The 72,089-nt window shown below is 43.4% G+C and overlaps 1 protein-coding gene across 1 annotated transcript; it reads left to right on the forward strand.

Annotated features, from left to right (window-relative positions):
* The first annotated feature begins 11,781 nt into the window (after positions 1-11,781).
* On the forward strand, positions 11,782-28,817 carry Cd2 (CD2 molecule). Its single transcript, XM_015502230.2, has 5 exons — positions 11,782-11,931; positions 12,070-12,375; positions 18,039-18,269; positions 21,549-21,668; positions 24,801-28,817. Exons 1-5 carry the CDS (start codon positions 11,871-11,873, stop codon positions 25,112-25,114), a joined length of 1,032 nt encoding a protein of 343 aa, XP_015357716.1. The 5' UTR covers positions 11,782-11,870; the 3' UTR covers positions 25,115-28,817.
* The last annotated feature ends 43,272 nt before the right edge of the window (positions 28,818-72,089 follow it).

Here is a 72,089-nt window from a genome sequence, read left to right on the forward strand (position 1 = left end):
TTTCTAATTCTGTCAGGTCTACAGTAACTCTGCTCACACTTGACCTAAGGCACATTGGTTTTGGGCTTTTTTGTTTTGGAAAAACAGAAAAATCTTTTAACTGATGGTTTGCTGACAAGTTTTAGTAGCTACGATTCTGGTCTTTCTGACTGCTCCATAGAATGCATCTTTGGGATAGAAGAAAAAATAAGATTTCCATTTTCCTGTAATTGCAAAATTATCATACTCGAGCGAGGCACAGCCAGTGAACGTTTTCTTCAACCCCACAGACTTCATTCCCTTTACCAACTATTTCTAATCCACCTGATCCCTCACAGGAGAAAACCACTATCCACGTCAGTAACTGGGAGCATTTTCAAAACACATTTTCTTATCTTGTATTCAGCAGCTCAACTATTCTATGAGTCCTGTAATGCCACATGGTCTTATTACTTTTTTTTTTTTTTGCAAAAGATATGATCTTTCAACATTTACGTAGGTGAATATTTCCCATGTGTTTTGTTGTTATTGTTTTAGAATTACCAAAAGACTTTGTGGGGTTTACTTTTTTATCACAATAAAAAAAAGAATGTTATGAGCCCATGAGTCAGACCAGCATCTGAGTAAGACTCTGCAGGCTCCATTCCTGGTACATGAAGAGATTCACTCCAGTCCCCAGCCCTCAGTTCTCAGAGGAATTTGAGAGGGATAAAAGTGATACAACTATTTATATTATTGCATAGCCTAGAAACACAGAAAACTGATGTCAACAGTACAATCTCAAAATAAATAAATAAATAAATATTAATAAAGGATGCTAAATCCATTCATCCCAGAATGGGTGAAAAGGAGGGATTTTATGGATATGGGGAAGAGGCATCTCACCTACTGGAGAAAATGGCTTGTGGACAGTCACTCAAGACTCAAAGATGCAACCACCGGGAGAGGTGAACTTCGACTGCACTGTCACCAGGAGCCACACCAGAGAACCCAGGCCAGAGCTCTCGGCATGCTCAGGATTACTGCAAATGTGTCCAACAGACTTTGGGAGGGTGGGGAGAACCAGTGACCACCATCTGGGGGTAAAAAGCTACTCAAGCCACAACAGCTATCGAGACCCAGCTGGAGCCCTTCGAGATGCATCTTGGACCTGCTTTTTGGTGAAGGGCTTGTTGACACGTGGGCAGACACCTTCTTTTGAAAAGCAGAGGAGGGTGTCTATGGGAACTTTCTTTTTCCTTTACAGGAACTCTTTCTACGCATCAGCTTTTCTGTCGGTTCACGGTGTAAACTGGTTTGCAGAAAAAGGTGTTGCAAATGATCTCAGCTAGCTTCTAATTTGGCCACGGCCCCAGAACTGCACAGTCAAGTGAATGAGCGATCACATGGCCCTGCGGTCCTCCACCGGTGTGGAATCATCACTGTGCTTCTTTGGGCCGATAGGTGTGATCTTACTTGAGAAAAGTGTGCAAACACAATGCAGGCTTTTGTGAGGCTCTGTCTCCTCAGCTCTTGGATAGCTCAAGGACTGGCTCTGCCACCTCCTGGTTCCGTCTTAGCCTGGCAGCCACTGCTTCCGGTCTGTCACCCAGCTGGACTAATGGCCACCAGTGAGGTCAGCCACACCGCACACCTGAGGAGGGTGAAATCCGGCCCTGAGCCCTTCTGCAAGGAGAGTGCATCCAATGTCCGCTGAGGTGATCTTGAAGTATTGGAATGCTCAAACTAGTCACTAGATGAAGGTCACAGGTCTTGTCCAGCTCTTCGGGTACCAAAGTCCCAGGAGCATCATCATCTGAGTAGCCAGAGTTGGTTACCACACCTCTGCTCCAGACCCGACGTCAATAGCCATGTGCGCACATGATCTGGGACCAAAAGTCCTTCCTGTGTGTACTGCTCTGACGTATCACCATGTCTTAGAGGCTGCAGTGAACAGACAGACCTTTCCAAGCCACCCAGAGCTCTGACCTATGGATGGAGGAATTGCAGAGCAGTGGGGGTGGGGTAGGTAGAGGCAGCACCCATGACACTCATGATGGTCTTGAAAGAGACTGCCAACTGCTTGACACAGTTCCCATCAAGAAGTAGGTCTAGGTCCCCTCCCTTGAAACCTAAGCTCTGTACCTCCTCCGACCAATGGATGCAGTGGAAAGGATACTTGGTTTCCTGAGGTGAGGTCATGAAAAGACCAGACAGCTCCACTTGCTTCTCCAAGATCGCTTGCTCTCTGGAAGCTTCTTTTCTGGATGCTTCTCAGAATGCAGCCTGCACTGCATGGAGCCCCAGTCCCCCAGGGGGTGGGGAGGTGGGGAGCCAAGAGCCATACTGTGGTCGCCTTCCCCCACCTGCAAGTTCAGCCACTAGGCCTGTGAGTGGAGCCACCAGCCCCAGTTCACCTAGCACCCAGCCATTTGCAGCACCCCAAGCACCTGGATCTCTCTAAGGACATGGCAGAGCAGGGATCGTCACGCTGTGAACTCCACAAACACAGCAGCATGGTGGCTGGTTTCATGCCACTGTGTGGTAGATAGTTGTGCAAAATAGTAACCAGAGCATACGTTAAAAAAGACCTGTGTGCATTCCCAGAGTGAGACACGCCCAGCCCCCTGTGCACCTCCCCAGGCCTCAGTCAAATCTATTGGGTCAGACAGGAGACAAGCTTCTTTTCCATCCTCCTGTTGGGCCAGTGGCTCACCAGTGAGTGCTTTCTAGACTCTGCGGCAATCAGCACGCAGTTGCTCCCACTCTGAACAAAGCCTCCTGTGACTTCCTCTCCACTTGCCTGTCCCCCACTGTACCTCCGACCTCTTCTTCTTCCAACCTCCCCTCACCTGCTCTTCAGCAGAACTGGCCTCCTCTCTGGTCCATAAATATACTAGGTATGTTCCCACCTCAGGGCCTTTGCCCATGCTGTTCCCCCTGCCTGGACACCCCTCCCTCCCATATGTCTCCCTTAGTTTATTCAGATCTTTATTCAGAACCACTTCCTCAGTGGGGCCTCTGTGGCCATCCTCTCTAAAAGCACAAATCCCCCACTACAACTCACACACCCCTCTTCCTACTTTATTTTTCTTCTGAGTACTTCTAAGTACTTATATTTGGCTTATTCCTGTTATTTATCATCTGTCTCCCCCCCCCCCACCAACTAGATGTTCAATATGGGATAATTCCCCAGGGCTCAGAAGAGCAACTGACCCCAGGGAAAGCAGGAAGTCAGTATTTATTGCAAAAAAATGACTACATATTATGCAACAAAGGTTTGCTTTTGCTACTATCCTGAGAAACAAACAAACAGAATATGTGCCTATCACAAAAAAAATATTTGTTAGGTCAATAGACAGAAGACATGAAGAATGGTGGTTTCCCACTGCCTTCAGGAAAGAGCATGAGCATCATCCCACTGTGATGTCCCTCCACCCACCTGGCCTCCTCTCCACCTCACCTCTCTCCTCTGCCAGCCTGGAGGGTATAGCGGGGGGTATATTCCAGCACATGGAAACTTCCTTCTGGCGAATTCCTCCACCTGAGATGTCCTTCATCCACCTCTTTATGGACTGAACACTATGTTTGTCTTGAAGGACCAGCTGGGGCACCCCCTCTTCTTTGCTGCAGTGCCTTTCAGCTCCCGTTCATTCCACCTGCATCCATCTATGTCACTTCTCACAGGTGCTGAGGTCCCTGGGTGCCTGCCCCAACTCCCTCATCTGCCTGAGACCCCCTCGGAGAGCAGGGGCCGCATGTGCCTATTTCCTGATCTTGGCATCCTCAGCCCATAGACAGCTGTCGGTCTAAAGGGGGATGGGAGACTGTGGGCTGGGTGGAGGGGTAAGGTAGGAGAGGAGGTCAGGAGATCTAACTCCATGGCCAGGTGGTAGGATTGGGTCTGAGTCTGAGAAGTACTACAATAGCAGCCGGGAAAACCAACACATGCTAGTGATAGTGGAAAGAACATAGAACTTGGAATCAAAGGTCTTGAGCTCATCTGGGTGTGGTGGTACACACCTGTGATCTCAGTGGCTTGGGAGGCTGAGGCAGGAGGATTGTGAGTTCAAAACCAGCCTCAGCAACTTAGTGAGGCTTTAAGAAACTCAGCGAGACCCTGTCTCCAAGTAAAATATAATTTTTTTTATATTTTAATATAAAAATATTATATTTTTATAATATTTTATAAATAGGACTCAGTGGTTAAGCTTTCCTGGGTTCAATTCACAGTACTACTACTACTACTACTACTACTAATAATAATAATAATAATGACAATAACAATAATTGTCTCTGTGAACAATTTGTTTAATTTCTCCCAGCCTTGGATTCTTTATCTGCAAAAATGTTTATGGCAGAAGGATATTGTGTGCATGGAAGAATATTACGTTTTTTTAGGGAGTGGTCCCAACTACTTGGGAAGCTGAAGGTAGAAGGAACATAAATTTAAAGGCAGATTGGGTAATTTATCCAGATTCTGTCTTAAAATAAAATTTAAAAAGGACCAGACATGTAGCTCAGTCCTCGAGAATTTGCCTAGCATATGATAGGATGGGTTCAATCCCCAGTACTGAAAAAAAATTTTTTTGAGAGGGGGGAGTGTAAACCTGAAAACACTATGCAAACAAATCTGTAAGTGATTGAACCCCAACAGTGAAATTAGCAAGGGTGCAATTCAGGTTGTGGCCAGTGGATGGCAGCAGAAGGCAGGGACTTTGCCCCAAGGTCCTTTGAAATAAGGCAGCCTTAGAAACAGAGAGAAAGGGATAAGTGAACTGGGTTTCCAGAGATAAGTGCGCTCTTTTCTGCCCAGGTCCCCTGACCATGAAGGAATTGTCTTCTGCCCTGGTGTGGGATCTGGCCATGGCTGAACCAAACCCCAGACACCTCCCTGTGAGTGTCCCCAGATTTTTTTTTTACAGACCATGCTAACCTGCAATTTTTAGTACACAGCATGGGTTTTAGGTTTCTCACTGACCTTATTATACTCTAACTTTCACCATAATCTATTATCATTATCATCATCATCATCATCAGTATTATCATATTATTTGTGATGTTGGAACCGAGGAGGGGTATTTTCCCACTGAGTTACATCTCCAGCCCTTTTTATTTTTTTATTTTGAGACAGGGTCTTGCCAAGTTGCCCAGGCTGGCCTCAAACTTGCAATCCTCCTGCCTCGGCCTTCCAAGTCTCTGAGATTACAGGTGTGTGTCGCTACACCCAGTCAGCCACAAATTGGGGGGATAAATTAGGCAGGCGGAATTATCCCCCATCTCCCACCTCACCATTTTAGCCCTGAGGAAACTGAGGCCTAGGAAGGTTACTTTTAAGATCACCCAGAACACATAGGAAAAGTTAGAATTCACATTTTAATCGCGGGGTTTCTAGTTTGGATACCATCACACCGTCATTCCATCACTTTCTCTGTTTGGTTGTCCACACAGCCAGCAATTTGGGGGCTCTTGCTGTGAAGCCACCATAGGCCCCTCCCCTGGCCTTGGCCTGCTGATGTCCCCTGGCCCCTTTCCCTCAGTCTGGGCCTCAGTCTACTTTCCTCTACGCAGGCTGCAGTTACCCCCTCCTTAGCCTCCTGTTCCCAAACTAGCAGCTGACAAGTGCTCTGTCTCCCCATGTCCCCTAGATCGCCACTGATATTCAAAACTGGTTTTATAGCTAAGCAATCCTGAGACACAGCCAGGAAGAGGATTTCAAAGAATAAAATAAAAAGCAGAGAAAGGCAATGTTTGTTTAAGGGTACTTTAAAGATGTCTAGTTGGATTTCTTTCCCCCCACAGAGCTGGGGAATCAAACCTGGTGCCCGCACATGTAGGCAAGTGCTCTCCCATTGAGCTACACCCTCAGCCTGACTTCTTGGTCTGAAATCTCTGACTCCTTTGCTAGATGGCCTTCAGGAGCCCCAAGTACCTGGAGCTTTCCTGGCTCTGAAGGTCAATCTCCTCCCTCTCATCCCTTCCCTAGTCCTCTTAGTAGTTCCCCTTTACCCTTGGACTATCCGTTACCAGAGTTCCAACTGCAGTCGGAAAATGTTAAATGGAAAATTCCAGAAACAAACAATTTGCAAGTGTGACATAATTTTTATTGTAATGTATTGTCATACTTGTTCTATTTTATGATTCTTAATCTCTTTCTGTGCTTAAACTTATAGATTAAACTAAGTATATACAGGAAAAAACATAGTATATACAGGGTTCAGGATTCTTTGTGGTTCCAGGCACCTGGTGGGGGTCTTGGGACATTGGCCCTGGATAAGGGCAGCTTCCGTAGGCCTCTCCATCCGGAACAGAGGCCGACAGGGAAGCAGGCCGACATTGTTCGAGGATGTCCTAGGAGCCAGGCACTATGCCTGCCTTTGACTCACAATAACCTTGAGAATGAAGCATTTATCTTCCTTGACTAATTCAGGAACTGAGGTTCATAGATAGGAATGGATTTGCCCAGATGTGCACAGCTCCTATGTGATGGGCTGGGGCCGCTGGCTCAGAGCTGTTTTCTCTGCAATCACGTGATCATACAGCAGGTGACCAACAACATGTTCTCCCTCTCTGGGAGGCATATAGCCCTTGGGGGGACTTCCAGGGTGGGAACTCTCAGGAGCTCAGGTTCACCCAGGAACCGTCACTGTCTGGTCAATTCTGTCCCCTGCTGTGTGGGTGGGAAACACAAGAGGGGAAAGCAAACTCGTCTTTTGCCTGGGAGGACTTCACACTTGGCAGAGGAAGAGCTCTTGTAGGAAGAAGGTTTTCAACTGGAAAAGAGCTTGTCTCCTGCCGTGGAATTCATTGGTGGACGATGACAGGAGGCTGCTTTTGCGAAGACACCCAGCACATCCCCAGGCAGTGACGACACCTCTGGAATCTGATGCGGATGCAGCTCTTGGTCTTATCCTAGATACAACCAAGCCCGACATCCACAGGACCTGACTGCAAAGAGACCCATGGTGCAGCCTTTCTGATAAGCACTGAAGCCAGTTTTTAGTAAAAAGTGCTACACATGGAGCTGCTTTTTTGAGTTTCTCCCTTGAATCTGTGGGAAGGCATTGTGAGGGCACAAGTGGCTGGACTGGAGAGGGGAGGGGCATTCTATAGCTCGGTGGGTAGGACTTAGTGATCCCTGTGTAGGGGCAAGCCAGGTGTAAGAGGCAGAAATGATGGCCGGGAGGTCTCAGGATGAAGTCAGAGGGTCCCAGGGTTTGTAGCACAGGTCCAAGGAGCTGAGGATTGGGCACTGGGTTGGCAGAGGTGGGCAGATGCATCCCTAGAACCTTCTTCAACTGAATTGTAGAGAGATCCCTTTTGAATTTTGTTCTCCTCTGAAATCTCACAATTCAAGAAATTCAGTAGGATGTGAATCAGAAAATGGAATTTGACCACCGTGTCCTCTAGACCTAAATCTTGCTAGAGAGTTCCCTTGGCATAGGAGGAAGTGGAGTTGGACTTTCAGCATGTTGCTAGCCAGGGATCTCATCCAAAAGCAAGACCTCTGAGAACGTTTTTGTCTTCCTCCTCCGTTTCTTGGTCTCTTCCTGTTAGTCCATCTCCCAGGAGGATTAGTTTGAATTTAAAAAATGATGGGTGGAGATAGAGCAGGAGGTAGCCCTTAGACTACTGAGAAGCTGGACCGAGTCATCGACCAGATGTTTTCCTGAAACACTCGCACCCACAGGAAGGACTGCACCCACCCTCCATCCTTGGAGCTGTTACAAAGCCCACTTAGAGTTAAAAATCAACCAAAACCCAGTGAATTCCATGGAGAAATAATAGAATAGCAACACCAACCAAAGACAGCAGAAAGACAGTTCTTATCCCACTACACAGGGACCTCATTCCAAAAGACATACACTCAAACACACTATTTTGATAAATAAAATGAAATTGCATCATTTATTGAGAAGGGTACCAGGATATGAGGCTCTGAAACACACCTCTTTGGAACATGGATTATTCTGAACTAAAAGCCACTGAGAATGAGCAGAGGCAGGAAAAGCTCTAAACATAGGGCACCAAGATTCCTTTTGGGCGGGAAATTTACATTGATAAAGGAAGCATTCATTTGTGAAAGGCTACTCCCTTTCCGGTACTGAGTTCAGTCTAGAAACAGATCTTTCATTAAGCAGCCCTTGTTTAACATACTTTTCCTGGTCATCCCATGACTTGCTTTCCCCCAACCCCCAGGATCCCTCAGCCCCTTTTTATTTACTTAGCCTAATGTGGTATATAAGCCCGGTTCTAACCACCCCTCCTCACCAGGTGCTCCCCTATGCACATGTTCATGAACTTCGGTGTTTTCCTCTTGTTAATCAGTCTTTTTCCAGTGTAATCACAAGGCTGGAGTACCTAAGAAGGGTAGAAGACAAAGATTTTATTTTTCTCTCCTACAATTGGGTCCTGATTTTTCATATTTCCATGGCTTGTCCATACCATGATTTACCTATCAATTTTTTTCTTAGACATTTACATTGTTTCCAATTTCAGTTTAATATTGTAGTATATAAGCTTATAGTCAAATCTTAGTCCTGATCCTTCATTTTTTTCTTATGAAAAAATTATCCTTGTGGACTTGGGTCAGAATAAAAATATTTCCAATGCTTCTGATTCACATAACACATTGTCCACCAGAAATCACACTTATTTGCATTTCTACTGAAGCATTTTTACCCACATCAACACTGGGTTTTTTTTTTTTAATGAAAATTGAAAACGTATCTGTGTTAAGATGGGCATCTCTGTATAAATAAACTGTATTTTCAAGAATTCTCATTTAATTGTTTTTTTAGTTTTTTAGTGGACACAATATCTTTATTTTATTTTTATGTGGTGCTGAGAATCGAACCCAGTGCCTCACACATGCTAGGCGAGCGAGCTACCACTTGAGCCACATCTCTAGCCCCTTAATTGTGTATTTTATTTTGTGAATTTCTCCTTTTAGGACCTTGACCCATATTATTAAGAAGGTGTCTATCTTTTCTTACTACATTTACAAGAAAAAATAATTTATTTACTTTATATTGTTATTATATTTATATTATTTATTTATGTTATATATTATTTATATTATATTATTTATATTAACGTGATGCTAAGGATCAAACTCAGTGCCTCACACATGTTAGGCAAGTGCTTTGCCTCTGAGCTACAGCCCCAGCCCAAGAAAAAATTAATTTAAAGGATATTAAGCCTTTGTCAAGTATCTTGCAAATAATTTGTCTCTTTTAGTACTTGGCCTTTAAATTTTTAAATAGGTTTTTACATACAAAAGTTTAGAATTTTGCAGTCATACCTATGAATCCCTTTCTTTTTCATGGTTTCTGCCCTTGAAGACATGCTCATGACTCCCAATTAATTTAGACGTGAGAGGAGGAGAGTTAAAGTCTCAAAAAAAAAAGAACAGAAAGCAGCTTTCCATTTGGTCTGTGAGAGCACTGGAAAAACTATCAGGCAAATGAGAGGAAGAGGAAGCAACCTGTCTTAAAAGCAGAGGCACGCTGGGTAGGGTGGTGCGTGCCTTTAATGCCACAGAGGCTGGGGCAGGAGGGTGGCGAGTTCAAGACCAGCCTGGGCAAACTAGAGACACCCTGTCTCAAAAAATAACAAGGACTGAGGATATAGCTCAGTGGTAGAGCATTCCAGGGTTCAATCCCTAGTACCCAACTCCAAAATTAAAGAGAGAGAATAGATGGATCGATTGATCAGAAGTAAACTGAACAATGATTGTCACCAGGGCTGGCTTTAGACGGGTGGCTGGTGGGTTAGTCACTTACAAGCAAAGAAGCTACAAGCTAATTATTTCTCAGAGTCTACATATGCTTTAGGGGGAAAATGTGTGCCTTAAGCTTACTTTATTATTTTTTAAAATTATTACAGAAAAAGTTGGTGTCCTTTAACAGAATTTCGAACCTCACAGAAGTTGATATATTAAAAAAGAGACTTTAGCCCCCGACATTCATGTCAGTAAAGGTGAATGCTTGCCTAGCATGCATGGGGCCCTGGTTTCAATTCCCAGCACCACACACATAAACACAGATTGATAATAATGTAAATTATTGCCTTTAATAATTTTGCAAACCCTATGGTAATGATGGTGCTTTATGGCTAGGATATCTACATTTTTGGGTGAAGTTAGACTCATGTTTGATGTTTCTTCTATAAGCTGATAATTTATATCCTTTGCCCATTTTAAAAGCTTTTTTTTTTCTCCTTGATGATTAAAAATTTATGTATAGGCAAGAAATAATGTAAAAAATGAAAAGACGTGACAAAATATTTGCAATATATGTGAAAATTATAATTTTACATTTTTTTATGTAGTCAATGATGTTCATCTTTTTTTTTTTTATTACTTTGGGATTGTGTGATACATGTAGTTAGGCCTTCTGTACCCAAAGATATAAAAACGTCTTTCTATATTGTCTTTTAAGCAGTATTACAGTTTTATAGCATTTAAAATTTTAATCCAATTGTCATCTGTCATCATGAGTGTTGTGAGTGAGGGGTTTATTACACAACAGGAGGTGAATACGTTATTTAGGCTTCCTTTCACACAGTAGTAGCAATCCACTGCTTTGACTTCATTGCATTTCCTGGGCAACTTTCTGACAGATAATATCTGTTTCTGTATCTGACGTTGAGAAACAAAACCTAAAAAAGCACTACTTTTAAAACTTTTGCTCACTGTGTCCTGATGAATCTTCAAACTGAAAACTTCCATTGGAAATCTGTTCCTGGGCTCTCCGTGTTTCCTGTGCCGGATCTCACAGGGCATCCTTTTCAGAAGACACCCATCTCTGCATCACTCTCTCCCAGTGTCACAAATTTCCTCTCTTTTTCCCCTCCCTGTTCTCTTGTTCTCTGTTTTTCCCTCTTGCTCCCTTTCTTTCACCATCTGCAATGTTGACCACCTTAGATATTTTTCTATCTGGTTGGTTTTCATAGGTTCCGTGCCTCTTACATGTTTTGCAACAAGGTTTTATTTACCTAACGGTGAATTTCAAGAGTTGTAAAATATGTGCTAAACAGAAGATTTGGAGATTTTTAAGCATTTACAGCTGAGACTCAATTTGTGTTTCTTCCTTTTTATAACATAAACAATTTTAGAACATTAAAAATATCTTTTCAGGAAAGAGGAAAAAATCCATTCCTAATCATTTCATGTGTATACATTTTCCAGTATTTATCATCATAGGATAAATATTTGTATTTTTCTATTCACTTAAGAACAGCTACCCATGTTTCTAGGTGGTTCTGTTAGAGGCAAGATAGCTGAGTGGGTAGAAGAGGGGCTGGATCATCGAATTTGGCTCTTTGCTTACAAAAGAACAGTCCTGGGCAACTTAACCTTTCTGTTCGTTTTCTCTTCATTGGATTGATAAAGTACCTTCCCCTATTTTTTTTTAATTTGGTGAGGATTAAAATGTGGTAAGAGCTGGTGTGGTGGTGCGTGTATAATTCTTGCAAAATGTGGTGGCTCATGCCTATAATCCCAGCGTCTCCAGAGGCTGAGGCAAGGAGGATCACAAGTTTAAGACCAGCCTCAGCAACTTAGTGAGGCCCTGTCTCTAAGTAAATAAATAAATAAAATAAAAAGACCTGGGGATGTAGTTCACTGGTAAAGTATTTCTGGGTTCAATCGCCAGTACTAAGTAAGTAAATAAATAAAGTATGATAAGAAAGCACAAACTCATAACCACAACTGTTTCAGCAAAGGAGTGCATCAGAAAGGCTGTATGTGCTAAATGTGTATGTGCGTGTTCTATGTTGTCAAAAAAAAAAAAAAAGCACAAAGGAGAGGCACGTGGTTTAGAATTCAGTGGGGTGGACTCTTCCAGTTTCAACCTCAGTTCCTTTTGCAAGAAGAGCTCAGAACTGCCACAAGGAAACTAATCCCAAAGATGAGCCACCGGTGTAAAATCTTGGTCGGCTTTCTTCTGATTTTCAACTTTCCCAACCCAGGTAAGTAAGTGGGTGTGTGGGTCTTCACAGTCACTGTGAGAAGCTTCTTTGGAGACCCTGAAATAGTATCGAAGTTTTCATAGCCTCACTTTCTGGTAGGGAGCCTGAACACCTCAATGAGTGTCTCGCTTTTTACAGGTTCAGTCTCTAAAGCCATCAAGATCGTCTGCAGTGACTTGGATCGAGAGATCAACCTGGACATCCCCAATTTTCAAATGAGAGATGCTATTGATGACATACGATGGGACAAAGAAGGGATCATGGTTGCGCAATTCAGAAAAGGCAGGCAACCTTCCCGGCATAATGAAACCTACGAGATATTAGCAAATGGAACTCTGAAAATTAAACATCTGAAGGGATATTATAATAGTACCTACAACGTAGTTGTATATGATACAGATGGAAAAAGGGTTCTGGAACAATCATTTGATTTGAGGATTCTAGGTAAGTCTCCATTCTCTACATTTTTTTCACTTTAACAGGGGTGTTGTTTAGCAAGTTGGGAACTAGTGATTGTGAAACGTCCCTAACCCTGCCCTCAGCCTCTGGGGTTGCGCTACGGGAAATCCAGTGCATCCCTCCTGCCCCAGTGGAGACACCAGTCCTGTGAGTGGGTGGGGGGGGAGTAGGGTCTACACATGGAGAAATACAACCTCATCTGCCTACAGCCCTCTCTTTGGGTGGCTTTGAGGATGCGGAGCTAGGTAAAGAATCTGGATGAAAGGGGACAGGTGGGCACAGGAAAACTGGCTGTCCCCCGTGAGCGAGGTGTGGGCTGGGAAGGACAGGCTGCTTGGAGAGCCAATTTCAGGCGAGGGTACCCTGAAGAGTTTAGATAGCAGGAAAGGGATGGAAATGATGGATTTAAGGATGAACAGCCTTTGTTTCCAATCTGCTCCATAGCACGGCAATTGAGGTGGAAGGTGATTTTTTGCTGATATGTGAAGAAAAGTACATATTGCCTGTCTCTGCATGTGCTGAGAGGGTAGGAGTGGTAGGCGATGTGGGAGGTGGGGAGACTGGCTGGAAAACGGCTGCTATAATCCTAGCAAGGTGCAGAGGGCTGCTGGGTGGTTCTTCACCTTGGTTACCCATGCAAATCAACAGGGATGCTGTTAGAAATGACCAGGGCCGGCGTCCCATCTAAGACCATGTGTATCAGAATTTTTGGCCTGGGGCCCAGGCATCAGTAAGTGGTAATGCTCCCCAGGTGGTTCTGTTTAGTAGCCAAAGTTGGTAATCCCTGGCCTAGACTAAAGGGTGGAATGAGAAGGGATGGTTATGCTGAGGGTCATGTGTGGGGATATAGGGGCAAGGGGGATTGGGTGAGAAGCAGAAGGAAGAAGAAGGGGAATTGAAATACCACTGAAGCTGGGAGGAAGCTGCTTCCGTGAGCAAACAAACAATTCTGTGCTTCACACAGGAAATGTCATCACCAGACACAGGGTCTCTTCCTCCTGCCTAGGGTCTCCGTGGGCCCCCAAACCTGGCAGCAGCCCCCTCCCATAGTTCAGATGCTGTTAACTCTCCTGAAAATGACCCCTTTCCACACTCTAGTTCTGCAAGCTTGACTGGAAAGAAACTTGGAGGAACGGGCTGGGACTAAGAATAGCCTCTGATCATGAGCCCTGGGGACCGTGGTGTCACGAGCGCTGGGGACTGTGTTATCTTGAGTTCCACTAGCATGGCTCAGGTGTCCATGCTGGTTCAATCACATTTGGGCCGTATTTAGAATCATGGTGATCATGATGGCTACCAGGTGTCATGGGCTTGCTGACACAATCTTACTTAAAGCTCCCAAGAATCCTGACAGCTAGTAGTCATTATCTCCTTATCGTCTATAAGAAAACAGCCTCGGTCAGGAGGAATTTTGTTCAAGTTCTCATTTCTTGACAGGAACAAAGTCAGGATTCAAACCCAGGGGTCCTCTTGGCAAGGACTGGTCCCTCCCTCCAACTCCCAATTTGGTCGAGATAGCAATATGCTGTCCAAGTTGCCCATTTACTTGTTTATTTTATTTTATCTATTCTAATTTGTTATACATGTCAGCAGAATGTGATTCAGTTCATATTACACATATACAGCACAATTTTTCATGTCGGGGGGTTGTACACAAGTAGTCACACCATTCGTGTCTTCATACATGCCAGTTGCCCATTTAACATGTAAAATTCAATAGCCTTACATACATTCGTAGAGCTCTACAACCATCACGACAATCAACATTTTTGTTACCCTCCCCCCAAAAAACCCTGCACCCTTTAAAGTCAGCGACTTTACTGGATGTTTGCACGTCAACTTTACACAGCGTCATTATTCGATTTGTGGTCCAACATCATTACTTGTCCCATAGTTTTGGCAAATATCTGTCTGGTCTGAGTCTATTTTTTCCCAATACAGTTTAATGTATGGGATTGAAAGTATTTTGGATTTGGGCTGTTTTAAGATTTTGGAATATTTGCATAGATATAATGAGATATTTTGGGGCTATGACCCAAGTCTAAATATGAAATTCATTTGTTTCATAGGCACTTTGTGCTCATAGCCCAACAGTAATTTTATACAATATTTTCAGTAATTTCAAGAATGAAACAAAGTTTCGTGATGTGGAATTTTCCACTTATGTCACCATGTCATTGCTCAAAATGTTTTGGATTTTAGGGCATTTTGGATTTGAGGATTAGGGATGCTCCACCTGTAATAACTTCAAGGGATATTCAATGAGACCGTGTATGAAAAGGTGCCCTAGACGGCCTGGGACACTACCCCTGTGTGCTCTGTGCTAATGGCCAAGCCCCTCTCTTAGTTCCTCGATGCCTCTCGCAGCCTCAGTCATGGTACCTGCATCTCCTTACCGAGGAGGCTGCCCCTGTTAGCTGAAGAGGCAGTGGAGGGCCCCATTCAAGCAGATATCAGTAGAGCAGAACTTAATCCTAGCAGCCCAGAATTAAGGAGTTCTCACCTATGAGCAGGACCTAACAATTTGCTGCTATTAACCAGGTCAGGCCATTTCCTACAACACTCTCTTACAGTGAGGACATGTACAAAAATTCACCATTCGAGGCTATTTGTTTTTTCAGACTTTGTGTTGTTGTTGTATTATTATTGTTGTTGTTGTTGTTTTTGTTATTATTATTATTATTTTGGTGGGGCTGGGGATTGAACCCAGGGCCTTGTGCATGTGAGGCAAGCACCCTACCAACTGAGCTGTATCCCAGCTCACATTTGAGGCTATTTGTGACTGCATTGTTTACACTAGTATGATACTGTGTGGATTGAGAAGTCTTTGGCAGTTAGGAACTTAGTAACTATGTCAAGAATGCATCAAATGGTGGAGATGCACATTTATTGATGTTCAGGAAAGAAAGAATTTCATAATATAACTTCTACTGAGAGGGAAAAAGGCAGACTATAAAACCACATAATCCAGTTTTTTAAAAACTTGTAATTTGTTTTAATTAAATATATATGACAGTAGAATGCAATTATGAGCTTTGATATATTATACATAAATGAGTATGATTTCTTCTTTTTCTTTTTTTAAACAATTTTTTGTTGTCAGTTTTACTGAGGTACAATTAACATACAGTAAGATTTGCCAGTTTGTGTGTGTGTGCGCGTGCGCGCGTGTGTGCGTGTGTGCGCGCGTGTGTGTGTGTGTGTGTGTGTGTGTGTGGTGCTGGGGATTGAACCCAGAGGCCTTGTGCATGCTACGCAAGCACTCTACCAACTGAGCTATACCCCCAGCCCTATAATTTCTTCTTTTTCTTTTTTGTTTTAAAGAGAGAGAGAGAGAGAGAGAGAGAGAGAGAGAATTTTTTAATATTTATTTTTTTTTAGTTTTCGGTGGACACAACATCTTTATTTTATTTTTATGTGGTGCTGAGGATCGAACCCAGCGCCCCGCGCATGCCAGGCGAGCGCGCTACCGCTTGAGCCACATCCCCAGCCCCTCTTATTTTTCTGATTGTACATGTTATAGAATCACATTGGTCATGCAGTAATATATATATATATATATATATATATATATATATATATATATACACATAAAGTAATAATGTCTGTTTTTTTCTATTATTCTTCCTATGCCTATACCCCTCCCCTCCCTTTACTCCTTTCCCCTCCCCTCACTTCCCTCTACCTAATCTAAGGTAACTCTATGTTCTCTATTGCCCCCACCCCATTGTGAATTAGCCTCCACATATAAGAGAAAACATTTGGCCTTTGTTTTTTTGGGATTGGCTTATTTCACTTAGCATGATATTCTCCAACTCCATCCATTTACCGGCAAATGCCATAATTTCATTCTTCTTTAAAGCTAAGTAATATTCCATTGACTATATATACCATATTTTCTTTATCCACCCATCTATTGAAGGACATCTAGATTGGTTCCATAGTTTATGTATTGTGAATTGAGCTGCTATAAACGTTGACGTGGCAGCATTACTATAGTATGCTGATTTTAAATCCTTTGGGTATAAACCCAGGAGTGGGATAATAATACCGTTTTAATTTTTAAAATATCATTGATATACATGTTCATGTATAGAAAATAGCTAGTAAAGATATACATCAAAATATTCAATGCCAGGCGTTGAGGCGCATACCTGTAATCCCAGCAATTTGGGGGGCTGAGGAAGGAGGATCAGGAGTTCAAAGCCAGCTTCAGTAACTTAGTGAGGCTTTAGGCAATTTAGTGAGATACTGTCTCAAAATAAAAAAGGACTTGGTAATCTTGTACCAAAAAAAGAAAAATAATAATAATAATTTTTGACCATGGGTAGTTAAATTGCATGTAATATTTTTTTGTGTGTTTTAAACTATTTTATATTTTATCAGTTTTTACAATGATGGGATATTACCAATTAGGAGACTCTAGATAGACACCTTGACCCCAGCCCTAGACTACTACTCTAGAGCGTGGTGACGCGTCTCCATTTTCTTCACTCTGGGCTACACAGAATCTCAGGATAGGAAGAAATCATTTCTGCACGCCCATACATATTCGGTCAGCAATGAGATTTGACTGAGTTGGAAAGTATTTTCATCTGAAAGACAGAGAGGGAGGGAACTGTGAAGAAATAAGCTGTCTCTCTGCATGATGAACGGAGAGAAAATGAAAGGGAAGACTGGGTCAAGAGAGTCAAGGGCCAGGAAAAGAACAGAGGAGAAGAAAAGAGGTCACCCAGCTAGGGAGAGGAGGCCTGGGAGGAGGACCTGCCTTAACTAAGGCCACGGCTGGGCTGTTTTCTGAATCAGACCTTAAATATAATCACGTCAGAAAAGGAGAGGCAGGGATTTTTCTGGTTATGAACATAAACACTGCTACCAATTATGTGCACTGGGATTTGTCACAAGTCATCGTTTTGTGACAGGTGGGGAACATTTTTTTTTTTTTTTATCATTCTCTCAAAGATGAGGTCCAGCAAGGCACAGAGAATGACCAAGCAGCTCTGGGCTGGGAAAGGGCAGAGCCAGGTCTCTGGTTTCCCAACTAGAGCCCTTCCTCTGTAAGCCTTGAGCTCCTTAGGCACCCATGTGCCCACTTGGCCCTCTGCTCCCAGGACCCCAGCAGGGGGAGGGGGTGCATGGCCAAGATCCCAGGCCACAGGTTTACCTGTTCCTCCAGGGCAGAGTCCCTGGCTGCTCTGGAAGGAAGGCAGGATGTGGTAACCTCTTAACTGTACTCCTGAACTTGAAATTGGGGTGGGGCAGGCTCCTCTTTTGATGTGCCATTTTTAAATGAGCACCCTAAAACAACTCATTGAACCTCTCAGAGTCCAGGACTTTCCATCTGTCATGGGAAGAAAAACATCAGCCTCTCTATCATAACGAAATGATTCCAAGTATGTAAAACTGTTTTAAGGTACAAAACAGTACAAAACAATAACTATTATATACTTTTAAACAGTATAATGTATCTAAAAACTCACCAGAAGTTAAGTTTGTTCTGAATGCTCTACATAAATAAAAACAAATTATTTTCAAAATTTGCTAGGGAATTCAAAAATTGTGCTGTCTCAAACTGACTCCATTCTCCACTGTCTAAATATTAAAATCAGAAAATTGACTAATATATTGGGATTTTTATTTATTTTTAGAGGTGGTCTCAACACCCAAGATCTCCTGGGATTGTCACAGCACAAACCTGACCTGTGAGGTAATAAAAGGAACTAACCCTGAATTAATTCTGTATCAAAATGGGAAACGGCTCACTCAAGGTCATCTGAAGGTCATTAGATATCAGTTGACCAACCTGAATGCAGCGTTCAAGTGCACTGCAAGCAACGGAGTCAGTGAGGAGTCCACCATGGCAGCCATCAGCTGCTCAGGTACGTGGGGGCATCGGGCAGGGTGTCCCAAATTCACAAACACAGTCCGCCAGGCCTGTGGGCACAGTGGCAGGTGCCACTTCTGCCCAGGGCTCAGGTGTCTGGGGTGGGAGACAGCTTTGGCTCAGGATGGGAAGTGACAGGTGTACCTCTCCCCCTTAGAAGCCTTCAAGGGAAGGCTTCAGGAAGGGGTGTTCCATGTGACCCACCTCAGGAGACTTCCAGGGAGTGTGTGATTTGACCTCAGAGAGTTGAAATCATCCTCTTCCAGGAAAAAGAATTGCTGTATTGAAGAGGGAGAAGGAGAGGCAGAGATCATGGCATTGCAAACCCCCATTTCCCTGAGGGGCAAACTGACTTGTCCAAGACCTCTCTGCTTGTTAGTGACTGTGATGATCAAGACTATCAGATGAGTGGGTTCTTGGGCCTAGTTCCAGGCTTGCTTGCATGGGGTTTTGGGCTGCCTGAAAACAGGGCGTTCTATGCTTCCTTTGGAGCCTTCTGAGAGACAGCAAGAGTGAGTGACGGAAACAAAAGCCACAGTCTTTTTATGACTTCATCTCATCTTTGATAGCCCCTCCCTTCTGCTGGACTTTATGCCTTAGCAGTAAGTCCAGCCCACACTCAGAGGGGACTGCGCAGAGGCAGAAATGCCAGGAGGCAGGGGTCACTGGAGGCCGACTATCAATCAGATGGTCAGCCAACCACAAGCTTAGACCAGTGTCACTCTGCCCTGTCGTGTGGGCCACCATCAGCCATTCTCTCCCATCCTCCACTTCAGGAGGGCCTTGGTTGGAGATGCTAGATTTCATAAGTAAAAATATGGCGTACTTCCAAACGTGGCATATTATGCTAAAAATTATTCATTGTTTATTTGAAATTCAAATCTAACTGACCTGTGTTCTGTCTGGTAGTCCCACCCTTCACACTTGTTTTAACTAGATCCCACCAGTGTGCATTAAGGAGGGCGCAAGGCAGCCACACGCATGTCCCTTGTAGAAGGGGCAGAGCAGGAGCTGGTCCAGGAAATGGCCGCTGAGGAGATGGGAGGGACACCTTGGGTGGAAGGGAAGGAATGGGCTGCCCTTAAAGACCCTAAAAGGGATTTGGACATTTCACTCTAAAAGGCCAAGGCTGAGAGGATCAGTGGGCAGATGCTCACCATTTAGCTTGAATAAGGTCTACTTAAGACCCTGGGAGGAATTAGCACATTCGACACACAAGAAATACTCCATCCACAAACTCATGCACAGAGGAGGTGTAGGAGGGAGGTGTGGTTGCATCTAGAGAACCCGAGAACCTGGGGGTTTTTTTTGTTGTTGTTGTCGTTGTTTAATTTTTTAAAACATGTTCTTTTGAGTTACTCACGACAGTAGAGTGTATTATGCCATGACATACATACATGGAGTATAACTTCCCATTCTTATGGTTGGACATAATGTGGAGCTACCCTGATCTTGTAGTCACATATGAACATAGGAAGGTCACGTCCGATTCATTCTACTGCGAGGACCCGTTTTTAAATGACAAACCAAAGCTGCCTCTAGGGCAAGGTGGAATGTCCCTACAGCGAGCACTACCCGGTGTCGGGGGACCATACTGGACAGACCTGAGCATAGAACTGTGGGAAGCACCATCTACACTCCCAAGTGTGCCTCCTGCCCACAGACTCTAAGGGAAGATGGCCGGTGTCTTTGTGGCCTACACATGTGTCCCCAGCTCACCCCAGGCCTGCCCTTCCCCACCTGGGTCAATCTTGAGCAGTCTTCAGCTTAGCAGGAGACAGAGACCCCAGATTCTTTCCTGGCCCAGTTTCAATGCTAGAGGATTCTGGCTGCTTATCTAATGGAGCTCCTTCATAGGCAGAGCTCAGAGAGGTTGTGTAATTGGCAGGCAAAGAATGGGTGAGAGAGAGACTGCAGGAAGGACAGCCAAGGATGAATAAACCAGCACAGTTTGAAACCCTGCTCAGTTTGGTGTCTGAGCCTCTGGCGGGATCCCTGGGGCCCGTCCTGGGTCCGTGTGTAACAGCCTCTTCCTAGGATCTTTTGGCTGCAGAAGTGTTTTTGTGATGCTGGGCTTAGCTCCAGTTTGTTCTCCCAGCGTCCCAGTCCCCTGACCCCCCAACCCCAGCTGCTCCTCTTTAACTGCTATTGACTCACCAAGGGCAGATGGCCCAGCAGCCCTCCTTGGGAAACTGCTACCAAAAACACTAGCGCAAAGAGCACTAGTAAAAGCAAGACCTCACATTTGTGTGTTGTTTTACAGTTTACAAAGCACTTTTCCATCCATTATCTGATTGACTTCCAACAGCCACCCTGTGATGTAGGTTTCATTGTTTCCATTTTACAAAGAAGGAAGGAGGCTCCGAGAGGTGGAGTAACTTGCTAAAGGTCACACAGCTCTTGTCTAAAAGACCCGGACCAAACCCCGTTTCCCTGAACACTGAAGTCTTGGTTTTCCTTATTGTGTTACAGTGACTGAAGTTCTAGGAACTGAAGGTACCTGCCAGTGCTGTTGCTGTCTCAGTGAACTTCTCTCACGGGTCTGGGGAAAGTCTGGCAGGAGAGAGGGCTGGGTTGCATCAGTGAATTAATTTACCCTGAGTGTTTGGAAACTGCCTGATCAAGAGGGTAAAAAAGAATAGGCCCCAGAGGGAAGCCAGAGATGAAAGAGCAGGAAGACGGCAGAGACAGCCAGAGACCAGAGGCTGCTTAGAGGAACCAGTCAGAAACAGATACTGTGTGGCCTCAGGCAACTCATCCTCCCTCTCTGGACCTTATCTTTGAAATTCATCCTCCTTCCTTCTATAGAGATGACGCTTAGATTATCTCTAAACTACTCTGGTCTAAAATTCTGTGATGCTCGGCTGGGGAAGTGGCTCCGTGGCAGATTGCTTGCCTAGCATGTCGTGAAACCCTGGCTGGGGTTTCCTCCCCAGCCTCACCAAGACAAATTAAAAATAAAAAAATGAATAAAATGTCATGATGCTCTCCTCGGCCAGTGGGCAGGGATGGACAGGCCTCGGGGCATGAACAACCAGGGAGTTCTAGTCTCAAGTTTCCCAAGGAACTCCAGAGGCCACTTACCCCTTGACCTCTTCTAGGCATGGACCCAATTCGCCACCCTCCTTAAGCTTGGCCCTTTGTGACCTTGAATGGTACCATCAAGCTCTTCTTTCTTCTTCAAGTGGGAAGCTGGGGTCCTTAGCCTGAAGCAATGCAATGGGCTGCCCAGGACCCTTCCTCCCCACCGAGTCTCCTGTCTCTTCTCTTTCAGGGGAAGGTCTGAACATCTATCTCGTCGCTGGTGTCTGTGCGGGAGGCCTCCTCCTGTTCTTTGTGGCGCTGCTCATTTTCTATGTCAGCAAGAGGAAAAAGCAGAACAGCAGGCGCAACGGTGAGCTCCCCCTCTTTTGTGTCACCCCAGGCCGCAGCAAAATCCCCACGGAGTCATCTCAAGGGGATGGCACCTTGGGTCCTCAAAGAAAAGAAGGAGATGGTTTCAGAACGTCAGGACGGGAACCAGAAGCTAGAGCTTGTTCCACTTTGTGGTTAGCTTGAATTCTGGGAAGAAAAAAAAAAAGCATTCTTGGGGCCCACGGCGAGGGAGTTTGAGGAGCTACATCCTGGCAGGTCTCATCGGAATCCCCACTTGAGGCTGAGTGTGTCTAAGGCTGGCGCAGAGAGACGCCAAAGGGCCTCACAGCTCCATGTGGGTAGAAAGATTGTTCGAAAATACCTTGTCCATCTGCAGACCTTGAGTGGCCCTGGTCAATACCAAGCTCCTGGGAACTAGGTAACTGGGGGTGTGGCTCATGCAGCGCTCTTGCCTTTGGGCTAGGCCCTGGGTTCCCTCCCCAGCACTACAAACAAACAAAACCCTCCCAAACAGGTCTCTGTACCCCCTTTTCTAACTGACTGTTCAGGAGGGATGCATTAGGGATGGGGGTGCTGTTTCCTTGGGTCAGTCCTGTCTCGCAACCCACCAAACATGAAAAGGTCATGCTCGTGAGTGGAGATCCAGACCACCTAAGGCAGATCGCAGCAGGGAGGGACAGACCAGGTGTCGCTGTAGGTGCAGGGTTGGGGTATCCGCCACCAGTTGGGCAGGCAGCTGTGCAGGCAAGCTGTGGAGTCCTGTGCCATCTCTGGTTCATAGCAGGACTGCGGCCAGGCGTCTCTTCCTAGAGCTCCCAGGCCACGCCCACCAGCAACTTCCCGCACAGCCGGGGACCTGGTGTGCAGCCACCCAGGATCCTCGGGCCCTGCACCCTTTGGCGTTGACGCCTTACTTCAGACTTCTTTCCACAGTTCTCCCTCAGCCACCCCTTTAGGTGGCCACCCCCGGCCCCATGTCTCACCGTACTCCACTAGGGAGCTGGGCACGTCTTTCTAAATTAACAGTCCCTTGGTGAGTCCCCCAGGTGCTGTGGCTTCCTCAGCTCTGTGCCTTGCTCAGCCTGTCTTCCCTACAAAGGTCCTTTCTTATCACCAATGGTCAACGACCATGCTCTCTTCCAAGGTAGACCTCCCAGGTCTCCCCAAGACAGAGCAGCCCCTGATCTCACCAGGCTGAAGTGACCCACCTGATAATTAGCTCATGTTGACAAAGAAACTGACCTCTAGGCTTGGCACTCACCCTCCCACCCAGCCTCCAGTGGCCTTGGGAGAGAAAACACCACCACAGGTGACAGCCTCACCCCCATCAGGGAGGCTACATTCTTTGCCTCAAGCTCTGTGACCAGGAAGCTGAGTCAGGATCAGGGGGAGGCAAGGAGCCCAAGGGCACAACCTTTAAGGAGGCCCTCACCTTCCTCTTGCATGCCCTGCAAGTGGGCACCTCCTTAAATCCCACACCCTCTGCGCTTCCTTTGTCTCACCTCAGTCCCAAGCCTGGGTGAGTAACAAGGAGATGCAGGTGAAGGAAAGGGCCGATGAGCCGGGAAGAACTCCTGGGAGCAGAGGTGGACGTTACTGGAGTGGACATGCTGGGGACCTGTGGTGCTGCTCTGACCTGGCAGGTTGTGCAGAGCCACAGCTGATTTGTCCGTCTGAACCTGCCCAAGAGCTTAGCCACTAGGCCACGCCCTACTCCTCACCCTGCGACTGTGGCTCTTGGCACCTCTCTGGTGGCCCTGTGCAATCCTGAGTATTGTGATTTGCTGTCCTCACTTTGTCTTACGTGATTTTAGACTTCCTGAGGACAGTGTGTCTGAGTCATGATTGCCACTTAGTAATGGTGCCTAACACCTAGGAGGTCAGCAATCAGTGTAGGAGGAGCAAACGAATGAGAAGCAGGACAGACACCAATCACAAATGGCAGCCTAAGCTTGCCACATGGGGTGAAGCAGGGCTACTCACTGCTCCATACCCAGAACCGGGACTGAGGGTCAAAGTCCTCTCTGCATCCTCCCGAGCATAACTTCAGCTACCTCTGGGCACCAAAGATGGCAGACAGGATGCATTCTGTCCTTTCTGGGCCCTTCTGTCTAGGCGCTTAGAGCTCCCACCCGGGCCACACAGATGTCAAAACCACATTATCTGACTTTGAGCCTTCATGTTCAGAGCCGCCTGATGTTTGTGTTTCCAGCAGCCGGAGGAGGCTGACTGGATTGGCATCATCTGCCTGAACTTACAGGTGATGCTCAGAGGGACTGTGCTTCCCAAGCCACAGCACCATAAAGGTGCAAGAGATCACTAATTTACCCCAGGGGGGATCTACTCCGGCCTGCCTCTGCAGCCTGTGAGGATGGTCTTGTATGTGGGACTGGAATACCTAACTCCTAGCCTGGAGGCCAGAGGGGGCCAGCAGAACCCCCTCTGTCTATGGCAGCTAGGCAGCCTCACAGATTTCCTTTGTGACTTGAAAACAGTACAGGAAAAACTACTATATTCTGATTAGTCCTGGGCTGTCTTCATGGGCTAAAGTCACACAAAGCAGAAAGATCCCAAAGGGTGAGGGAAGAAGAATCTTTCCCTCCTTGGCCCAAGAGGATGGGTCTTGTGCACAAATTTCCAAGGAACTAGTCAATTTCTGAGGACTAAAAAGCCCCTTGTGAGTGCTCCAACCTGTCGCCAGAATGTAGGTTGCCTGACAACAGACTGAGTAGGAGCATATCCACACAGAGACCCGACAGAAGGAATGTAGCTCCTCTGAGACGACTCAGATTCCCCGACAACAGACTCTGATCACGAGGTTTGCTCTCAGGATCCAGGGTCTAGGGTGGTCCGGCACCGAGGCAGACCTGGGTTTGAGCGCTGTCTGCTCTCTGGCGCGAGCACCAAGCTCTCCCTGCTAGGTGCCTCCCCCGCTCTGTGTCCCTGAATTCTGCAAAGCCCTGGGGTCTCCCTCTAGCTTGTGGTCAGCATTTCTCCTGCCCCAACAAGACTGAGAGTTCTTGGAGCCTAGGGACAGCTCTGTCCCTGCTTCCTCTTGGCTTTCTCCAAAGCCTTGCCCCTCCGAGGCGCTCCATAGTTCCCCGGATCACCTCTTGCCAGAATAAGCTCTTGAGTGATTTTGTCATTGCAGATGAGGAGCTGGAGGTAAAAGCTCACAGAACCACCTCTGAGGACAGAAGCCCAAAGCCCAACCAGATCTCCACCTCACCTCCTCCAAATCCAGCAGTTTCCCAACCTCCGCCACCACCTGGTCATCGTGTCCAGACACCTGGTCCTCGTCCCTTGCCTCCCGGTCATCGTGTCCAGCACCAGCCACAAAAGAGGGCTCCCCCATCAGGCACACAGGTTCGCCAGCAGAGAGGCCCTCCCCTCCCCAGACCTCGAGTTCAACCAAAACCTCCCCGTGGAGTGGCAGAAAATTCACCGTCCCCTTCCTCCGATTAAAACTGTCCTTTCCAATAAAAAGCCTCTTTGGAGTTCTCAGCTCTGGGTGTGCAGGTCCACTTTTCCATCAAACGTTTGCAACATGTAAGACTTTGTCGCCTCCCAGGGCTTGCAGGCCATGGTCCTCAGCCATGTGGTTGAAGATCCATGGCCTCTTCATAGATCTCTGTCACCAAGAAGAGAGAAACAATGGGAGTGTGATTGCGAGGATGATTCATGACAGTGCACAAAACTCTTGGCAATCTCGTCTCCCTCTCACATCCCGTGCAGATGCCATATGCCCGGGGTTACTTGGGCTTGTGTCCCCTACAGGCCTCCCATCTGCTCAAAGGACTTTCAGCTTTCTTACGTGTCCTGGTGGACACTTGCTCCCCATCCTTGAGAAGGAGTGAAATAACAGCTTAGCTTTGACCCTGGGGTCTGCTCACTGAAGGACACAGCTGGGTGTTACTCGGAGGAAGCTGCAGGGTGAGAAAGAGCCTCGTTGGTGTGGCATCACCCGAGCCACCTGAATCCCCACTAGAGTGACCAGAACATTCTCCCCTGCCCCTCCCCAGGTCTCAGAAGCAAAGCTGGGTCCTGACAATCTCCGTGGCGATTTGTGAATCAACACCTCTCGGCACAAACTTCAACGTGAGTCACCAGAAAGCTTAAGTGTTTGGGTCTCACTCTCCTGAGCCATCACTAGTGGTCTGGATGATCTGTGGAGTCATCCTTGAAAAGAGGAATCCAGGAATATCTGAGGCACTGAGCTCATCAGACAACACACACGAGGGCCGGCTGAGACAACTGTGTTCAAACAAATCCCGAGTCTCACAAATGACCAGTAAGAAGACAGAGGCCATCCCCAGCCGGCTGACTGCTAGCTGTACTTTGGAAGAAGTGGGGAGATAAAGAAGAGTTTTCTGTTGCAGTTCTAAAACAATAGGCTGCGAGGACTCCTGCTTTGAAGCGTCAGTGCCAGGCTTGTGGTGCCGTCTGCCCACCTTCTCCTGGGCTCCTCAAACCTGTTAAACCCTGTTAACTCTGGCAGGAAGCTCTGGGGGCAAACCACAAAGATGAAGTATATTCAGGACTTCCTGTGAGAGCTCACTGAGAGTTGAAATGCTTTTTTTCCTCTGAATCTGGGCATCTATTGTTTCAGAACCCAGAATTAATTATAAAGGGCCGTGATGAATTAAACGCCAGAGGCTCCCGAGACTCAAACACACAATCCGGCTGGGTAACACTCTTTACAGCGTCTGCGGGAGGAGTATGCCGGCCCTGGCGCTGCCTCTGTCTCAGTCTTCTTCTGTTTTGGGCGCCAGGGATTGAACCCCTGACCCAGGAGCACTTTGCCACTAAGCTATATCCCTCGCCCTTTTTTTTATTTATTGACTTTTTAAATTTTGAGACAGGGTCTCACGGAAGCTAAGGGTCTCACTGAGTGGCTGAGGCTGGCCTCGAACTTGTGATCCTCCTGTTTCAGCCTCCCTAGTAGCTGGGATTACAGGGGTACACTTCCGTACCTGGCCTGTCTCAATCCTCACTGCAGTCCTGAGTCATTTATTGCACTGGCCATCCTGGTAGAATAGCTCCTATCCTTCCCTTTACAAAGCCTTCCCTGGCCTCCAGCCCCATACCCTGCCTTTCTTCTATAGCTACCTGGGGTGACATGCAGTAACAGAACACATACAGCCTGTAACTCTTCAGTCCTTCACCATTCATTCATTCAACAGTTGCTGAGCTTCTTGCATGCATCAGGCCCCGTGCTAGGCTGCTTGAGGGACACAGAGGTATACACTTACATCTCTGCTTTCAGGGACGTCACATGGAGTTGGGGGCAAGTGTAACACAGTGTGATAAATAAAGGTCAGAGACAAGCACAGGAGCCCAGAGAAAGCCTTTTAGTCTAGACTTTTAGTAGGACTGGGTGACGCAGAGGGCTTCCTAGAGGGGGTGACGTTTGAGTTGAGTTGTGCTAGATTAGTGGAGCTGGTGAAGCCGAGGGCAAGATTGTCCATGGAGAGGGAACAACACAGGCAAGGCTTATATTGGCTACCTGTTCGCACAAGAATGTTGTTCCTCCTTCAGCTACTGTGCTTCATCCATTTGAAGGCATCATTGCTTTTAAGTGGCATATACATCACGCAAAGGAAAAACACTCTCGGTTCTACTATAGCAAGTGCTAAGGATACAATCAAAGTTGTAGGCACAACTCTGTTACTGAGATGTGAAAACATGAAAAGAGTACATTTTAGAATGAATGAAATACACAGTTCATAAGCTTTTTGAGAACAGTGACCATCGCTCAACTTGGCCCACAGCGCCATATTGAAAGTATCCCGAGCTACCTGGCCAACGGAGAGGAAGGGAAGGGAATGTACAGCGTCTACAGCACACACACTCCTGCCCTGCTGGAGTCTCCACTGAGAGGCAGGAAACAGGCCTGGCCTGAGCTTTGTGCTGCCACCATTCACCTGTTTGACATTGTACAACGGCCACTGTCCCTGACCCAGAGCGTGAGCCTTCTGACAATTGGTTAGCCCAGCTGCATAAGAACAGCTTGTGAAACTTGAGAAAAACAACAACAACAACAACAACAGATGATTCAAGTAGGTTAGGTAGGAGACCAAGCACCTGGGGTTTTTTGATTGTTTGTTTGTTTGTATTATGTGGCTCTGAGAACTCAACCTGAGCCTTGCCCCATGGTAGCAAGTGCTCCACCACAGAGCCACACCCCGGTCCAACATCTGTATTTCTTTTAAAAATCATCTCAACAGGCATTCAAGTTGGAGAACCGCAGGTCTACTGGCCCTCAAATGATTAATTATCAACGATCGTTCAAAACAATGATTTTATAGAGAATGCATTATTACGAGAAAAACAAACAGTTATAGCACATTGAACTAATTCTTAGAAAATCTCTAATACAAGGAAGCCGGCCATGTTGGGGAAAAGTATTCACATAATTTATAGGAATGGAACATCCTACGGGGTCACGTGAAGATAGAACACATGGTTTGGGGGACAGCCTCCCTACCATCCCCCCAAATCGCAGTCTCCTCCTAGCTGTTGGGCCAGCTTAGCTTCAAGGGGGTCCCAGCTGTAAGCTGGTGGCTTCATGTCAGTCCTCCTGTCCATCTTCTGTCACTCATTCTCCAGTGTCGGGCTCCTCAGGACTCACCTGCTCACTGGACTTCTGTCACTCTAAGTGCACCAGTGTTGCCACCTCAGGGCCATTACGCATGCTGTTCCCACTGCCTGTTCTTTTCACCTGTCCCTTCACCAGTCCTCTCTCTTCTCTCAAGACAGTCACAGCTCATCTTTGGAAAGACCTTTGTTGACTCCTAAATTCCACCACAGCGGGATTCTTGTGAGACCTTCTTATTCTGTGTCTCGTTCTGTGGCCCTCAAGTTCTGACCCACAGACCCTGGAGCCAAAGAGTTCCGAGTCTCTCGCTGACATTGTAATCTCTGAAAAGTTAATTCAGCCTCCGTGAATACATGGTTTCCTGGTGGATGGAACCAGGAAAACACCTCACAGAGTTATTCTGAATGAAACCAACGTCTGTAAATATAACTAGTATATCCCTGTGTACAGAATATATCTGAAAACTTGATTGTTATTTCAAGAAGGAATGTCCTACGGACATAAATGTTTCAGTTATTGGGAAAACAGATAGCCTGTTATAAATTAATAAATAAATACTCCCTAAAGTGACTTAGTCTTCTCTTGAGTTTGATTCACCTGAGTCTGTTTCCTAATATTGGTCACCTGGGACATGGGAAAGTCCTACACCTGAATTAAAAGCTGGAGACCAGATCTGGAGACTACCTCACAGAGCTGAGACTGAGCCACCATCCTGCTGTTACTTCCCTGTGCCTTAAACAGGACGGTCCTGATATCGTATCTGGACTTCACCCTACAGTTTATTCCTGGCAACCCAGAGCTAGGGCAAGGGCAGATTCTCAATAGCAGAACTAGATCCATCCACTGGTCAGAGATGGCCTAAGAGAAGTACTCACAGCTAGTGTTTAGGGGTGGACCATTCAACCTTCAGAGACTCAAGCACATAGTCAACCAGCCCCAGAGGGTCAAAATCAACGGGCACAGCAGGGTCCTACCACAGTGACTGGGTACCTAGATTGCACAGAGCTGCCATCAGGGCAGGGGAAGGGGTAATAGTAGACAGGGAAATTTCAGTTACAGATAGCAACTTCACTAATGCCTCGGGCTTTACTCTTCACTGAAACCCTTAAAAATTACTTTAAACTTAATAAAAATAAGACATAAACCACAAGGACAGAGGTCAGGGGAAGAAACAATAGCAGGATCTCAGAAGTCGAATCAATCCCAAGGCAGCAATGAGGAAAGTCAAGGTGCAAACTAATTCATCCCTAAAATCCACAAAATACATAGGTCTTGGTGGCACTGGGTCCCTCTAGATGGAGGAATAAGGTGAGCTGCGCTGGAAGGACAGGTGAAAGTTCTGTCTCAGAGGTAATTAGACCCCAGGTTCTCTTCCCTGTACCATGAAGATCATCACTGTCCGGCAGGAACCTGGGGTTTATGCTCTGGGGATGGTAGATGGACAGTCTCCGAATGGTGGATGCCATGCATGGTTGACAGCAGGGAAGGACATTCAACACAGAGGGATTCAGTAAAATTTTCCATTAAATATTGGGACTGAGCTGGCAAATATCAGGCAGAATGTTCATGCTATGTTTCAGGCAGGATATTAGAAAATACTTGCTCTAAAAAATCTTATCAGCTCAGTAGAGGAGACCTAATAACACTGACATCGAGAGTTTCCCAATAAAACCACCCAGCTATGTGGCCCTGGAGTGAATCCTGCAATCGCTGGGCTCCTCTAACTCATGGGGAGATTTCAGTCTTTTTTGATCCCTTCTTAAATAGGAGCTGATAGTCAAGGATCTCCATGGAAATGGGGAAAGCCTCCAACATGAAAGATTGGGATTCAACAAACAAGCAGAAACATTGGAAGCAAGAGAGAAAAGTTCAAACAGAAAATTACCCTTCATATGCTCCAAAGCATGTGAAAACATCACATCCACAAAAAAAAAAAAAAAAAAAAAGGAACAGAGCGTTATATAAAGAATAATCAAAGAATACAGAGGGCTTTTGGAAATTACAAATATAATAGCAGCACAAGTCCATTAGGTCCAAAATCTGAGCGGCATTTTAGAATGAGAAGGTTGGGAAAAGAAAGGAATTTATTGTCCATGAGATGATTTCAGAATTGAAGGACAGCTTCCAGATTAAGAGAGTCCACTAAGGACTCCTGATTTCTAGTTCAACATGTAAGAAGTCACCACTTCTTCTAACGGCAACTAAAAAGCTGAGCAAATTGAAAAATCAGCAAACCTAAGATCCATCAGAGAGGTGGAATCACAAGGCCAACCACTGGGCCCCAATTGAAGAGAATGACAAGAAATTGCAAAAACACCAGGCTTGCCCGGGCAGGGGACTCTGTGGGAACCAGTCGAGGTGGAAGAACTGGAAGAGCTTGCGAGGCTCAACATGGTCAAGCTTGAGAGACACTGGAGGACCCCAGACTCTTGTGAATTTTACCTGCATGTGTTCAAACAGGTTCTCGCAGTGATTTTGGAGAGAAATGTTCTCATGCTTCTGGAAGGAGGAAGGGAAGAGTAGTTATTTGAAATATGCCTGAGCACTCTGTTTTTCCTAACAAGATCTCCCCACAGGAGAAGCTATTAAACCAGATCCATCGCTGGTTTCATCAGAGCCTAACTGGACTGGGGGCAAGGCAATACCCACTTTTGGTTCACACTAGTCATCTTCCCCCACTGAAAGGGGGCACAGAAAAAGTGAGAAACACACATGGAGTTCACAGTGCAGAGGTATGGCTCTCTACAAGACAGACACCTTTGACAGTCCTGTGAAATGCTTCCTCTTCTCCCACAATGTACCACCACATCACTAAAGGCCCATTTCCAGCAGTCCCATTTACCCAGGACATCACATGTAGCAAATGAGGAAAAATGACGAGACCTACTAAAAAAGCAAGAACCAAACAAAACCCAGCTGAAAGACACAGAGCAGACCTGGGAGCCAGACTCAGATCTGGTAGGGATGAAGGGATCATCTACTCAGGAATTTAAAACAACTACGATGAAGAGGCTAAGGGCTCCAATGGATAAAGTAGACAGAAGGCAAGAACAGATAGGCCTTGGAGAGCAGAGAAGTAGAAATTCTAAGACAAAAATCAAAAGAAATGTTAGATTTTTTTAAAAAAAAGTAACAGAAATGAAGAATGTCTTTGATGAGTTTATTGGAAATAGCTAAGAAAGAGTCTCTGAGCTTGGAAATATCTTGATGGAAGCTAACAAAAATGAAAAACAAAGAGAAAAAAAAAAAACTAAACAAAAAAGCCCAGCACAGGATATAAATGAATTGCACAACAAATATAAATCATTAGACTTACCCAGAATGGGAATTTTAGAAAGAGAAGGAAGAGAGAAAGAAATAGAGGAAATATTCGGAATGATAATGATGTGTGAATTTCCCCAAATTAATGTCAGATACTGAATCACAGATCCAGGGGAACCTCAGAGACCATGAACCACAATAAAAGTAAAACAAAAACAAAAACAAACCCCCAAAAAATCACAGCTGGGTTTGTTGTTTCAAAGTAAGGAAAATCAAAGATAAAGGTAAAAATATCCTGAAAAAAACTGGAAGAAAAAAAATACTTTACCTATAGAGAAACAAAGAGAAAATCTGCAAAGAGAATGTGGAGTGAAATATTCAGTGTTGAGAGAGAGAAGAAAAATAAGCACCAACCTAGAATTCTATACCCTGAAGAAGTATTTTTAAAAGCAAAGTAGAAATAAAGTCTTTCTTAGACAAAACTTGGCAGAATTTATTGCCAATAGACCTGCCATACAAGAAAGGTTAAAAGAAATATTTTAGAGAAAAGAAAAATGATAAGATCAGAAACTTGGATCTATATAAATAAATGAAGAGAAGCTGAGTGCAGTGATGAACACCTGTAAAACAGCCCCTTGGTGGGCTAAGACTGGAGGATCACAAGTTCAAATCCAGCCTGGACAACGTAGAGATACTTTGTCCACCCCACCCCGCCCCCCACAAATAATAAAACCAAAAAGAAAAGAAGAAAGTTGGAGAATAAATAAGTGAAGCTAAAGCTTTTCTTTTTTATTCTTAATTGTTCTAATAGATAGCAGTTCAAAATAATGGCAAAAAGATTAATGATTTTATGTTCATATATATGTGTATGCACATATATATGCTTATGTATATGTGAACTGAGAGAAAGCAATACAGGTGATGGGAGGGAGGAATTAGAATTTGTTATTACAAGGAACTCACATTCTCATCAAGTAGTATGGTGTTATTTGAAAATGGATTTGGATTGATTTGTTGTAAATACATATCGCAAATACTGAGGCAATCACACACACACACACTGGAAGAAGTAGTATAACTACTTGTTATGTGTCAAAGATCACATAAAATGTTCAATTAAAACTACAATAAAAGGTGAAAAAAGAGACAAAAAGAATAAAAAATAAGAAAAACAAATAGAAAACAGTAACAAATACAGTAGTTGTTAATCCAACTGTATCAATAATTACCCTGAATATCCATGGTTTTAATGGACCAATTAAAAGACAAAGACTGCCAGGTGCACACACCTGTGATTACACAGCTCGGAAGGTGGAGGCAGAAGGATCCCAAGTTCAAAGCCAGCCTCAGCAATTTAGTGAGGCCCTAAGTTACTGTCTCTAAATTATATATATAATTTTTTTAAAGGACTAGGGATGTGGCTCAGTGGTTAAGCACCCTTGGGTTCAATTCCTGGTACAAAAGGAAAAAAAAAAGACAAAGATTGTCAGAGATGAAAAGAAACAAGACCCAAACCCATGATGTCTACAAGAAACCCACTTTAAATATAAAGGCACATGTAGGAAAAAAGTATGGAGAAGGATTTACCTTGCTGTCACTAATCAAAAGACAGCTGAAGTAGCAGCAATAGTCTGGCAGGCAGACTTCCGACCAAGAAAAGCCATCAGAGACAAAGAGGGCACTACAAGATAATATAGGGATCAATTCCTAAAAAAGACACAACCATCTTTAGTGAGCATTTACCTAACAATGGAGCATCAAAATACATGAAGTAAAAACTGGTAGAATTGCAAGGAGGAAGAGACGTTTTCAAAGCAGTTGATTCAACCCCACTCTATGAGTAATGGACAGATCTTACAGGAAGAAAATCAATAACAAAATAGTTGAACTTTACAAAATCATCCATGAACTGAATGTAATGGATATCTATAGATCACTTCATCCCAAAACAGCATAATACATATTCTTCTCAAACTCATGAAATGTTCTTTCAACCATTCACGTTTTAACCCATAATACACATCCTAACAAATTTAAAAGAACAGCAATCATAAAATGTCTGCTTTCAGACCACAATAAAATTGAACTAGAAATCTAATCATTAACAAAAACAACAACAACAAAAAAAAAATCTAGGAAAAAAAATCACAAAAGACTTGGAGATTAAATAACACATTTGTCAAAGAAGAAATCTCAAAAGAAATTTAAAAATACTTCTAACTAGTTGAAAACAAAGCACAACTTATCAAAATTTGTGGGATGCAACGCAAACAGTGTTTAGAGGGAAATTAATAGCATTGAGTGCATTTATTAGAAAAGAAGAAAGATCTCAGATCAATCCCTTAAGTTTCAATCTTAGAAAATTAGAAAAATTAAGTCCAAAGTACACAGAAGAAAATAAATGCTAGGAATTAGAACAGAAATCAAGAAAATTGAAAACAAGAAATAAATAGATAAAAGTCAAAAACCCAGAGGCAGGGAGGGAGTGGGAAGTGCTGAGGAGTGATATTGGCCCAATTATATTGTTCTGTTGTGTGTATGCATGAATATGTAACAAAAAATCAAACCGTTATGTGCAACTCTAACGAACCAATAAAAAATGTGGAAAGACAAAAAATGTTTTAAAAAAATCAACTAAAACTGTTTCTTTGAAAAGATCAATAAAGTTGTTAAGCCTTTAGGAGACTGAAAGAAAGAGAAAGAGAGAGAGGAGAAGGAGAGAGATAGGACTAACATCAGAAATGAGATGACATCACTGCAGATTCCAGTTATTAAAAGGAATACAAAAATAATTCTGTACCAATAAATAGTGATAACCTAGATGAAATGGATAAACTCTAAAAAACAGACTGCCAAAATTCACACGAGAGGCTGGGGATATAGCTCAGTTGATAGAGTACTTGCCTTGCATACATAAGGTCCTGGGTTCCATCCCCAGCACCACTCACACACACACACACACACACACACACACACACACACCAAAAAAACAAACAACAAAAAAAAAAACCACAAGAATTAACAAACAATCTGAATAGGCCTATCTCCATTAAAAATGCATCAATAATTAATGACTTTCCAAAACAGACAGTACCAAGTCTAAAAGGATTGCCAATGAATTCCAAACATTTGAGGAAGAAATTATACCAGTCCTCTAAAGTCTCTTTCAGAAGACAGAATCAAATCAACTTTCTCAATGAATCTATGAGGCCAAACCAAAGACATTATAACAAAAGACAAACACAAACCAATATCTCTCATGAACACAGATGCAAAAACTCTCAACAAAATATTACCAAATTGAAACCAACAATGTGTGAAAAGAGTTATACACCAAAACCACATGAGACTTATCCCAGTTATAAAAGATTGAGTCAACATTTACAATTGATAATGTAAATCACCACATAAGCTAACTAAACAAGAAAAATCATATTATCATATAAACATGTAAAAAAGAACTTGACGAAATCTAATACTCATTTATGTAAAAACTCTCAAAAACCTGGTCTAGGGGAGAACTTCCTTAACATGGTGAAGAATATCTACAAAAAAATAACATATAGCTAACATCATATTTAATAGTGAGAAACTCAAAGTTTTCCCATTAAGATTAGGAACAAGGTAAACATATCCCTTTTCCCCACTGTTTTCCAACATCATATTAGAAATCATAACTAATGCAATAAGACAAGAAAAGGAAATAAAAGGTACACAGCTTGCGAAGGAAAAATAAAACGGTCTTTTTTCATAGATGACTCTCTGTAGAAAATCTGAAAAATCAACAAAATTAATTCCTGGAACTAATAAGAGATTATACCAAGGTTGCAAGATGCAAGATTAATAGAAAAGTTCATCACTTTCTTACATCTAATAACGAACAAATGTATTTTGAAATGAATAATGAAATACCATTTATACTAGAATTAAAAAAAAATGAAATACTTAGGTATGACTCTAACAAAATATTATGAGATCAATAAAAAGAAAAACATAAAACTAATGAAAGAAATCAAAGAAAAATTAAATAAATGGGGAGATACTTCATGTTGTGGATAAGAAGACTCAATATTGTCAAGATGTCACCAATTTGACTTATAAATTTAATTTGATTCCAGTCAAGATCCCAGCAGGTTATTTTATGGATATTCTAAGGTGTATTATTTTATTTTTTTTTTCATTTTAAACAAGAAGTTTATTTAAATAACAAGACACTTGACTTGAAGGGAAAACTAAGAATCTTTTTCTTTTTTATTGATTTTATTATTTTTTAAAAATACACAACAGTGGAATGCAATAATTCTTATTACACATATACAGCACAATTTTTCGTATCTCTGTATATAAAGTATGTTCATGCCAAATTATGCCTTTATACAGTACTTTGTTGTTGTTTTTTTGCATTACAATTCTGTTTTTTATTTTTTTTTACTTGCCGCTCCAGGTGCGGCAGAAGAAGGAGGTGGCAGCCTATTCTAAGGTTTATATGATGCAACAAAAGAGCCAGAATAACAACCCAACACTGAAGAACAAAGTTTAGGGACTGGCATGATCCCATTTCAAAACATACTATAAAGTGACAGTCATCAAGCCAGTGTGCTACTGATAAAAAAAAAAAAAAAAGACAAAGATTGTCAGAGATGAAAAGAAACAAGACCCAAACCCATGATGTCTACAAGAAACCCACTTTAAATATAAAGGCACATGTAGGAAAAAAGTATGGAGAAGGATTTACCTTGCTGTNAAAAAAAAAAAAAAAAAAAAAAGACAAATTGATCAACAGAAAAAAATGGAGAGCCCAGAAAGAAACCCCTATGAATTTAATCATCTAATCTTTGAGACAGGAACAAAGGATATTCCATGGACAGAGTATCCCATTTTCTTTTTTTAAAATTCTTTTTTAAAATTTATTTTTTAATTTTAGATGGACACAATATCTTTATTTTATTTTTATGTGGTGCAGAGGATCGAACCCAGTGCCCCATGCATGCTAGGCGAGCGCTCTACCACTGAGCCACAACCCCAGCCCCAGAGTATCACATTTTCAATAGATGGCACTGAAACAACTGGACATCCACATACAATAAAATGAACCTAGATACAGATCTTATAGCCTTCATGAATTTAATTCAAATGGATCACAAACCTAAATTTAAAATTCAAAACTATAAAACTCCTAGAAGAGATCTATTTTCAAAATAGGAGGAAATCTAGATGAACTTGGGTTTGAATCACTTTTTAGATATAACCTCAGGGGCTGGGATTGTGGCTCAGCGGTAGAACGCGCCCTTAACATGGGCGGCACCTGGGTTCGATTCTCAGCACCACATACAAAAATAAAAAGGCATTGTGTTGTGTCCATCTACAAAAGAAAAAGTAAAAAAAGATTCTCTCTCTCTGTCTCCTTTAAAAAAAATAGATATAACCTCAAAGGCAAGATCCATGAAAGAAAGAATTTTTCCTTGAAAGTGAAAATTTTCTGTTTTGCAAAAAGGTAGTCAAGAGAATAAGAAGACAAGCCACAGACCAGAAGAAAACCACATAGCAGAGAGAAGACTATTATTTAAATCAAGCAGAGAACTCGTAAAACTCAACAATAAGAAACACGAATCACCAAATGAATAATGAATCAAAGCCCTTATGAGACACCCCACCAAAGATTTATAGTTGGCAAGTAAGCATCAGACAAGGTGTCCCATATCATATGTTATCAGAGACATGCAAGTTTAAAAAAAAATGAGATACCCCTCCACATCTATTGACATGGCTGAAATTCAGACTACAATAATGAAGGTGAGGGCGTAGAGCAACAGATACTCTCCAATACTGATGACAGAAATGCAAAATTATACAGCCACTTTTGAAGACAGTTTCTTATAAAATTATATATACTTTCCCCACATGATCCAGAAATTGCGCTCCTTGGTATTTATCCAAAGGACTGAAAAATGGATGTCCACACAAAATCTTGCAACAATGTTTACAACAGCTTTATTCAGAGTTGCCCAAACTTGGAAGCAATGAAGATGTCCTGCATGGTGAATGGATTAGCTGTGGTGCATCCTGACAGGGGAATGTTATTCAGTGCTAAAGAAATTAGCTATCAAAGCATGAAAAGAAATGTGGAGGAGAAACATATTACTAAGTAAAAGGCACCCACCTGAAAAAGCATATATTGTATGATTCCAACTTTGTGACACCCTGGAAAAGGCCAAATGGTGGGGGACACAATGCAGTGAGTTTATAGCAGCTAACAACTGTAGGGTTCATGTGCCAAGGTTCATGTGAGAGGGAGCACAGAGGATTTTTAGGGCACTGAAAATACTTTGTATGATAGTACAGTGGTGGGCACCCACCATTCTACATTTGTTCAAACCCACAGAATGTGCAATACCAAGAACGAACCCCAACCTAAGCTGCGTGTTCTGCGTGATAATGATGTGCCCATGCAGGTTCGTCAAGTGCAATGTCATGTGTGTGTGGAGGCAGGGGCTACATGAGAAATATTTGTAACTTTTTCTGAATTTTGCTGTGAATCTGAAATTGTTCTGAAAAAAAAAAGAGTCTGTTTAAAAAATTATAATAAATGTTCACTAAGGACCTAGCACCATGACAGAAAATGTATTCATGTCAAAATACATGATTTTAAGGCTTCAAAACACTGGGACAAAGAAAAACAGAATAGGACAGGTGGTGGTTGGGAAGAGATAGAAAAAGGAGAGGGAGAAAGTAAGGAAGAGAGAGGGGGAAAAGGTAGAACATCAAAGATCAAGAATTTAAAGGTTGGGGTTGTAGCTCAGCGATAGAGCACTTGTCTAGCATGTATGAGGCTCTGGGTTCAACCCAGCATCATAAATAAATAAATAAGTACAGAAATAAGAATGGCACTGAACTTCTCAACAGTCATACCTTAGCTAAAAAGACAAAAGTGATGCCTTCGAACTTCAAGGAATTTCCAGCCTTATATTCTAGACACAGTGTCAAATAGGGGTGAAGGCAGAATAGAGGTGTTTTCAGACCTGTGTAAAGAGATTTACTACTAATGCACTCCCTTCACAAGAAAGCCACCAGGGAAATGTGCTCTGCCAAAATGAGGCTACAAATCAAAAAAGGCCACCAAGTTGTGACTGCTACAGGGAGGGGACCACAAGAGAGTTACTGGAGACGAGAAAGTGCATAGAACACCTGATGTATTAAGCATATTGAGAAAAGATTTACACCTCTGAGAGAGAGAGAGTTTGGGAATAGATTAGTGATAAGTATAGACAAAGTTATTCAACAGACAAACAAAAGACAATGATTAACCATAGGAAAAGTAATAACTTGTTCAGGACAAGGAATCTTTGCATATCATACCACTTAGCAGTACGTATCAATTACGTGACTGGCAATAATATAATAAACACTGAATATTAAAATATCCAAAATTACAAGACTGCTTTATCAGGAGGATTAGGGATTAAAAGGCTACATATAATGTGTAATAGAAAAACATAAGAAGCAACTACATAATCATGTAATTTAGAGAAAGCATATAAATATACCAAAACAATCAGTTTAAAACGTTGAAAGTGTTTCTCTTTGATGCATGTGGAATGGGGGCAGCAGGAAGCTCCTGTTGGTGTAGGATTCTGTTTGATAACAAGCTGCTAGGTTTGAACAAGTCCCCTAAAGTTTATGTTGGAAATAATCCTAAAGGCAACAATGTTCAAAGGTGGGACCCTTTAGGAAGCGATTAGGTCCTGTGGTATCTGCATGTGAATGGATTGATGCTGCTGTTATGGGTTTGGTATCTTAAGAATGGGTTTATTATAAATGTGAGTTTGACCTTCTCAGGTACGTGTTCTCTGTTTCTTTCCCTTTGCCTTTTGCCGTGGGGTGACACAGCAAGAAAGCCCTTGCCAAACTCCTTGGATTCCCCAGTCTCTAGAACTAGAGAAATTAATCTGTGTTCTTTACAAATCGCCCTGTCAATATCCGTTTTAACTCCACCAAATGGACTCAGATGCACACTTTGTGGAACTACTCGATTCTTTAAATCAGATACCTCTTAAGCTTTGACAAAAACAAAAATTAAATCTATCAAAGATGAAAAAAACAAATCAAGGCAGATTTTTTTTTTTTAAAGCACAGAAAAATTATAGACTATCCACACCAGCCCTCCAGGGGAACCTCAGGCTAGAGAAGTCAGACCCCATAGAAAAACCCAGCATGACTGAGTGGGGTTTTTAGCAATGACTCAAAAAATGAGGTAGAGTCCCAGGAGTCAAGCCCAGAATACCACATCCTGAATCAGAGGATTGTCAAGAGCAGATGTCACAAAAGCACAAGAGTGAGAGTCCTCCGGTTGGCACAGGGGCGTGGTTTTCCAGATAAGATAAAGAGGGTGGGTAAACTTGTTTCCATTTCCTCTTTTGTTCTTTTTGTTGGTGAGGTGATCTTGTACTTGAAACCCAGAGTTCGTATTCATCTGCCACAGAAAGCCTGGGTGGCTTAGAGGGCAGAGGTGTATTGTCTCACATTTCTGGAGGCGGCACGTCCAAGATGAAGGCGCCAGACAGGCCTCTCTTCCTGTCGTGCAGATGACCTCCTTCTTGCTACGTCCTCAGGTGGTCTTTCTTCTGCATGCCTCTTCAGATGCCCCTTTCCCTTCCCATAAGGAAGTGCTATGGGATTAGGGCTCCACCCTAAGGACCCCATTTGACCTTCACTATCTCCAAATAGGGTCACCCTGGGGATTACAACTTCAACATGATTTTGAGGGGACATGATCCATTCCATGACAGTACTCAAGTGCTATCCAATGTCTTAGGGGCAGAAGACTATGCTATGCCTCATGGAGGAAAATGCATGTTCTACAAGCTTCCCAGAAGCATGAGGTATGGTTTGCAGTGCTGTTGGCCATGAGTTGAATGCTAATGCATCCACAATGTATCTCAAATATGTCTTCAAATAGAAACACGTGTAAAACAAAGTTGTGTATTGATCGGTTGATGAAAATGTTGTAATCAGAGGCTCACAGGAACCTAACCCCATGTTTCCCGTGGGAGCAATGTTTTGGTATTTGCAACGTTTGCAGTTGGTTTATAGCAGCTAACAACTGTAAATAACGAGAATCAGCTGTGCATGTATTTCTTTCATCCTGCACTGCTTTCAGGTCACCTTTCCTCACACCACCACTGCCACCACCAGTCGGTTTATCCTGTGGCAGAAGACTGCTGTGTTGATGGGGTCGATGAGGGTAGCTCAGACACATAGAGGGGCAAACAAAGTTGAATTTACAAGCTCTTCCCTGACCTACCTTTCTCTGCTCCAATTGCCAGACCCCAGCCCCTCATGTGCACTTGCTCCCCTTCTGGCTTGGAGGAGACTTTACAGTGTTCTCAGAGGTTCTCAGTTTTATATTAGTTTATCATGTTCGTGCTCTTTTCTCTTCAGTAGTTCTACAATTTGCCACTTTTGGAGGAAGAAGCCAGCAGCACGATTTGGTTCGTTCCTTGCCAAAACTATCAGGAAGGATATGAGTAAGACGCTGCAAGAAAGACCAACCAATATCAGGTATGAAAAACATAATAGTTGAAAACAAAAGGCATAATATGCTGGGACAATCAGCAGGATAGATAGACCTTAAAAAATAAATTAAGAAGCTGTAAGATCGTGGTGAAAATTTACGTAAGAAGACAGGAGAAAGTATAAAGATATTTTAAAAGAGGAAAGGATAGAGATATGAAGGGTAAAAATATCAGCATTCTGAACCAGGCATGGTGGTGCACATCTGTAATCCCAGCTACTTGGGAGGCTGAGGCAGGAGAATCACAAACTTAAGGCCAAACTGGGCAGCTTAGCAAGACCCTGTCTCAAAATAAAATTAAAAAAAAAAAAGATTGGGCATATAGCTCAGTGGTAGAGCACTTGCCAGCATGCACAAGCCCCTGGGTTCAATTCCTAACATTATAATAAACAAACAACCCCCCAGAGCTGAAATTCTATCTAGACTATAACAGTAACATGTGTTGCTGTTATGTATATTGGGGATGGAAGAGAGGAAGGAGAGAATATGCTAAACTATTTGACTTGTTGAGGGAAAGCAATAGATGTTGATAAATTTAATAGAATAGGATGAATAAATAAGTAAATATGTGTCTTAAGAGCAACCACCAAACAAAATATCTTCTTTTAAGTCAGTTGAAGAAAATTATAACTACTCAGTGAAGAATAATAAGGTTAAAAAATAAAAAAAGGTATCAGCAATTAAATATGAAACAAGATGGAAGAAATTGTCCTTATACAAAGTGATTGTAATAAATGTAAATGGGTTAAACAATCAATAAAATGACAGAGCATCCCAGACGTTTTAAAGGAGCTAACAATATCTTTACAGAAGATGCCTTTACCACAAAAGAATGCAGAAAGGTTTAAAATAAAAAAGATATCAAGCAGGGGCTGGGGATGTGGCTCAAGCGGTAGCGCGCTCGCCTGCCATGCGTGCGGCCCGGGTTCGATCCTCAGCACCACGTACAAACCAAGATGTTGTGTCTGCCGAAAACTAAAAAATAAATATTAAAATTCTCTCTCTCCCTCTATCTCTCTCCCTCTCTCTTAAAAAAAAAAGATATCAAGCAAATATGATCCAAAAGAAAGTTGAAGCAACAATCTTAAAATCTGACAGTAGAAAATTCAAGAAACAAAGAAGAAAGTCATATACTGGTCGAAAGACTAGTAAAGCAAACGCATATGCATCTAACACACAGGAGAAGGTGGTGGTCTTGAGAGGTGGGCTTCCCGCAGAGTTTATGAAGGGATTCAAGGATGACTGTTGGCTACACCATAGAAACATGGTTCCCTAGGAAAGCAGGAGAAAGAAAAGGGCAGAAGTTCATGCTCCTTAGGGAGTGGGCCTGTCATCTGCATGTCATATCACTTACCTCTCAAGGGCAGAATCTTCTAGGAAGCTTTAGTCGGGAAGGTGGAAGGAGCGTCTCTTATATTTCATAGAGATCTGTGTCTCAGCAGGACCATGGAGAGCACATCAGTGTGATTTCTGTGACTCTAGGTAACCCTGCTGCCCCCTAAATGGATCCCATGGCTGCGGTGATAACTGAAATTCCGCTATGAAAGCTTCATGTGTTTCAGTGTGAACTGGTGACGAGCCACCTGAGAACTGAGGACTCCATGCAGGAAACAACAGATGGGTGATGAATTTCAGGATGAATGTCCAGATGCTAACTTTTTAGTGACTACAAATCCAGGCCCGCTTGCTCCCTGACATTCTTTCCCTCGGCAAGGCAGGCATTCTAAGCCTCGGGAATACACGGTGTATTGTTTTTCTTGCATTTTCTCATTAGTGGCAAGTAAATGGTACATAAGTAAGGCTGCTCACCATTGTTTTAACAGCACTGCTGCTATGAAACAAATCTTCCAGAAGAGCGAAGGATGTATTTTTTTTAAGTCATTTTTGGGGGGCCATTTTGGGTGCCTAGCAAAATTGAGAGGAAAGTACAAAGATTTCCCATATTTTCTTGCCCTTATTTCCTCTGTTATCAACATCTCTCGCCCTCAGTGGCCCTCTCTGAAAATCCAACCCATGTCTGTCCGTTCCTTGATCTATTTGTATTGGTACTGCTATCCCTTGTTCTTGTTCTCCTAATCTTTTTTCTTTCCTAAAACCTTGTCTAGCCCTAGTAGTGGGCGCATTAGGATTGATGTTATTTGTTAATGTCAAACCTAATTGATCTAGGACATCTCGTCCCCATAAATTTACGGGAAGATGATCCAATACATATGGCTGTATAGTTCCTTCACATCCTTCAGGATCCTTCCAATCTAATACCATTGCACTTCTATGGGGATTAGTCGCCACTCCTATCTTGCCCTTGTGGCACATTTGTTCTGAGGATGAACCTACATTGTCATCCAAAGCGTACAGTCGGGTTCACTCTTGGTCTTGTATATCCTGTGGGTTTAGACAAATGTGTGATGAGATGTATCCACCGTTATAGTATCATAGAGAATATTTTTTCAGTTCTCTAAAGATTCCCTGTACTCTGTCTATTCACCTCTCTTTCCCCCCTAATCTCTGGCAACCACTGATCTTTCTACTCTCTTCATAGTTTAGTCTTTTCCAGAAGGTCATACATTAGGTAGCCTTTTCAGATGGGCTCCTTTCACTTAGTAATGTGCGTTGAAAGTTCCTCCATGTCTTTCTGTGGCTTGAGAGTTCATTTATTCCTAGCACTGACTTGTATTCCATTGTCTGGATGCACCACAATTTATTCACCCCTTCACCTACTGGAAGAAATCGTCATTGCTTCTAAGATTTGGCGATTATGAATCAAGCCAGGGGCAGCCTTTCTTGGGGAGGAAGACTCTTTTGGTGCTAGAGGTCGGCTAGGAGTAATATGGGGCCAAGGAGTGGGTGAATTTCAGGGCAGGAGACTAATGTAGGGAGAGGGGTGGGGAACTCCCCTTCACAGCTCGGAGGCCAACCCTGCTCAGACCAGAGGAATTGGGGCTGAGGCTAGTAGAGCAGTTGGCCTTTCTGAAAAGCTAGAGGCCCATGAAACCCTCCACTGGCAGCCTCCGGGAGCTACCTGGAAGTTGGAAGGGAATTCTGTCCTCTCCTAGGCTGGGAAGTCCTTTCTTCAGGAGGAGGGAATCTTTCCCCAGCCCAGAGCTCCAGGGAAAGTCTGTGGGGATGAGGTCAAGGGAGACTTGCTCAGTGGGAGCAAGCCTTGGGGTGAGCGGTTCCTCAGGGGATCCCTCTTCTTCAGGGGGATTCCTCTTCAAGAGGAGCCCTCCTGGGGTGGAGGAGCACTCCTCGGGGCAAGTCCTCCTCAGAGAGAGCCCTCTTCAGGGGTGAACTGTCCTCAGGGGGAACATTTAGGGGGAACTCTGAGGGTGAGCTTTCTTTAAGGGGGGTAAGAAAGCCCTCCTCAAGGAGAACCATTCTGCAGGGAGTGAGGAGCTTTATTTCCCCATGTCCCCCTTTCCCCTCAGTGTGGCTCCTGGCAGGCCCTCAGAGCAAGCAGGACACTCTCCTGCTTCCGAACAGGACAAGATCAGGTACTCTGATTCACACCCCAGCAGAAAACGTGGTCACACACACACACACACCTCACGGTAGAGGTAAGTTCTCTACTTATCTCAGGTTCATGGTTGAAAAAAAAAGATTAATAAGATAAAAGCATATGAATGTATTTTTAAGTTTTAAGTAACATGAACATGGAGTGTTCATCAGGAAATGAAGCTCTAGATATAGATTTGATGGAGAGCACACTGTCATAGAAGAATAGAGTGGACCAAAGGGTCTGATAGAATAAGCCGAGGGAAATTCAGCAAGACCTCTTTGTTCAGATTCCTTCCTGTATCCCCGCTTCATCAGAGAGGAGGACATCCCCTTGCCTCCTCTATATGACACCTCTCACATGAACATCTTGTAGCCTGCTTCCGGGGAGAAGGGCAGGGGAAGATCAGAATCATCTTCTTGCACATGTTGTTTTCTCAAATTACTTCAGTTCAAAATATTTTCGTCTTGAACCCCATGGACACGGGTGCTTTTCCTTTCTAGGTCATGTGCAATTTGTGGGAAAGCCTTAGGTCCTGTAGGAATTTAAGCAAGTATATAAGGAACGTGGCAAAGGCTATCTGAGAACCTTCCTCCTTGCACCCCAAACTGTGATGGTACCAGAGCATGACCTCTTCTTCAGAGGTCAGAGAGGCTGAGGGCAGATAGCTGACCCTCTCTTCTCTGTGCTGCCTGGGATGTGGGGGAGCCTGTGACAGGACTGTCCTAGGAAATTGTTATGATGTCAGCCCAGGGACCTGGGCCCCCTGAGTGGTGGGAACACTCAAGATCCATTGTGAGCCAGGCGGGTGCTGTGTGCCCCAGCACCATGCTGCTCTGAAACTGGCTAGTGGAAACAACTTGGGCAGGAAGGTGTTGAAGAGTCAGAACTTTCTTATTGAATAGAAGAACTCGTTTTAAGTGGAAAAATGACTCTTCATGTGACTTTTATGTGTTTTCCTTTTTACCAGTCAGGTTGCTGGCAGGAAGCAGAATTCTGCTCAGATGAGCTAAGAGACTTCATTGAAGACAGCACTTAAGAGGTGTATACAGGTCAAGGCCAGGAACCACAGCAAGCTGTTATTGCCCTTGACCAGAGGGACAAGAGGTCCAGTGGGAGCTTGGAGCTGCAGAGAAGGGGTACCTGGAGGAATAGTAGTCATGGAAAGACACAGAGACAGCAGAGATAGAGCTTCAAAGTGGGGGATCACTGGGGGGAAATCTTCATCCCTTGTCCCCTCCTCGTTGCCCACCCTACCAGAGGCCAGGTGGTAAGGAAGTTCTTGTAAGGTGGCCCCTTCTGGTCAACTTCTTGATACACAGAAAGGCACAGAAGAGCGCAGAATGGATTCCAGAATAGGGTGCCAGTTGGAGAGGGACCCGTGCATGCATTGGTGTGTTGGTTGTGTATATTCTTTAGATATGGAATTATTATAAACTATATTACAGAGAGGGTCCCTGCATTTTCACTCCTTGTACCCGCTTCTCCCCCACTTTGCCATACTTCTTGGGAACCACTCTTGTTCTCATGAATCCAGAGGACTACCCTGAGCCTGCCACATACATATGAGACAGACTATTGGCTCTTTGAAAGCCTCGTTTCTTTTCTGTCCCATAAAAGTTGGTCAGTAAATGTACAGTGAAGGAAGGACATGGAGAGCATCTCTGTGTAAGACTTGCTCCCAGCCCTCTTCCACTGGATGGAGCCCTCTTGTGGAACACATAGGGTAATGAAGAGATAGACTGTGACCACACAAATGCTCACAGAGCTACAAACATGGGGAACGAGGCAGCCCGAGACCATTCCAATTTTTTTGTTGTTGTTGTTGACATGAATGGATGTATATCATCGCGTAGAAAGTTCAGAAAATTGTCAGGCTCCTTCAGAAGCTACCTTGCCTCCTCCATCTTCAACCAGAGGGCCAGGAAAATATGAGATATGCTATGAAAAATTTACTCATTCATTCATGTACCCATCTGTTCTGTCAGCAAATTTTTATGGTGACCATCTATCATGCCAGGTACTCTACCGGCACTGTGATTAGATAGATGATAATATTATAGCTGGCCCCCAAATTCACTGTCTGGTTGAGGTAAACACACAGCACATATTTATTTTCCACGTCTTGTCAGCCTTGGGGATAAACAAGGGCATGAGTGACAAAGGCAATGGTATTTGACTCTGAGCATCCACAAGCAATGGCTAAACTCTGAGTCCAGTGACACATACTCCCGGGGGGGCTATGGTTGTGTGCCCCCATTTCCCCTCATCCTTACAGCCATACCTCTAACAAAGTCCTGTTGCTGTCACCTGGGCAAGGACCAGGGACGATGCCTCTCTGCCTTGGGACCTGTCCGTGGACCCACCAGGCGGTTTCTGGTGAACGTCCTGTATCCACTGCGATTCCCATTCTCTCAGATCAAGCCCCGTTGCTGTTGCTCTAGAATCTCCTTTTTATCTGGGCTGCACTCATGGTGTCTGGAGGAAAAGCAACTACAATTTGTTTTAACCACCGAGTTGTTTCATGGAAAGCAATTTCAGTCAAAATATCTGTGCTATCAGACCCATTCCTGTTTTGTGATAGAATTAGAGAGTAGGGAAGTGCTTAGTGGGGAAGGAGGGAAGGGGGTTCCTGGGAGTTGAGGAACCAGTAAGAGCAGTACAAGGGCCTTGGCCAGACTTGCTCATTTCACTCCTCGCCCAGGGACAGCCCTTCTATATAAAGAAAGGCTGTGGGCATTCCAATAGGGGTGCTGCCAAGGGGCATGACGTGTGTGACCGGCTGCATGGTACCAGACCTGATTGTGCTTTAACTTGAGTGTCCCAGTCATTCTAAGACACAGATGTGCCATCCACCCTCAGAACATGAATATTCCTGCTAGACCAGCTTCATCATTCATCTCCGTACTAAACAAACCTCCGTTGATCTACGCTGACACAGGACTGAGAAATGCCTACAATAAGAAACAATTCATCCCTTCAAAATGCTTAATTTCCAGTCAGATGGGTGATATATGGAAGGATGATTTTTTTTTCCTTCTTCCTTGCCATCTCTTCCTCTTCCCAGAGAATAAGCCTACCGAGGCTAGAGTAATAGAAGAATTTTCGTCATCGCTGGTGTGACATACTGATCTCGGAAAGGGACTGTCTTTGCGCACGATAAGGTACAGCAGATATTTGAGTGGGAGGTTCGCGTTTGTCTCCTGAGAGATCTTATGTTACCTTTAAACATTCCACTTGACGGTCAGCCACCTGTGAGATGTTCCTCCTCTCCTTCTACTTTGTCTTCCAAACTCCCCACTGCCACCAATCCAAGAGGAGAATGAAATGAAGCAGAAAATAATTGACAAGGAGTTTAGAAACAAGACGAGGCAGAACCGTGGGTCTGGGTGGTATGGAGGAAAAGGGTTAAAATAGCTGCATGGGTGGGAACAGGGAGAAGGGTAAGGAAAATGGACCCTGCCACTCAAAGTTGGTGCTTTGTGGGGCTGGACTCCAGGGCCTAGCAGTGAGCCTGGGCCAGGAACAGAAGGGCTAATACATTGGGAGAAGAAGTAAACTAGCCTTTGTGACCAGGCATGTTTGGATTATAAGACTGGACGATTGGTGAGACGTAAAGAGCTAGCTTTCCCACCTTTGTTGTTCCACTTGTGTGTGGGGGCCAACAAGATGATGAGGTGTGCATCAGCGACTGTCCCATTCCCACCCCACCTTCTGCCTCCCTTCACCAGCACAATCTGGATGGCAGAGACAGGAAGGCAAAGAGAGCCAGGCCTGGAACTGACTGACCAACACCTGAAAGACTGCCCTTGAGTGACTCTTCCACCTTCCTCAAGGAGAGACAGGTGCCCTGGTTACAGACATGTACAGGAATATTAAATAGAGGCCGGGGAGTCCTGAGAAGGGACAGGCTAACTCCTTCTGCTTTGAGGAAGGGAAGGTGTGATGGAGGAGGTGACATTAAAAGGGACCTCTAAAGGACAACTCTAATCTAGGTCTTTGGAGACAACAGATGGGGAGGAAATCCCGAGCAGAGGGAGTAGAGGTGAAATGGAATGGAGATGAGATGTGTAGTCTTTATTTATCCGTGGTGCCGTGGGATATCATGTGGAAAATCAGTGTGATTATTTATCTCCATGATGCTGACCTCTTTGTATCTTTGTAATAATAACCTTGGCAAGAAATTATATAAAATCCCACCTGGAACCAAAGATTCATTTTCTTATTTTTAACTAAGCCACAGATCAAACCAAACTTGAAACACACTCACTCACACACACACACACACACACACAGCATATAAAGCTTTGAGTTTGAATGAGACCATAGAACTCTGCATGTATTAAAATGCTATTGAAGCAAAATTGCTGATAAGAACAGGATCTTTTAAAATTCTTAATTATTTTGCCTTTCTAAATATCGAATTTATTCGGATAATCTGAGTTTGTAAATCTCTTCATTAGCTCACAGAATTCAATGAGGCGGGACTCTACGTGATGATATTGATTTCTGTGTGGAGCTTGTGGAATTAGTCTTCATAATTAAACCTCCGCACATGGCTATATCCACAGGGCATCCGTCAGGGTCCATAATTGAAAACACAATCACCCGCTTAGCTAGTTTAAGCAGAAGAAAATTTATTATAGAATGTTAGGTCTCACACACCCTCTCTGGGGAGGCCAGAAGGTCAAGATCAGAAGCTACACAGTCGAGTATCACTCGTCACAAACGTGTATCTGCAAAGACGGTACAGGGCAGCGCAGCAGTGCCCACGGATGATGCTGAGCACTGCATTCCAGAATCTTTGCAACCGTTCCTCAGTAAAGCAAACAATTCAGCAGCTCTTTGTACCAAAGAATGGGCCTGTGTATTCCTGCTCTTCACATTGTTCCTTGCAAAATCTAAGCTTGACATTGAAGCATCAGTGGCAGAGTCTATGAGACATGCCTGCCCCTACATCTGTATAGGAATCTGGAGAAATTACTTCTGGCTTCTACCTTGCAAAGTGCACGTCCACAATGTGCAAAGCTTCCCCAAAATGGAAAGCTGTTCCAATAAATGGATGTGTTAGCTTTTCATCTCTGTGACTGAAATACCTGATGAGTACATCTTAGAGCAAGAAAAGTTTATTTGGGGGGGTTCATGATTTCAGAGGTTTAGCTCGTGATCAAAGGGCTCCATTGCTCCGAGTCTGAAGTGAAACAAGACATTATGGTGGGCATGGCAGAAAGAGGCTTCTCCACTTGTAGTAGCTGGGAAGCAGAGAGTATGAGTGAGGAGCCAGATATAGTTCTCAGGGCACACCCCCAGTGACCTTCTTCCTTCAGCCATGCCCTACCACCTACAGTTACAACCCAGTAGTCCATTCAAATGATGAATCAATCCAGTGCATTAATCCACTGATGAGGTTACAGCTCTCATAATCTTATCTCTGAACATTTCTGCACCAACACATGAGCTTTCCAGGGCACATTAAAGATCCAAACCATACAACAGATGACCATAAGCATGACAGAAATCCACTACATATGATTATGGTCCCATGGAACATGGTGCCATATTAATCAATATTATTCTGTGTGCTCACACAGGAGATTTCTGTTTCCGGAAATGTCATGAACAAAGAAACCTGAGATCTAGAAATGTTGGACAAAATACACCAGATCTTCTCTGAAAGACAGAATTGATCTTGACACAAATAGGTAGTGAAAATACCTCCCACAAAGAAACTAACACTGGAAAAATGTAGCAATGAGCTGACTCTGAACTAGATACTCTTTAGAGACTTGCCGGTGTCTGAAGCCAGACTTGGAGGTTAATGGTGGTATAAGAACTGTCGTTAAAACCTTAGGCCCTTACCAAGGTGAGAGTCACAACAGAGACCCCTGTGTAATGTTGACATAGCCAAAAAGTCAGTAAAAGGGTTACCACAGAAAAACTGCTCAAAGCAAAGGGAGTCTTGAGGGAATTGTTTTCAGCCTTCTCTAAAACTGACTAGGGTAAAACTCTCTCCTAAAATTTTGGATTTAGGGCTAGATTTTGCATACCTGGAGAGTCTAAGAAAGTATGACTTAAGAAATTTACTGATGTGCTTCCAGATTTGTAGTGTACATGGTGACAGGTAGAAGCAAACACTGGTTGTACCTACCAGGCATATCCTCCGCCCAGGTCCCTCAGGAGTCCCTCAGATAAAATTCAGCCAAACACTAAGATCACATCATGGAATTGTAAAGGACATAAGGAAACAGCCACCCCCAGCAAGGATCAGTAAAGACAACTGTCAAATGACTTCATTTATCGCCTCAAATACTAGAATTACGGTATAGTTTCAAGTGTAAAAAGAAAGGGGAAAAGGAAATAAAAAGCATGAGCAAGAAAAAGGATATCATCCAAAAGGAGGAGTTACACACAACTAGAGAGAGAATTAATGAGCTGAAAGAAATCACCCAGAATGAGGAACGGAGGAAGACAGAACTATGGCAAATGTAAAATGGAAGCTGAGAGACATGGGAAACAGAATGAGGTCTAACACACCATTAATTAGAATTTCAGGATAAGATAATCGAAGGACTCAAGAGAATTGAGGTCTAAGCGGAAGGTTAATAAATGACAATCCATTCTTCATCATCTTTGGAACCAACTGAAAATACACATTGGCTTCAGGTAGATGGAGATAAAAATGCCGGATTTGTTACTGATAGAACTGTTGGATAAACACGCCTTCATAACAGCCTTTCTAATACCGCCAATTAAGCAAATTCACCTCTCGTCATAGACAGTGCTGGACAATTGAAGCCCGGGCTCTTATCTCCCATCCATCACAGCATCTGCCTGAAAAAAAATTAAACACAGAGGAAGAGAGAGGTATGCACACTCGCTGTAGCCAGTTCCCAAACAGAAAGAGAACAACAGGCCCATTAGAACAGCAGCCCACAAATCTCATGGCTTTGCACAGCAGAGGTTTGTTCTCACTCATGCTACATCCACTGAGATCCCAAGGGGCTCTCCAGGGCGACCGTCCCCTGTGAGCGGCTCCAGAAGCCAGCCTGGTGGAGGCTCCCCCTGAGCGTGTAACCGCCTTGGTGACCAAGGCAGGAGAAGAGCTTAGAGAATTCTGTACCTGTTCCTGGAAGCTTCCTCCCAGAAGTGCACGGCACTTTTTCTCATGGCATTGATAGTCACACAGCTCTGCCTAACTTCAAAGGAGGTAGAAGTATAATCTTCCCTGTGTCTGAAAGGCAGGAGACCCCCTGGTGAAAAAAAAAAGTAATGGTTTCCATAAACTTTTTAAAAAATAAGATTTATGCTGAGAAGATCAATTTAATCACTAAAATATAATCTCCCTCATTCTTCTCATTGTCCCTCATATTCCTATTCTGTACATGGATCTGTATTCAGCTTAAGAATCCATTTCTGAAATACTTAAATTTATTCCCCACAATAATCCCATCATTTCTGCCAATATCCTAATCAGAAGTCCTACATTTGATCTTCCTTTTAGAGAAAGTTTTGGTGCCATCATTGAAGTCGAAATGGGCTTAGAACAAATAGAACAAATAGATTGTTTTAGAGCTGAAGAGGACCTTAAAATTGCACACACTACACACACTCTTAAGAGGACCTGCAGAAATCTTCACTTTCAAGGTAAGGGTTTCTTTCTTTTTTTTTTAATCTTTATATTGTTTATTTATTTTTATGTGGTGCTGAGGATCGAACCCAGTCCCTCTCATGTGTGAGGCAAGCACTCTGCCACTGAGCCACAACCCCAGCCCAAGGTAAGGGTTTTATTTGAATGTGTGTGGCACTCCCTCTTTGGCACTGACACCAGGATGACAGTTCTGTCCTCTCCCCACCCCGTGGCTTATTCCTAATGCATACCCTCACCAGCCCTCCCTGGACCAGTCTCTTATCTCTTGACAGTCTCCTTGCCTTCCCAGGTCCCCACCCAATTCATCTTCCTTGCTGAGACCACTGATTCATATTCAGTCAATGCTTTTAGATATCAGACACTGTCTCTAGTATTTTCCCATGACTTCCTAAGCGTGTTTTGTCTCTCCGGAGCCTGAAATCGTGCGGGGATGAGAGCCGTTTCATAGATGTGGCATATTTTTTTTTCCACCCTAATTTCCTCCCTCCTCCAGCACCTGGTCCTGAACACTGTGTGTTCACAGAGCCCTCAATAAATACTTGTTGAATTGAATTCTCTAAACCATACTAATTATTCATTCCGCTCCAGTCGCCGCGTCTATGTAGAATGATGGATTTCCAGACACCAGGACTGAGGGTCAATTCAAACCTCTTGAGGGCCTGTTGGATTTACTGTTGCATACCACCTTCCCCTTTCCACACTGGTAAATAGAGGGCACAGGATTAGGCCGCCCAGGATTTCCCAGCAGCTGCCCTGCATTTGATACCCACCCCCCCAGAATTAGCCCTAGCGGCAGCCATGAAGCTAAACCCATTTTTTTTCTAAATTCCATCCACAAAAAGGCCGATGAATGTCAAATTAATGACTCATTGAAAGTCCACTGCATCCTGTTTCTGACCTCCTGGAGGAAGTAGACCCCAAGATTTCCGAGAATACTAAGCAATTCCTCCACTCAGCACTTTCCTTTTAGATATTTGCAAGAGTGACAATGTCTCCGTTATTATAAGCCTGAAACCCTCGAAGAAAATGGGGGTGTGCCATTTAAATATTGTCAGAGTTTCTTTCTGGTTCTAAGTACAGAGGGTGACAAGATGGAGTCATGCCACGGGCCTCGCCTTTTTGCCTATCCCCGTGTGATGTGCTCCCGCAGGTAGGAACAAGAAAGATTTATTACATAACAGAAGTCACGTCTAGTGGCTGAGACCAATTTGAATACCCCATCACATTAGCTGGCCAAACAGCAGCACCATCTGCACTGAGGGCACAAAGGTAATAGGAGAGATGGCACAAGTCCCAGCACAGGCTGACGCTGCTGCTGCCACCTGCTCAGTGAGTCACCGTGTACCGAGGAGACCAGGCAGGAGTTCCTAAGAAAAGGCCAGAATCTCTCCAAGCAGTCAGTGTTGGGCCATGTCACATAAATGGCTTGACCTGATGAAGACATATTCTTTCCAAGGAGCACTTTCCAGAGCTGTTTGTAAGGCTGTGGGCTGACTGTGCATTCCAAACTTTGTTTTTTAATAGTGGAGTTTGAGACTGGGTGTTTGCACAAATGAGGCAAGAAATCACTTTGAAGAAAGCTTGGTAAAGGGATCCCATTCACTAGATATCATTATTCTGTGGTTGTGCCATTCTGCATAGCATATTGGTATTTTTAATAACTTAAACATAATTGTGGCAATGTACAGTACGATTCGATGTACTGAACTAACAACTTTGCAGATGGTGTGAGAGACGAAATCGAAACAAGCATGGAATCGACATGAAAAGCAAAAGTTAGATTTACTGTTTTGAAAGTGCACCTCTGAACAAAGTTTATGAAACTGTGTAAAAGGTTATGGATTAACTCCTGATGGAGAGAATCACAGTCTCTGGAACAGGAGTCACTTGTGTTTCTCCGTTGCTAGCAAAGCAATAAAACTTCTTTTTTTTCCAATAAAAAAAATGTTATGTATTAAAATATCCTACTGTCAAAAATTACCATACAATTGAAGTGTATTATCTTCCAAATAGCAAAAGCATATTATTTGAGCAATCACTTATTCTTGCTCTTTACATAGAATATTAACCAATTAAGGAATGACAGCAATTATTAAGCTTTCTTAATTATTCAACTTTGAAGCAGCCAGAAGATATTATTCCCTTTTTGAGCTCATAAAACAATTAATAAAAGAGAATTATTAGAACAAGGGTAGGAGGCTACTTTTTAAACACTTGTGTTTTGTTTTAACTACTATTCCTTGTAGTTAATATTTTCTCAATGTTATACCTTCAAAGTCAAACACAGAAATCAACTGGCAATTAAGAAATTCAAACTGCTATCCATAATCTCTGATTTAAAGTTATTGTGCTCATCTCAACAACCCCATTTTGACTGATAAATTTCAAAGTAAATAAAGGGCATACGTTTGAAATGAAAAACATAAACCAGTAACATCAAGGAACCCGATCGAGATTTTTAAACTTGATAAAAAAGTTACTTATTGCTAACAAAAATGTCTTAAAACCCATGGAATAAATGTTACTATGAAGCCTGAGGTTCCGAAACTATAACTATACCATCATCAGGTACTCACTTTCCCTGTGTATGAATAGTTGTCCCTTACTAGAGCTGCAGAGTTGTAAAACTACATGGTAAAATAACATCTACATTTTCTTTTTCTTTTTTTCTAATATATTTTTTTTTAGTTGGCGATGCACACACAATATCTTTATTTATTTGTATGTGGTGCTGAGGATCAAACTCAGTGCCTTACACATGCCAGGCAACTGCGCTACTACTGGGTTACAACTCCAGCCCCTTTATTTTTCTTTTATGAGCTGCTTGTGGATACTAGGCAAGTGCCCTGCCACTGAGCTGCACCCCCATATGACATTTACACTTTCTAGGACACTTTCATATTTGTTATCTCACGTTATCTGCAGAACAGTCTTATAATGTAGAAAACAGCCTTCTCAGGCTAGCTGGACGAGAGCTGTAGGCCACAGGGCCAAGGATGTGTATGCAGTTACTTTAGAGCAGATGGTCAGAGCCAGGGTATCTTGGGATTCAGGACAAATAGCCCCTCTTGGTGGGCAAAGCTAACATGGATTTTTTTTTTTTTTTTTTTGTACAGAATCATTCTCTGAAGACTGCGACAGAGTCATAGGGGAGGACAGAGGACCCTGGGGAAATCATTCTTTGTCCTTCAGCCCTGGAGGGAGTCAACCAAAGGAAAGCAAACCAGGAACTCTGGAAGTAAGCTGCTGGAACTCACATACAGGGGAACCCACCCACAGCTGGTTACACTGGTGGAGTTCCCCTTGGAGAGGGACGAGTCAGAGGGTTTACCCAGAGCCAGGAGGAAGCTGCAAGGCCTCCTATCAGTAAGCACACAGGAAGACCAGCACGGATGTCTACGTACGTTCTACGTACATGAAGCATATGAAGGAAGCGTTGAAAACTGCTTGCAGTAGGACATAGTTTATTTTATTGCACGAATAGTATAGAAGAAATGAAGTGAGAAGACTGAAATCTGAAAGCAAGAACACTCAGGAGGTTAAAAAAAATCACAAAAACATGAAAGTCAGCATTTCTTGAGCACCTGTGCCATGTATCATATTCAATAGACTTTTAATTTTTGTCTATTTGGTACTGAGGATTGAACCCAAGCGTGCTCTACCCCTGAGTTATATCCCCAGCCCTTTCTTAATTTGTTTGTTGAGACAGGGTCTTTCTGAACTGCTAAGGCTGGCCTCCAACTTGCAATTCTTCTGCCTCAGCCTCCTGAGTCACTGAGATTATAGACAAGTGCCACTCACCTGGCTTCCATCAAATGTTTTTTTAGCTCAGTTATTTCTTGCCCCAAATCACATGATTATTTAAATTCCCCCTGCGAAACTGGAACTTGGATCTCATGATTGACTGAGAATCCAGGCAGGTGTCTTTCCAGCTCACTATAATTTTATGATATTGGGTGAGGATGTATGTAAAGACTTTTAAGGCTGTCACACAAAAGAATTACCTCACAGGTTTGAGACTGCTATTCCAGGAATGACCTAATTTATAAGGTTTACTATTGGCTGGCATCTGGGAACTTAAAAAGTAAACAGCTCCCTTAACTGATATAAAATTTTCCCTAAATGATAAGAGAGGCTCCCGATGCCTAATCTGCTTGTGGAAACAATGTGGTCTGTGCTGAACACCTGCTTTCCTCTGTGAATCTGGAATGTGGCTATGTGTTCAACACAGGGTGTGCACATGACGAGGCCCCTGATCATGTAGCTTGAACACTGAGTCTCTAGTGGGCTTCCCTGGCAGACAACATTTCACATGTGTCATCTAAGAGTCCTTGCTAGAGGAATTAGTTGATTTCCTCTGAACTTTGCTCCATGTTCCTTTTTCTTCTCAGCCATTTGCTGTAATGAACTGTAGCCCTGACTATAAGTAGATGCTGAGCTCTGTGAATCTTCCCAGGGAATCACCAAACCTGGGATGGTCTTGGGGTCCCCCGAACACCAGGCCTCAAGAATAGCCAATGTAGCTGGGCCCAAAGGAATAGCAATTGTAGCAGAGAAGCTATAATCCCAGTGGCTCTGGAGGCTAAGGCAGGAGGATAACAAGTTCAAGGCCAACCTGAGCAATTTAGTGAGATCCTCTCTCAAAGTAAGAAGGGCTAGGGTGTTGCTCAGTGATAAAGCAACATTCCTTGCCCTCAAACAAACAAAGCAAATGGAATGGTGATGAATATCAAGTCACTGACATTTCATTCTATAGATATTTAATTGCTGATTCTCATAATACTTTCACAGAGTGTGAAAATTCAAGTATTCAAAGTACTAAAAGGCTTATGCTAAAAAAGGATAGTCTCTCACCTCTTCCCTGAACCTTTAGTTTTACTCTCCAGTTGAAAAACCAGCCTCTACCTCAGAGCAAAGCCTGTCCAAGGAAGGGACATGACCTTTGTCCTTGGAAAGACCCACAGAGCACTCCTAGGCACATTCCCACCCTGCTAAGTGGTTTATCTACAAATAACAGGAGAGATCTGCTGCGCCAGGTGTCCCTGACTCAGTCAGGCTAGGTGGGGATCCATAGCAACCCCCTAGCAGCCACCAATCAGCATGAGACAGGGAGATACCTGGGATGCCAGATGACCCTCCCAGTAGTTTATGGTGGTTGATAAAGTGTTGGGAAACCATGTAGTTCAGTAGGAACACCCCTCTTGGCTTAAACCAATCAGTTCAAATGAATCCCCCTCTTGAAGTAACCAATCACCTCTACCCAACTTGTTCCCGCCAGTGAATGTGCTAATCATGTTTTAGAGTTGTTATTTGATTTTCCCGCGGTGTGTGATGATTTGCTAAGAGATGTTATGATGTATGTGAAGTCCCTGCCTTCCCCAAAGAGTGTATAAAACTGCTGCAAACCCTGGGCTCGGGGCCTCTTGGCATCACCAGTTGCTGTGTGCGCGGAGGACTGAGCTAGCTCGCAATAAACACCTCTTTGCTGCTTACATGGATCTTGGTCTCTGGTGGTCTTTTGGGGGTCCTGAATTCAAGCATAACATAGAAGGATCCATTTTCAACTTTTTTGTGGGGGATAGATGCTAGAGATTGAATTCAGGGGCACTTGACCATTGAACCACATCCCCAGCCCTATTTTATATTTTATTTAGAGACAGGGTCTCAGTGAGTTGCTTAGCACTTTGCTTTTGCTGAGGCTGGCTTTGAACTCACGATCCTCCTGCCTCAGCCTTCTGAGCGGTTGGATTACGGGCATGCGCCACTGTGCCCAGACCGTTTTCAACTTTTAGATATTCTTCTGATATTTAAGTCCATATTAAGATATAGATATATATGCTTATACTTAATGTTTTCTCAATCTTAAGTATTATTTATTGTGTTTCTACTATAAAAAAATGAAGATAGAACTATCTTATAACCATCACCTTCAACATACCCATACAACCTTTGCTGCCTCAACCCTCATAATATGTTTTCTTTTTCTTAGTTGTTGGACATAATACCTTTATTTTATTAATTTATTTTTATGTGGTGCTGAGTATGGAACCCAGCGCCTTGCACATGCTAGGTGAGTGCTCTACCGCTGAGCCACAACCCTAGCCCCTCATAATATGGTGTTTGGTGTTACTTTTGGTTGAAAAATTTAGTGTTTACACTCTTATGACTACCTGTTATTCACAGCTCTTTTCTGCACTATGTACTATAGTTAATTTCCTTTCTTTAATCACTTTTTAAAAAATGTCCTAGAGATAATGTTTTTATATTTTGATTTGCTCTATCATTAGCTCTTCCCCCAATCCATCAGTCTTAAAACCCCTCTCAGCAAGAGAAATGGAAGAGGTAATATGTCATTTTCATTTCTTTTTTGTCTTTTGTCTTTTTCTTCTTAGACACCCCTTTAGGTGTCTCTGCCTTCTCCTCTGTTATGAATGTCATCCTGGGAATTCTCTTTGCTCCTCTCCTGTATTGGATTCCCAGTTTCACATCTCTCCTTTTCCCGTTTCTTCATTTGATGAAGCACATCCTCTAGTGGCCTCCTAGAAAGGCGTAAGGACATGGCATGTTTGAGTCCTGCATGTCTGGATGTGTGTTTACACTATTTGATTGATAGTGTGGCTGGGTATAGAATTTCAAGTTGGCAAATAGAATTGTGAAGGCGTTCCTCCTTTGTATTCTAGTTCATTAAAAGTTTATGAACTTCCTAATAGAAACTTCTCTTTGATCCAACTGTCTAAAAATTTCACAATGTATCTTGGTGTCATTGTTTTGAGAACCCAGAAAGCCCTTTTGATTGGAAGGCTTATATCCTTTAGGCCCAGGTTTTCTTGTATTATTTTCTTTAAAAAAATTATTATTCCACTTTCTCTATTATTTCTTTCTGAGATGCCCATTCATATAATGTTATACTTCTTAGATGGATCCTCTAATTTTTGTATTTTTTTTTCTGTTTTCTTCCATATTGTTATCTTTTTGGTTAATTTCTAAAGATTATTTCAACTTTGTCTTCTAATATTCTGTTGAGTTTTATTTTTATTATAATTTAATTTTTTAAAGTTTATAATAGCTTTTTCATTTTCTGAATGCTCATTTTGTAGTTTTCTGTTTCTGTCTTATAGATGCAATATCTTCTCTTACCTCAGATGATGTTAAGTGTAAGATATTTCTTTTTTTTTCCTCTCTACTGCTTTGTTACTAATTTTTGTTTTTTTTACTTAAAGTGTTTTTCATGGTGAAAATTTTTCTCAAGTGTCAAGGGCGGATTCTTTGTCCGCCCTTTCTTCCTTCCTCCCTCCCTCTCTTCCTCTTTCTCTCTTTCTTTCCTTCTTTCTTTCCTAGGCTGTCCTTAAACTCCTGGGCTCAAATGATCCTCCAGATTCGCCCTCCCAAGTACTGGGACCATAGGCATATGCCACTGTGCCCAGCAACTTAGTTATCTACTCATATTTATAAGCAAAGAACAAAAGAGCTAGTTGTGTCTGTGGGTGGAACTTGCTATACAGTGGGTCCACTGCAGCGCAATGGGGTGGTAGGGACCATTTTGTTGGGGAACCTCATGGTGTCAGTCAGTAGGTCTTTTCTCTTGGGTCAGTTTCTCTAGGGAGAAATTTTACTGTCTGGGAGATTAATCCTGGGTATTCGTGTTCTGGGTGTTGGGAAAGGAAAGAAACTGTGGACCTCACCTTTAAATAGCCATTTTCAAATCCTTATATTTTTATCAAAAGATCAAGGCTTTGTTAAGCCTAACATTGAACCATCTGGCAAAGAGGGAATGTTCACAAGGCTCAGTACCAGCATCACAAATCACAGCAAAGAAGGGTGGGTTTGGATATGAGAGATAATAAATTGATGACAGAACTACATTTCCCTGATCTGGGAGCTCTGAGCTTGGAGCTGTTTATTTTATTTTATTTTTTTCAATTTCTTGAGCCTGAACTCCCAGTCTTTTGGTGAAGTAGAGGAAGGAGTCTGAGGTCTGACTGCTCTTTATAAAGACTGTGAATCAATGCTCCTTTTTTCATTCCCGCCCCTCATCATCCTTAAATTACTGGAAGCTCTGATCTCTGAGCCTCTGGGGCTCAGTTGGAGCAAACTGACTGCTCCTCATGGCCTCCTTCATTGCACTGAAAGTTCCTCTAAGTTGCCATCATTACCCACTTAGTCCTCTTTATAACTAACCTCCAAGGCTTTGTTGACATTTCTCTGTTTTCTTGACATTTCTTGTTCTTTTGAATTTATAACTTCAAAAAATTTTTCATTGACTATCATTTTGTTAGTATAGTTTCAGATAAAATAAAGTTAGTTATTACTTTAATCCCCCATTTTTAACTCACCAATTATTTACTGAAAATTCAAATATAAATTAAAGAAAACTTGTTAGATTGAGCCGTGATTAATAACCAGTTTTTGCTTTGGAGGTTTTTAATTTACCTCCATGAGTGTGTACTTCTTCAAACCTTACACTTGAATGGTGCTGTGGTTTGGATAAGTATTAAAGGCTTGGTCTTCAGTCATTGCACTGTTGGTAGGTGGTTGACCCTTTGGAAAGTGGGGCCTAGTGGGAATAAGTTAGGTCATTGGGGGTGTGCCCTTGAAGGAGATATGGGGACCTTAGTCTTTTCCTCTCTCTCTTTGCTTACCACTCACCATGAGGTGAATTGGCTTCTTCTTCTACACATTCCTGCCGTGGTATACTCTGCCACCACAGGCTCACAGCAATACAGCCAAGTGACTGTGGACTGGAACCTCTGAACTGTGAGCCCAAATAAACCTTTATTCTTTTTAAATGGATTATTACTGCATTTTATCACAATAGCAAAAAAGGTGACTAACACAACCTGTTTGCCAAAGCTTGGTCCCAGAAACACAAAAATCAACTTTTGATATTTGTTGAAAATGCAAATCTTGAGCCCACCCAGATGATAACGCACCAGAAGCATTGCCGGTTGGGTTAAGCCGTCTGCTTTTTAAATCCATTTCTCAGATGATTAACAACTCTGAAGTTTGAGAGTACCTCTGTTCTATTTTTGTATTATTAATGGGTGTCAGGGGATACTTTCATTTGACATTTTGGTGAAAATCTACATTTTATTAGGAAAAAAGATATTTTAAAAATATGACCCTCAAATCTTATTTGTTTGGTTTTTTTTACCTATACCTGGGTAGGCCTTGCTGGTTGGTCTAGATCTGAAGTCCCATCCTTCATTTGTTGTTCACTACCTGAAGTTGAAAGAAAAGGGTCTAAGAATCCGTGGTGGATTCCTCTGGACCAGCTCCAGGGGCTCAGACATGTGAAAGTGACAACAAATGTCACTGCTCTACTAGACTGGGGATAAAACTGAAAGCTACTCCAAGGCTTCCCCGAGCTAAGCCAATTATGCAAAGTGAAACCCTCCATTAGTCTTTTGTTCCATCCCTAATCTCTGGCTGACTGTAAAGTGGGAAATCCACCTCTTCAGTTCCAGGAAGGCCAGGGCAGGTAGCAGCAACTCCACCCTCCTCCCCGCAGGCTGCAGGAGCCAATGGCTGGTTTTGTCCAGGAGCGAGGCATTTTGTACTCAAGAATTTCCTTATCTTTTATAGTAATAACATTAATGTTCTTTCTGCTTAGGAAAGAATACTAACATAACATTTACCTTCATGTCAGAGATACGGTAAATATGTGACTATTTCTTTCTTGTCTTTTTTATGTACTTTTGTAGGATATATGGTTGGGATACAGTCTTTAAGCTAGTTGTGTGTCTGCTTTTTTTTTTTTTTTCTTTTCCATTTCACTCTTTGTTAGCATGAACACATTGACACATTTACAGGTTTTTACATATAGCTATACATTAATGTGGCCATTCCCTGATGGTCGGGTATTTGTCTCAAGCTTTTTGCTATTACAAATAACATCATGCAGTTTTTTAAAAAAAAAATATATATATATATGTAAATTTTGGACTGCATGTGTAGTTCTTTTCCTATGGATGCAGTCCTAAAGGCCATAAATGTTTTAAGACTTGTGATAGATACTGTCACACTATTTAGAAAGTATTCTTTTTGAGGGTTGGGGGTGGCACTGGGGACTGGACCCAGTGGTGCTCTAAAACTGACCTACGTTATATCCCCACTCTATACCTTTTTAGAGAGAGAGTCTCACTAAGTTGCTGAGGCTGGCCTTGAACTTGTGATCTTCCTGTCTTAGCCTACCAAGTTGCTGGGATTACATGCACCACCGCACCTGACTCAGAAGGTGTCTTAATACATTGTGTGTGTGTGTGTGTGTGTGTGTGTGTGTGTATGTGCATGCGCACATGTTGGGGGTTAAACCCAGGACCTTGGACATGCTAAGCACATGTTCTACCTCTGAAATATACCCCCATAATTTTTTTTCCAGCAAGGAATCAGCATGCTTTTTACACTATAGTTTCAAATTCTTTGTATAAGTCTTTTTTAAAACAAAAAACCATGCATATTATTTTTCAAATAAATATTATCAAAATACACAATAAAAAAACACCAGTCCCCTGGCTTACTGTTCTCTGTCCTCCTGCCCACAGCTCAGGAGAAACCCTTTTAACTTTTTTTAGCTATTGTTTTATGAACTTTTATACAATAATATATTTATTCCATCATTTCAAAAGTTTTTAAAAATGCAGCCTTCTATCAGGTATCCTATCAAGCCCCCCATTTTCCGGATGACCTCCCTGCCAAAATTCTTTATATTTCTGCTTCAAGATGGACCAGGAATCAAACTCTTCTCTAAGCAAAATTCTAATTCATCCTCTAAATTTCAGTTCCCTGACTCTCCTCTGCCCCTTGGTGCCTGGAGTTTCTGAGCCCACAAGTGCTGCAGAGGACCATCAGCTCTTGTTCAATCTGCATCCCCTCCCTGATTGCTCTATGGGCACAGTTTGCTCTGGCTTTTAGTGTCCTGCTCCCTCCAACATGCCATGCAATAACTATGCTGAGATTCCTCACCCTTGGATAGCCCATATTCCACTGGTTCTCAGTAAGGGTGAATTTGTCCCCCAGGAAACATTTGGCCATATCTGCAGATAGTCTTGGGTTGCCACAACTGAAGGAGGAGGTTGCAACTGGTATCCGGTAGATAGCAATCAGAGATGCTTCTTAGCCATCCTATAATGCACAGGCCAGTCCCATGCCATGACAAAGAATTATTTATCATTTTAGTAGTTTCTCAGGAAAGAGAGGAGATCAACGTGTATATTCAAATTGGCATCCTTACATCACTCAATCTCTTGAAAATTTTCCTTCATTTATAAAATGGAATTGGTATGTAGAGCTATTAAATTATCAGGACTAAGTGAGATGGTATATGAGTAGAGTCCAAAGCATGAAAGCTCTTCAATACTAGTCAGAAGTTATAATTTAAAAACAAACAAACAAACAAAAAAAAACCTTTTTGATAGGTTGGCAGATTTACAAAAAAAAAAAAAATGCTACCTTATTTAAATGTACATTTCTTTGTACTGGTGAGGTTGAAACTTTTTAATGCCTTTATTTAGCAATTTGCCTTTACTCTGCTGTGATTTAACTAAGTTTCTTGCTAACATTTATTGATGTCCTATGTTTATTATAACTCAAGTGCTCTGGTCTTACCAGTATGGGACTGCTCTGGTCTTACTAGTATGGGACTGGAAAATAAAGTCACGTGTCCTTTAATAGTAAAATCATTGCTCTCAATCACTACATACCAAATTAATAAGAAATGAACTATTTCCCAGGGTTGCTCTCCCCAAGGAACTATAGTCCCCTGTTGTCACAGTTGTCACTTGCTGCTCCCTGCTGGGAGAGCAGGAACTTGCATCACCCAAACCAGAGGGGTGCACACTGTGGCTACCTCTCTCTACACCTTTCTTATAGCCCCACCTGCTGATGGCCTGTGCATGTCATGCTGACAGTGTGCCCTTGATGGTGGTCACTGGTGTGGAAGATGAGTTGGACCTCAGCTGAGCACCTCTCCCTGACACTTCTAGGACTCTCTTGATTTCACTGCCTCTGGTGTAAGAATTGGCCAGTCCTCCCAGGTGGAGATGAATCCTCATCCTCGAGATATAATGAAGACATCAGTGTTCAAGGCAATTAGGATTATCACACAATGAAACCACCAAAGTCCCAATGACTCAGCTCTTCAGTGACACAGCTGTGCTTGGTGGTTTTGTATATAACACGCATTGTGCATGTACCATGTGCTAGATAGAGCACTCAGGACTTATGTGAATGATTTCATATTTATTCCTCACAAAACTAAGGTGTTCTGCACATTATTAGTATGATTCCCACTTTCTAGAAGAGCTTCAGACAGGGGTAGGCAATTTGCCCAAAGACAACAAATCCTCAGATCCAATATTCTGTCATTGCGAATTCCTTTTTTTTTTTTCTTTTCAGTTTAAACATGCTGTACTCATTTTTCCAAGACCTTGTTGACCACAGTGGGCTGCATCTTCGCCCAGACTCTCCTGCCGGAAGGTAACTCTCAGGAGCCATCACAGTTAATTCCTCCATTTTGGCCTCCATCAGAGTCACCCAAGTCCATCAAAACATGTTTATATTCTTGAACTTTAATGAAGTAGGGTGGAGGGAGGAGTCGAGGTCCTGATGTTTGTCTCTTCCATCTCCCTTAATGAACCCCATACCTGAATAAATTACCAAATGCAAAGACAGACATAGGGAGGCCCAAGTGCCCATGAATGTGTTGGAGAACGTGATGAAATTGAATAAGATTACTGTTCCTGATAGTGTCTAAGCCCAGTCCTTGTGAAGCAATCTGTCCTATTACATAAAGCGACTAATATTTTGTGCATCATGTTTTGCTTTTTGGAATTATTTTGTTGTTTGTCAAGGGAGTATGATTTCCAAATGTTGTTACTTTGGGGCAAGGAACAAGAAATGAATGAGCTTGGCAGGCTTTATCTCTGTCTTAGTTTTGTTCTAGCATCTTCCATGTAGCAGGCCTGGCGTGAAGAGAGTATAAATCAGAAAGGAAAAACAAGAGAAGCCAAGAACATTTTTCACAGGACTAGTATACTTTTCCCTGTTCTCCAGGGGTCTCCGTTGACATTCCACCTTCCTGACTCCTGGAACTCTGAGTACCCTTCTTTTTCCCAACTCCCTCATTAATACTCTTTAGCAGAGTCAATTAGGAAAACCTTGCTGACTTTTAGATTGGCTACAAAAATCAAAGCGTGGCTTAGGCTTTCAATATGTATCAGGCTGTTTTGCCACCTCATTGACCTCACAATGGAAACTCTACGTTGGACTGGGAAAATTTGACGAAGAGAAATGTCATTTAAAACCCTTTAAAATTGGGCTGGAGTTGTGGCTCAGTGGCAGTGCACTCGCCTGGCATGTGTAAAGCACTGGGTTCGATCCTCAGTACCACATAAAGATAAATAAATAAAATAAAGGTATTGTGTCCATCTACAACTAAAAAAGATATTAAAAAATAAAACCTTTAAAATCAATGCTTGTAGGTAAAGGTCTGGAGCCTGTTTGCAGCCTGGCTGTCTGTACCAGCTCAAACCTGGATCTGGGCAAGTTATTCAGCTTCCTGTCACACAGGGATGTTAATCATACCTGTCCTGCAGGGTTGCAGTGGGGGTGGAAGGCAGCATGTGGAGCCTCGGGACAATGCTGTCACTTATTGCTGCATGTCCAGCAACTGGCACAGAGCCTGGCCCCAGGAGGTGCCATACATTCTTGCAGCTGATGTTGCTCTTCTCCACTGATGGAGTCATGATTTGTGAAGTCCTTGTGAAGCATTCCCAGGGCTGAGGCCTATGTTTGCCCTCACAGAAAAATACAAAACCCTCCATATGTGATCAAGACCTGTTTCCACATTTCAGTCTGAGTTTTGGCACAGCAGAGAAAAAAGCTTCATAAGTTTCAGGCTTCTCTAATAATAGAAGGGCCTAATGTGATTATGGGAATCCCTACCCTCTCAAGATTTGCATTTACATTCACAACTTCATTAAGTCTTATATATTTTTTTTTTCTCTTGGAAGTGAAAACCCCAAACCTGAAGAATGTTCAGAAGAGACTTCCTCCTGAGAGGGCACTACCAGGTCTCAGGTGCAACTGCAGGATATCTGAGTGAGTGGGGAGAATGAAGGCATCTCAATGCACACACTGAGCTCTTTTACCATTCAGAACTGAGTTGCAATTGGTGTGGATTTAGTGATGTTTCTGTTTCACCCTGAGATGAGCAGAAGTAAATCACCGTTTTGCACTGGGTTTGCAAAGATCATTCTATGTTACTGTTATGAATTCCTTTCTTAACTCTTACTAAAGAAGGTTAACTTTTTAGTCCCATTAAGGATGGCTCACTGTTTTTAAACAAGGGAAGGCACTGTAGACAGTGACCCTGTCTTGTCTATCTTTTTAACCCCACCGTTTCTGGCCTGCATCTGGTATATGATAAGCCATGACTCATGATAAGCACTCGTACATGTGATCCTTGACTTCCTCTCTCTTTTTGCCTGGTTCACAAGTAACCAAGAGGAAGTCCTCTAAGCATAGACATGGAGAAGACCACGAAGGAGCAGAGGAGAGCAGCAGGCCAGGCTGAACTGGCCACTACCTTGCAGCCACGTAAATATTAATCCTTGGCCTAGTCCACTCAGGCTGTGTCCCTCACCTCCAAATTCATATGTGGAGACCTAGTCACCAAGGTGGTGTTATTAAGTGGGGTCTTTAGGAGGTGATGGTCATGGGGGTGGGTCACAAATGGGATTAGTGCCCTTATGAAGGAGGCCCAAGGAAGCTTATTCACTCCATTTTCTCTTCTACCATCTGAGGACAGAGCTAGAAGGAACCATCTTTGAAGCAGACAGCAAGCCCTCACCAGATCTTCTGGCACCTTGGTCTTGGATTTTCCAGCTTTCAGAACTGTGAGCAACAAATTCTGCTGTTTGTGAATGAACCAGTCTGAGGTATTTTGTTATAGCAGCTCGAATGAACTAAAACAGGCTGCTATAATAACACTATAACCACGTGGCTTATAAAAACAGGAATTTATTGCTTATAGCTGTAGAGCCTAAGAAGGCCAAACAAGATGCTGGCAGATTTGGCCTCTGGTGAAGTTCCCCATCCTAAGAGATGGTGTCTTCTAGCTGTGTCACCACATGATGGAAGGGGCAAATAAACTCCCCTGGGCTTCTTTTCTAATCCCATCCATGAGGGCGGAGCTCACAGGACCTTATCATCTCCAAAGGCCCCACCTCCTAATACCACCATGTGGGGATCAGACTTCAGCACACAGGTCTTAGAGTGACACAAACTTTCAGACCATGGCAATCTTAACAGCTGAAAAAATCGGAGAGTGTTGCTAAGCTTCCATCAGCTACGGCATCCCACTCCCTGTGCACAGTAGATCCTTTGAAAAATCAGTGTTCATGGGTGATCTTAAAGGACGGATGAAATAACGGACGCCTTAAATAAAGAAGGAGAACACAGGGCCTCATTCCCTCGCCACTCCTCCCCAGCCCCCTCACAGCTGTGTGTCGCAGTTGTCACCCATCTGTCCATTCTGTCCCGAGAGTTCCATGTGCCAGAGACCTCAGCGCCCTGGTTGGTATGAGGGAGCGGTCTCCGTCACGTTTTCAGAAGCTGGCACTGGCTCCTATCTTCTCTGCCAGTCTTCCTGGCCACACATCAGCAGCCCGTCGGTCCAACCGGCTCTACCCTGAGGTCAGGCCTGAGCTCTCACCATCTTTGGAGAGGAATTCCTCCAGCACCTGTCCTCTCCATCAAGTGAGTGGAAGCTCAGGAAATAGGACCTGCTGGGGTTTGAGTGCAGTCCCCCAAATTCAGGTGTTAGAAACTTAATCCCCCTGTGCAACCGTGTGGGGCAGTGGAGCGTGATGGAGGTGATTAGGTCCTGAGGGCTTCACCCTTAGGAATAGATGGATGACTGTCGTCAAAGCCAGCATCACGAGTGGGTTGTTAGGAAAGTGAATTCAACCCTTCTTTTTTTTCCACATTTTTTATTAGTGCATTACAGTTGTACATAATGATGGTATTTATTACGTATCCCTAAATATAGCAATATAATTTGGCCAATATCACTCCCCGGCACGCCTCCCTTCCTCCCTCAATTCAACCCCTCTCTGGCCTGGGATGCCTTCTGCCATGTTATGATGCAGCAAGAAGGCCCTCGTCAGATACAGCCCTCCATGTTGGACTTCCCAACCTTCAGAACCATGAGCCAAATAAGTTTCTGTTTATTACAGATTCCCCAGTCTCAGGTATAGTGTCACAACACCAGAAGACGGACAAAGAGAAGACCAATCTGCAGTGGTGAACCCAGTCCTTAGACTAGGCTGCTCATGCCTCCTGGCTCCCCCCCCCCCAGAAGCAAACGTGGGCTGGGGTCCTCAGTGTCCTCTTTGGCCGTCACCGTCTGGGATTGGATTTCCTCTGTTGCCCGGGCACGCTCAGATCTCTGGATGCCCCCTGCCCTTCTGCCTGTCTCTGAGGCTCAACACCTGTGGCATCTCTGGTCTAGCTGTCAGTTCTATCTGATGGAAACTCTGAGTCTCTTCCTGGTGACCCCTGACCTCGCCCCACCCTTCACGCATGGTGACCTCCCTATTTACTCACCTGTCTCTGCGCAGGCCTCCTCTGCGGCCAAACCATTTCCCCCACCCTGTGCCAGGTCCTGACCTCTTCTAGGCTCTGTTCCAGCCTCCCCCTCTCACCCTTTCTCACTGAGCCCCAAGTTCTGCTGCAGATGATAATTCAACCAGCGGATCCCAGGAGACTCCAATGATTAGGCCCAGGGAGTATGGATGAATGGATTCATGTGTGAACTTGAGTTTGGGATTGAAGGGATTGAGTCTTATTCATTTCTGTAAACTGAGGCCTCTGGTTTCTGTGCATTTACTGAATAAATTAATGTTTATTTTGGTGAGTGGTTGTACAGACAAATGAATAAAAAAACAGAGGGGCGTCTTTCCATGGAAGTCCACCAGTCTTTCTGTAGCCCTGTCCAGTTCTATATCACTGTCTTTATCAATTGCCACTCTATGTGAAAACCTAATAAATGGTGTTAGGGAGGATATGAGTATTAAATTGGAAATAACAGAACATGAGAATTTACTAACATCATATTTCATTAATTCTAAGACACACGTTGTAATGCCTATAATCAGATGCATTATAAAACCAGTTGCATGTCATAGGTTAAAATCATTTAATTGGCTATGTTATTTTCTTCTTTATGGTAATTTTTAAAAAATGGTGCAACTTGCATTTGAAGGAGTCTTCTATTTGATGAAATATGGTATGTAGGTTGATGTAATCCACAAAGACCATCAACAGGATAGAATAAATGGGAGTGACCAACAGGATGGAACTTTGTAGTGATAAACAATACACTCCTGCACTTAAGTTCAAAAAAATCAATTGCACAAGTAAAAGATGAAGACAAGTTGGCTTAAATTCAGTTCCTGTCACAGTGGCAAGAATGGTCTTAGTAGACTGCTAATAAGAGTCAATAGCAATATCACTGCCCAAGAAGCTAATGCAATTGTAGTCTGTGCTCATAGAAATAGAGTATTCCAAGAGAGGCTGAAATATCTCATTGTAATTGTCTCTGGTCAGTTGGAATTTGAAATATTCTATTGCCACATTTTAAGAGACACATTAACAAACTAGAGCATATGCTTTTATTGAAATTATACTTTGGAGTTAAAGCCTGGATCTATAATGAGAGATGACTTTATAAAAAAAACAGCCTAAGTAACTGTGTTATTGAATTTATTGTAAGAAAATTGTTGGATGCCTTCTTCTCTGGGAGAACCCAGGGGAATTTTTTCTTTCATTCCCAGGTCCAGGAACAGCTGTGTTTCCTGTTTGCTCTTAGAGAGGCTGAATTGCATAACAGCCATTATTTCCCTTTTTGCCTTGGCTGCCAGGAAGTTCAAAAGGCAAATTTGGTGTCTACACCTCGCCAAGTTTAGGACTCTCTAGGTACGGGTTTATGCGCTCCAATTACCTTGGGTCAATATTTCCTGCACTTATTTTCCCTTCACTAATTACTTTGATTACCCTGCTGTTATCAATTATGCTTTTGCAAGCTCCTTCAATTCTCTTTCAGAATGAATGAATGAGCAGCAAAATAATTAAGTGAAAAATGGATGCATAGTCCGAGGACAGCAACTGGAAAGAGAAGTGATGAGGAATTATTCCTGAGAGATATGGCTGAAGGAACTGGAACCATTTGGAAAACAGAAGACTCACTGGGAAATTAGAACAATCCTATAAATGTTTACAAGTCTATCTTATCTGGAAGATAGCGAAATTATCCTGTGCAACTCTCAGATGGTAAAATCAGTGGACGATACGGAGAAGTTTTCTTTTTTTCTTTTTTTCCTTAATATCAAAGAAAAACTTGCCCCAAATTTGAGCTGCCCCAAATTAGAATGCTGCCTTGTGTGGTGGCGAGTTCCTGGTTTTCGGAAGTGCTTGAGTTGAAGCTGGATGGGATCATGACGGATCTTGGAAGTCCCATTTGCCGGTGAGTCAGCATTTTGTGAAATGCAAGCCGGGGTGGCTGAGGGTAGAAGACACCTGCTGACCAGAGGGGCTTCGCCAAGAACCTTGCCTTTGTGGGGGGATGCAGGGCAGCCAGGGCCTGTAGGGAGAGAGGCCACTGCCCAGGGAGGGCTGTCTGGCTGCCCTTGGGGAGGATCTTCCAAGCTCGGCCCCCACACTGCAAACAGAACAAAGAGAAATGAGGAATACAGATGTCAACACCGGCAAGCACAGGCCTCCAACCAGCCTTCCTGCTCTCTGCAGTCCTCTCCATCAGGGGACAAGAATGTGGCACTCTCCATTCCCCAGGGGTCTTTTATATTCCCTTTCCACGGTCGGGATTCCATGCTCCACTCTGATTGGCCAACAATGACCTCATTGTCTCCTGGCTGGCTTAGGCAATCCATCTGCCCTGGCACCCCCTTCCCTCCTTCCCAGTTCCTCTGACTCCAAAGTGGCGCAGCCTTTCTGCCCTCAAGTTCACAGCTCCCATTGTCCTCGGCCTGATGTCCCATGCCTCTCCTGATGTCATTAGCCATGCAGATTTATGCAGTGCTTCTCCCCGTCCTTTACCATCGTCCCTGCTCTGTTAATATTCAACGTTTTCCTTTCTCTCCACTCTGCTGTTAGCAGGTCTTACTCCAACTGCCTGAGACCCACTCGCAGCGTGGTGGACAGCTGGGCGTGGGAACCACAGGGCACTCCTGTGGACAGATGGAGCTGGTGGAGAGGACAGGAAAGTGCCCCCCAGGCCCAGGGCCCAGCTGCTGAGGGATAGAGCCAAGAGTAGGAGGGGAAGAATGAGTGGCCTCACCAGCCCAGGCTAAAAACAGAGCCGGCCTCCTCCGAGTGTTCCATGGATTAGGGTCCTCTTCCTGTCCTCTCCCTTCCTACTCTGTCTCTCCAAGCACCCACCTGCAAGTCACCCAGCCACTGGGTAGCTTCTCTCCCATCAAGGCCACCCAGGATATTCATCTTCATTCAATTTTCACACACACACAAGGAAGAGGAGGAGGAGCCCACAGAGTGATCTGTCCTGTCCTCTTCACCTACCTCTTAGGGTGGCCAGGCCCCAACCAGCTGGCTCTACAGCTTTGAAATCATTTACTGCCTGAGACCTCAGAAGGCTGGAACCCAGCCAAGGCCATAAACTTGGTTCAAAGTGCTGTTTGATAGTTTATGGTGAAGGGCAGACGCCGCTCCTTGGCCCGGGGCCTGCCCCTACATCACGGAGCAGACCCGCCAGCCACTCTTCTCAGAGCCCACACCCGTGGGTGGCCCTGAGATGCGGAGCCACAGACACAAGCAGACCTGGATCCTGTGTCCCGG

Source organism: Marmota marmota, unplaced genomic scaffold, assembly GCF_001458135.2.
Source record: "Marmota marmota marmota unplaced genomic scaffold, marMar, whole genome shotgun sequence".
Classification (NCBI taxonomy): Eukaryota; Metazoa; Chordata; class Mammalia; order Rodentia; family Sciuridae; genus Marmota; species Marmota marmota.

Coding starts and splice junctions, on each gene's coding strand:
- Cd2 (XM_015502230.2), top strand. CDS start 11,871: ATGAGCCACCGGTGTAAAATCTTGGTCGGCTTTCTTCTGATTTTCAAC. Junction 12,376..18,038: donor ATTTGATTTGAGGATTCTAG/GTAAGTCTCCAT, acceptor ATTTATTTTTAG/AGGTGGTCTCAACACCCAAG. Junction 21,669..24,800: donor GCAGAACAGCAGGCGCAACG/GTGAGCTCCCCC, acceptor TTGTCATTGCAG/ATGAGGAGCTGGAGGTAAAA.